Raw genomic sequence first — 72089 nt, 5'->3', positions numbered from 1 at the left:
GACTTGCTTCTGTTCTGTGAAGACTTTATTCATGCCTTATGAATGATTTAAACAACTCAAAATAAAAGTAGCCTGTAGGCTTAGTAGTCGAGTGAATGATTCGTACTCGAAGTAATGTAGCCCGTAGGCATAATGGTCGAGTGAGTGCCTGCTTGAACTCGAAATGAAAGTAGCCCGTAGGCTTAGTGGTTGTGTTTATCTTAATTCTGTTTGCATAAGCTCCATCTACATGAGCATGGTTCATTTTGACCATTTGGCTCTTACAACTTTTCCTATTGGAAACCCGTTGTTGCGAAATAACTTTCTTGCATCAGAACTTGATATATTTGAGGTCTAACGCCCCCCAGTATTCAAGGTCGATTTAAAGAGGCCTCAGATACTATTGTAAGCGCAACATAATCATTGGTTGCCTCATTAAAAACCTTGCCGAAAAACTCATTTGGGATAAAATCGGTCTAAGGGAAAAAGAGTGCAACACGTGCTTTCGGATCTTAGGACTTCGTATTGAAGGATCCACCTTAGCTCATGATCAGACTTCTGCAGGGGTCAGTTTTGAAATGTAAATGAATATGGGAGGGTCGTACCTTAGCAATAGTATCGTTTTAGATGTGACACATTCCAATTGCTTGATAATTGTTTGTCGTTTATAATGCCGAGCTTGTATAAACCCTTTCCGACGTTCTCGAGAACCTGATATGGTCCTTCCCAGTTCGGTCCTAGTTTTCCTTCGTTCGAATTTTGGGTATTGAGGGTAACTTTCCTCAGCACCAAGTCTCCGGGCTTGAAATGGCGGAGCTTGGTTCTTCAATTATAATATCTTTCCATTCGTTATTTTTGGGCGGCCAATTGGACGAGAGCAACTTCTCGTTTTTCGTTCGATAATTCGAGGCTAGTGTTCATAGCCTCGCTATTTGATTCTTCTGTCGTGTATCTAAATATGGTACTGGGTTCGCTGACTTCGACTGGTATCAATGCTTCAGACCCATATACTAAGGAGGATGGGGTTGCCCCCGTACTGGAATTTGACGTCGTTCGATATGCCCAAATGATTTCGGGTAGGATTTCTCTCCACTTTCCTTTAGCGTCGTTCAACCTCTTCTTTAGGTTTTGAATGATAGTTTTGTTCGTTGATTCGGCATGTCCGTTCCCACTGGGGTGATATGGTGTGGATCATATCCTTCTTATTTTGTGGTCTTCGAAGAATTTTGTCACTTTGCTGCCCACAAATTGTTTCCCATTGTCACATACTATTTCAGCGGGTATTCCGAATCGACATACGATATGATCCCAGATAAAGTCTATAACTTCTCTCTCTCTTACTTTCTCGAACGCCTGTGCTTCAACCCATTTAGAGAAATAGTCAGTCATAAATAAAATAAATTTAGCTTTACCTGGGGTCGATGGCAGAGGGCCGACGATATCCATTCTCTATTTCATGAATGGCCATGGGGATAGGACCGAGTGAAGTTGCTCTCGGGGTTGATGGATCATTGGTGCAAACCTTTGACATTTGTCATATTTTCGAACAAATTCCTTCGCATCTTTGCCCATATCGATCCAATAATACCCTGCCCTGATTATTTTTTGGACTAATGGATCGGCACCGGAGTGATTTCCACAACTGCCCTCGTGCACCTCACATAAGATGTAATCGGTATCTCCTGGACCCAAGCATACTGCCAGTGGTCTATCGAATTTCCTTCGGTATAGCGTTCCATCTAAAGTCAATGTGAATCGAGCAGCTTTAGTCCGTAGGGCCCTTAAGTCTTTAGCGTCCAATGAGAGCTTTCCGTTCTTTAAGTATTCAATATACTTATTTCTCCAATCCTAGGTTAAGCTTGTAGAATTTATCTTGGCGTGACCTTCTTCGATCACGGATCTCGAGAGTTGAACAATAGTCCCCGAGCTCAAGTCACCTTCCTCGACCGATGATCCCAAATTCGCAAGTGCATCAGCCTCACTGTTTTGCTCTCGTGGAACATGTTATAAAGTCCATTGTTTGAAATGGCGCAAAGTGATATGTAGTTTGTCCAAATACCTTTGCATTCTATCTTTTCGAACTTCGAAGGTTTTATTTACTTGACTTACCACCAACAAAGAGTCACATTTGGCTTCAATGGCTTTTGCTCCCAAGTGTTTAGCTAGCTTGAGACCTGTAATCATGGCCTCATACTCGGCCTCGTTGTTAGTCAACTTGGTAGTTTTAATAGATTGCCTAATAGTGTTACCCGTGGGTGGCTTTAAAACTATGCCTAGCCCGGACCCTTTTACGTTCGAAGCCCCGTCCGTAAAAAGGGTCCATACCCTCGATGACGTACCTGATTTTAGCAGGAGTTTTTTTTCGACTTCGGGTACGAGGGTTGGCGTGAAATCGACCACGAAGTCTACTAAAATTTGAGAATTGATGGCCGTACGGGGTTGATATTCGATATCGTACCTACTGAGTTCGATGGCCCATTTGGCCAATCGGCCTGATAGTTTGGGCTTGTGCAAAATATTACGAAGTGGGTAAGTCATTAATACGCATATGAGTGACATTGAAAGTACGGTCGTAACTTTCTAGAGGCGTTTATCAGTGCAAGTGCCAATTTTTCTAGGTGTAGATATCTAGCTTCTGCTTCTCCTAAGGTTTGACTTATATAATAAATGGGAAATTGCGTACCTTGCTCTTCCCGAATTAGGACACCGCTTACTGCGATTTCTGATACAGCCAAGTACAAGCAAAGTTTTTTGTCTGTTTTTAGAGCGTGAAGTAGTGGTGGGCTCGATATATATTGTTTTAGTTCCTTTAATGCATGTTGGCATTCCGGGGTCCAAGCGAAATCGTTCTTCTTTTTGAGTAGGGAGAAGAATTTGTGATTTCGATCTGATGATCTCGAAATGAATCGGCCTAAGGCCACAATTCGTCCCGTTAGCCTTTGTACAGCTTTCACGCTGTTCACGATGGTGATGTCTTCGATGGCCTTGATTTTATCGGGGTTAATCTCGATTCCCTGATTTGACACCATGAAGCCGAGGAACTTGCCCGAACCAACCTCGAAAGCATATTTTCGGGGTTGAGCTTTATGCTATATTTCCTCAAAATCTCGAACGTTTCCTGCAAATGGGTCAGATGGTCCTCTACGCGCAGGGACTTAACTAACATGTCATCAATATAAACTTCTATTGATTTACCTATTTGTTCTTCGAACATTTTATTTACTAAGCATTGGTAAGTAGACCCTGCATTTTTTAGCCCGAAGGGCATCACATTATAACAATATGTTTTATATTTGGTGACAAACGAAGTCTTTTCCTGGTCCTCCGGGTACATCTAGATTTGATTATACCCGGAATAGGCATCGAGAAAAGTGAGGATCTCGTGACCGGCCGTGGCATCGATCATGCGATCGATATTGGGTAGCGGAAAAGAATCTTTAGGGCATGCTTTGTTTAAATCCTTATAGTGCACACACATTCTAAGTTTGTTTCCTTTTTTAGGCACCACAACTATATTGGCTAACCATTCGGGATATTTCACCTCTCGAATGGACCCTATCTTGAGAAGTTTGGTTACCTCGCCTTTTATAAATGCGCGTTTTACCTCGGACTGAGGTCTTCTCTTTTGCTTCACCGGTCTGAACTTAGGGTCCAGGCTTAGCCGATGCGTTGTTATGTCCGGTGGAATCCATGTTATATCTAAATGGGACCAATAAAAATAATCAATGTTATCGATAAGAAATTGAACAAGTTTTTTCCTGAGTTCGGGGCTCAACCCCGTTCCTAGGTATACCTTTCGTTCGGGCCAGTGCTCGATTAGTGTGACTTGCTCCAGTTTCTCAATTGTTGATTTGGTGGCGTCGGAGTCATCGGGAATCATGAAGGATCGAGGGACCCCCTGATCATCATCTTTTTCGATCTTCTGGTTACTTGGTTGGGTCGAAGCCGATGTCTGTGATTGCTATTTGGTGTCTTGTTGTCCTTCTGAGCCCGATCCATTTATTGATGAAGGCAAGGATATTGGTTTCACTTCCTCGATGGCGAACATTTCTTTTGCGGTTGGCTGTTCTCCGTACACTGTTTTGACTCCTCTCGATGTTGGGAATTTGAGGACCTGGTGTAGGGTCGAAGGTACAACTCTCATGTTGTGGATCCATGGCCTTCCGAAAAGGGCGTTGTATCTCATGTCACCTTCGATCACGTGAAACTTCGTTTCCTGGATGGTTCCGGCCATGTTTATTGGTAGAATTATCTCGCCTTTGGTGGTTTTACATGCCATATTGAATCCGTTTAGAACCAGGGTTGCGGGTATGATCTGGTCTTGCAGGCCGAGCTGTTCTACGACCTTCAATCTGATGATGTTGGCCGAGCTACCTGGATCAATCAACACACGCTTAACTTTAGTTTTATTCATGAGTACAGATATTACCAGTGCATCGTTATGAGGTTGTATGACCCCTTCTGCATCTTCATCATTGGAGGACAAAGTCCCTATGGGTGTGTAATCCTGAGTTCGAGATCGCTTTTCTCTCATAATCGATGTTTTAGTACGTTTAAGCACGGGTCCCTGAGGGGTATCGGCACCGCCGATGATCATGTGAATGACGTGCTATGGTTATTCCTGTTCATTTTGCTTGCCGAAATCCCTGTTTTTATAATGGTTCTTCGCCATATCGCTCAAAAATTCCCGAAGGTGCCCTTTGTTGAATAACCGGGCTACTTCCTCTCTTAGTTGTCTACAATCTTCCGTTCTGTGGCCATGGGTGCCATGGTATTCACACATTTGATTGGGATTCCTCTGGGCAGGATCGGTCTGCATGGGTCGAGGCCATTTAGTGTCTTTGATGCGTACGATAGCCGATATGATGGCGGATGCATCAACGCTGAAGTTGTATTCCGATAACCGTGGTGCTTCCTTAGATCCGTCAGACCTATCAAAACTACTTTTGTTTATCCCTCGGGACCTTTGACCTAGATCACTTCTTTTGTTATTTTGCAAGAGGTTATGTCTCGATTCAATGACTCTGTGGCTTCCGTGGTACGGTTGGTATCGATCCCCAATCGGACCTCGTTCCCGATTAGTATTCCTTAGAACAACGGGTTCAGACCCCAATTGATCATCTTCGACCCTAATTTTTGATTGGTACCGATTGTGTACGTCGGCCCATGTGATGACTGGGTATTCAATCAAGTTATGCTTTAATCATCGTAAAGACGTCGAACTTCACTCGTTCAAACCTTGAGTGAAAGCCTGAACAACCCAATCGTCTGTAATTGGTGGCAAGTCCATTCGTTCCATTTGAAAACGAGATACGAACTCCCTCAGTATCTCGTTATCCTTTTGTCTTACCTTGAAGAGATCCGATTTACTCGTTGCGACTTTTATGGCGCCGGCATGTGCTTTCACAAAAGAATCTGCTAACATGGCAAACGAGTCGATGGAATTTGGCGGTAGGTTGTGATACCAAATCATTGCCCCCTTCGAGAGGGTCTCTCCGAATATTTTTAGCAACACAGATTCGATTTCAAAGTCTTCTAAATCATTGCCCTTGATGGCACATGTGTAAGAAGTGACATACTCGTTGGGATCGGTCGTTCCGTTATATTTGGGAATTTCGGGCATACGAAATTTTTTGGGGATTGGTTTCGGGGCTGCGCTCGAGGAAAAAGGTTTTTGCACGAATTATTTCAAATCCAACCCTTTTATCATTGGTGGAGCTCCCGGGATCTGATCGACCCTAGAGTTATAAGTTTCTACTTTTTTATCGTTGGCTTCGACTCGCTTTGTGAGTTCCTCGAGCAATTTAGCAATTTCGGGAGTAGTCCCCGATTCTTGCTCATTTGACTTCACTATGGCTGGTTCTGTTCTGTGGGTGATTTATCGGGGTGAATTAGGCTCCGGCCTGCTTTGTAGCTGGGTTTGGCTCTACAACTGAGCCATTGCTGCCTGTTGGGCTTGCAACATTTCGAAAATCATACGCAAGCTAACACCGTTTTCCTCGTCATTATGGGTATCTCGAGCCGCAGACCGAGTGCCACCATGGATGCTATTCTCGGGTTCACCATGTAGGTTCGCCCCCGTGGATACATGCGAATTAATATCAATTGGCGCTCCGATTCGAGCTCCAACGACATTTACAAGTGGTCTTTCAATACCGGGTATCAAGTTGTTGTTTTCGTTTTAAGACCTGCCTCGTTGTCGATTGGTGAATCCATTTGATTGATGGTTAGTTGTTTCTAATCCGAAATTCAAGATATTTTTGGAGACAAGCGCAAAAACACAATGGCGTGTTTTTTCAGATTCGTATCAAATAACCACTGTTATCCTTGGCCCCACGGTGGGTGCCAAACTGTTTACCCGAAAAATGGATAGAGTTGAATTTATACGTAGTTCCAAGGATATGTGGCATAACTTAATGCAAATTTTAAGGATAAATAGAAATATAAATATGGATTGCAAAGAATGCGAAATAGATAAGGTTGTAAAGAAAATGAATCTTAGGACTCAACAAGTAGAATCAATTTAAGAAGCCTGAAAGAACGATTCTTTACTATGGGAGAATATAGTGTTTTTATTACAATGTAAGCCTGGAAAAAACCTCTCTTTACAGAAATGATAACCATACCCTTTTTAGTAGAGGGACTTTGCTCTAATCATAATAAAAAATACTCAGTGGGAGACCCATAATAAATTAGCTTTTCCACAATTTCTGCCAAGATTCTCTCTAGTGGGATTGCAACGACTTTTGTCTGCGAGCTCGATCTTGCCTAGAGCCCTCGATTTTGGTTTGAGCTTGATTCTGACTCGAGCTCTCGATCTTGGCTCAAGCTCGATTCTGACTCGAGCTCTCGAATTGATTCGGGGTCAATGTTGGTTGGTCTATGGATCATAAGCATGATAGATTTACTGTGCCTCATAGTTCGATTTGGATTCGAGCTCTATAACGATATCGAACTCGACATGGATTGGCCCGTCGGGTTCGAGGCTTGTTTGTTCCATCTTCGGAATCTCACTTCGATCGATCATCATTCGAACTCGATCGGACGTGCGAAGGCCAAAATCTATTTCGACCGTATACAATCTCGATGTTCATTCAGCTAATAAAGAACTCATTTCATGACTTCAAGAACCATTAAAGAACATAGAAATGAAGATGATCAGTAATAAGAGTATTCACTTAGTTTTCTTCGCATCTCTGTTCTACAATACAACAAAATTTAATAGATCCATGAAAAATATAACAAAAACAAAACAAGTTATCAATTTAAAATAGAGAAGTTAATCCTAAAACTGTTGCTGAAGAAAATTTCAGATTTGAAAACTTAAATCTTAAGAAATAAGTTGAGAAACATTGAAGAATTAATTACATTGGGTATAAAGTAAAAGAAAGTTTGTGAGATGAAGATGATAGAAACAATAAGATGGTGTGGGTTAAAAACAAGGGTCAGGTATTTAAAATTGGGGGTGGGGGTGGGTCATTCGTTCCTGAGCTGCCATGTGGCGCTCCGTCTAAATTAAGGGTAAATATGTTTCATAGTATAACGGTAGGGTGTTAATTGGACCGATAGTGAAACGGAGGATATATCTAAACAATATTTGATAGTACATGCATATATTTGACCATTTTCCGTTATAACAATTGTAGCTAATTCCAAAGACGAAATTTGTACGAGAATGATATTATCGAAAGGAAATTGGGGGTTTTCGATGCTCTCGGCGCACATTTAGCTGGGTTTGCTAACGTACACCAGGAATAATGCCACGGCACCAGAAAAATACTATTCCGGCTCAGATGCAACCGGAAGTTTTGGCAACACCAAAAACGGAGATTCAAACTCAACGAACACCGATAACATTTGGAAGTTTTCTTCCCCCAATGTTAACGATTGTGGAAGAAATTGAGGAACCTTAGATCCAACCTGATGGAGAACGAGGTGAACAAACAAAAGGGATTGCTACAAGAATAAAGGAGGAATTAGAAGCACGCCGACTCCAATTCTCTGTAGCGGTATCTTCTGAACAGTCAACCCCTGCGGATGAAGATAGTAACAATCGAAATGCTCAAATGGCCTATGTTCCACCAGTTACTAGAAATGAGAAAATCACTGTCAAAATTGAGGAAAGACATTAAAGCTCAGGAGAGCTACTGAAAATCTGCCGTAATTGGGTACGTGATTGGGGATACTCCGTACATGAACTCAATGGAGAAATATGTGACCAATGTATGGGGGTTGGTTTCTAAACCACGGATTATGCTGCATGATAAAAGATATTACATTTTCAAGTTCAATACTATTGAGGAATGTGATCTTGTGTTGTAATCTGGACCACATACCTATCACATTAAACCAATCATTCATCAGAATTAGAAAATTGACTTCACTTTCAACCCTGAATGCATTGCAATAATTCCACTATGGGTCACTTTTTCCTTGTCACGACCCAAAATCCAACCAGTCGTGATGGCGCCTAACCCAACCCGCTAGGTAAGACAACTTTCAATTATCCAATTCCAATAATAGTTATTAAAGCAATTTAAGTGAATAAAGATCTTAATCTTATACAATCCCCAAGAACTGGTAGTACAAATCATGAGCTTCTAAGACTAGAGTATACAAAGCGTAAATGAAATAAATACATAGTCTGTTTGAATAATACATAAACAGAGCTTTTATAAATCTAAGGCTACCCTGAAGAAGAGGCAGCTACAACAGAAACGCAGGTACATTTTCAAATCCCGCAACCATCGAGCACAACAACAATAATAGCCAACATCTACACGCAATGTGCAGAAGTGTAGTATCAGTACAACCGACCCCATGTACTAACTAAGTAACAAACCTAGCCATAGGTTGAAAGTAGTGACGAGCTTTCACCAAGGTCGGGTCCAAAACCAATAGTCCATAACAATCCATAACAACATAAAGCAAATAATACCAGAAGTAACTCAGGGATAAAATACTCAGTCAAATAATGATTTCAAAAAAAATAGTAGTTCTTTCTTTCAAATACATCAGTGAAAACCGAAATCGTTTGCCGAAATTGCCAATAATATGAATAGTTTGAAAACAATAAATTTCTCCAAAAATCTTCTCAATAATAAATAATATGTTTCATTTTCCTTCCGGATAACCCGTGTAAAACAAATGCATCACTATGCCCATCTGTAAAAAATGTGTGAGAAATCATGAATGATGTGATGTTGTACAGCATGAGGAAAAATACATCTCTATGCATGTATGTCATGTGTGCATGCCAATGCGATGCAATTCAGTGATAAAATCATAAACAGCCTCTCGAGCAGAACATCACTCATATACAGCCCCTCGGGCAAACCTCACAGTCACTCGTGCCACTCGAGCATACCTCACAATCACTCTTGCCACTCGGGCATACCTCACAATCACTCTTGCCATTCGGGCATACATACCTCACAATCACTCATGCCTCCCAGTCACTCAACACTCGGCACTCGGCACTCGGCACTCGCACTCAGTAGGTACCTGCGCTCACTGGGGGTGTGTACAGACTCCGGAGGGGCTCCTTCAGCCCAAGCGCTATAATGTGCACGCATAACTCACGTGCTATAATAATAAAGTATACTGTAGGTGGGCAGCCCCGATCCACACTCATCCTCACAATCAGGCCCTCGACCGATATCAAACATGCTGCGGCATGCAGCCCGATCCCATAAATATGCAACATGCTGCGGCGTGCAGCCCGATCCCATAAATATCCTCACAAATTAGGCCCTCGGCCTCACTCAGTCATAAACCTCTCAAGCCACTCGGGCATTTCAGTAAAACAGGGCATTCGACCCAAAACATTTATATACATCAAAATAGACTCATAAAACTGAGTTATGATATACAATGAAATGAATATGACTGAGTATGAATTTTCAATTTAAAATAAATAATTCACAGCAATATGACCTCTGTGGGTCCCAATAATACTGGCACATAACCTCAATCATAATTTTTAATATGCTTTGCAGCTTAATTTCTCTAACTCATAAAACGCATGGAAAATGCCAAGATCATTTAACTACAAAATTCCACAGAAACAATTATGTCACAATTTCTATAGTGCACGCCCACACGCCCGTCACCTAGCATGTGCGTCACCTCCCAACAATTCACGAAATACATATATTCAGGGTTCATACTCTCAACTCCAAGATTAGAAGAGTTACTTACCTCGAACATGCCAAATCCGATGTCGAGCAAGCTAAGCAATGCTCCAAAAATTCCATTCTGCGCGTAACAACTTCCAAACGGCTCGAATCTAGTCCCAATAATTTGATTCAACCCATAAAAATTATAGAAATTAATTTCATATCAAAATACTAATATTTTCCAAAAATCAGAAATTACGCCCCATAAATCACTCGTAGGGCCCACGTCTCGAAATCTGACAAAACTCACAAAATAGGATAACCCATGCAATTACAAGTTCAACCATACTAATTTCACTCAAATCCGACTCCAAATCGGTATTCAAACTTGAAAAATTCATTTTGTGACATTATAGAAATTTCTTTCTATTTCTCTTGAAGATTCAATAATCTTACACCAGAAATGAAGATTAATTCATGGAATATAATCACAAGGGAGTTAAGAACACTTACCCCAAGTTGCGTGGAAACGTTCCTCTCCAAAATCGCTCAAACCAAGCTCCAAAATGTCCAAAATGAGAAAAAATTTCGGAACCCTCATTTTAAACACTGCCCAGGCATTTCCGCACCTGTGGTGCCTGGGCTCGCACCTGCGCATCCGCATTTGCGGACAAAAATGCGCGCCTGCAAAAATAGCCAGCCTTCCAAAACCTCGCATATGCGGCCCTTTTCTCGTATCTGCGGGCTTGCAGATGCGCATTCCCCTTCGCACCTGCGGTCGCCTCATGCCAGCCCCAGTCCGCATCTGCGTCAACACCTTCACACCTGCGGCCTCGCAGATGCGAAAAATTCTTCGCACCTGTGAGCACTGCCCAGTTCCACACTTAGCCGCTTCTGCGGCTTATTTCACGCACATGCGGCTTCGCACCTGCGATCAAAATCTTCGCAGGTGCGATCACACCAGTATGCAGCAGTTCCAACATTTCCTTAAGTCCAAATTTGATTCGTTAACCGTCCGAAACTCACCCGAGGCCCCGGGACTTCAACCAATTCTATCAACAAGTCCCATAACATAACACGAACCTACTCGAGCCCTCAAATCACACCTAACAACATCGAAACGACGAATTACTCCTCAATTCAAAATCAACGAACTTTGAACTTTCAAATTCTGCATCTTGTGCCGAAACACATCAAATCAATCCGGAATGACTTCAAATTTTGCACACAAGTCACATTTCACATTACGGACCTATTCCAATTTCCAGAATCAAATTTCAACCTCGATATCAAAAAGTTAATCCCCGGTCAAACTTCCTAAAAATTGATCTTTCGGCATTTCAAGCCTAATTTCCCTACGGACCTCCAATTTTTTTCCGGACACGCTTCTAAGTCCAAAATCACTATACGGAGCTATTGGAATCATCAAAATTCGAATCCGAGGTCGTTTACACATAAGTCTGCATCTGGTCACTATTTTAACTTAAGCTTTAAACCTTGGAACTAAGTGTTCCAATTCATTCCAAAACCTCACTGGACCCGAACCAATTACCCCTGCAATTAACACAACAACTGTAAAGTACAATTTGAGAAGTAAATGGGGAAAGAGGATTGTAATACTCAAAATGACCGGCCGGGCTGTTACATTCCCCCCTCCCCCCACTTAAACATACGTTCGTCCTCGAACGTGCCAAGAGTTGTTTCCAAGCCATCAAATCACTGTTCCATCTTACCATACACGTACCCGGGGGTGAACCCACGTCACTCTATCCCTCATAAGGCTTGACTACACAATGCAACTGAAAATCATTAATTTAACCTTAGCCCATAAACCTTGGAGTTTAATTTCCAACCTTTAAAATTTCTTTCAAGACACAAATCTTACATTTACACACCGTATAAGTCCGAACAAGTTGCATCGAGCTATAAATATAACCACAGATATAATCAACCAATATATTACACAACTCGCATGCTCGTAGCACCATTCCTGATCGCAGTGACTACTACAAAACCAACCAAATACTAGTATTAAACCCATATCGAACCAAACCTCATCCCAAACCCTTCGTACACTGTTGATAATAAAAGAAACACGTGAAATTTAATGACCACTTACCAGATCAACAAGTCACGGAGCCCTCTCGCCCCAACCAGAACCATAATCCCTTTCTGAGCCGACTTTCAATATTATACTCCCGAATATACCGAAATCAAACCTGATAGTACCCATTCTAGGTCCAATGACTTTATATTACTAAACACAACTATTCCATAGACATGCCTCACCAATATAACTCAGAGCCACAACTCGTGCCATCCGTGCACTAATACGCAACAATTCAAATGTACCCAGTCATGGAAAATGACACAAATGAGAGAACTGCCCCGCCAAATTAACAAGTACCTCCACAACGAAACCCTGAAAATTCATCATACACCGTAGAACCATCACCCGATTCTAACACGAGGTTCATGTTATATACTCCGAGCCACCCTGCTCCGAATTAATAATGACGGATAGGCAAATGACAAAAATACCACACAAAACCTGAAAGGACATAACCATTACGCTATCGATCATGCAATAACCAAATACTCATCACACTTAAATTCCGCTATAAAGATCAAATAGAATCGCACCATCTGTGCACATAACCAATGAATCACAACTCCTCGTAGCATAAATGAGTAACTCATAGATCATTTGAGAATACGAATAAATTCAACATCAACCGAATGACACATCCCTCAATAATAACAGTATGGAGCCAACCATTCCGGCTCGGTGTAGATTACACATCTTAATTGGGCCTACCTATGGACCCCCAAATCAACTTGGGTTACCCACAATTAGATAAAAATCCCTCCGAAAATCCATAATGACTGAATCATAACACATTTCATCATCCGTCTAGCTCCGGCCACAACTTCACAACCTACAACCATGAAATAATCTGCTCCTGGGAACTCCCAATCTCCAAATCCATAGAACACACGAATCACCATATTTGATTCCATCTCCACCGCCCGAATGCCTAACAATTCTCTCATACACGATTATCCCACGAGAAATACTTTGAATGTTCTTCCGTACCACTTGACAAAATTTGAATATCAACAGTCTATCAACCATGTGAGTACCACAATACTAATTTATACATCCGTAAGTCAAAATACAATGCGCCTTCTGAAGTCCGCCCTTTTCTCATACAACACTAAGTAGAAATAGTATTCATCTAATTATTTGAAACTGTCCATGTTGTCCAACATTCGTTACCATCTCTTCAAGACTGTACTGCCACCTTGTACATGAAAATCTAGCTTTCGTACAACACATAATATCTATCTTGCCATCATGTGAAAAGCACAAGAATCTTATTATCAACTTTGAGTCACCAATAATTTACATACCATTTTAGTTAGAAACCTTTCTCTTGCTTCTTTCCAGGAGGAAATCACACTACACAACATGTTCTCCACACCGGTAGAAACCATCAAGAATACTTTGGAATCCATTTGCACATAATCAAGCCCTTAAAACTAAATTCCTCTAACTCAACCAAGCCACGCAGGTCTCCAAGTCCAGGTGTATTGCCACAAAGCACCTGTAGAAACCTCCCCCCCCCCCCCACATCATATGCACCTAAAGAACCGATCTTATCCATTACCATATTGATCCAATCTACTACCCAGTTGTCCTATTTTTTTCCGAGTCCCTTCCGAATTTGTCTTCAGATTAATACTTCTCCTTGATAAAATGCCACGATCTTTAGCCACAGCTCACCCCACAAACCTAGCATAGAACCACAATGCCCTACGACCCACAAGCAATTGTATTCTTCTTAAGCACCTTCAAAAATACCACAACTATAACACTCACTCTGAGAATACATTATGTGAATTTGAAATTGTTCTTCTTACCTTCCTTACACAAAAATGTAAAATCCATAGTCATATAGAATTTCCGCAAGTCCAGGCACCATCAAATGCAAATCTCGCATTTTATCCATACATAAGTCCGGAAACATTCTCAATTGCTATATATAATTCTCAAACCCACTAAAATTTTCTCGGGAGTCACCCACTTTGCTCAAATCTAAATTGCTCAAATGGGCCAAAAGACACGTGCCCCATTAGCACAACAACACTCAAAGAAGTAAATCTATTCTAATACCCCCAATCAAATTCATACTCTGTGCGTACTACATATTTTGAAAATAACAACTCGCTCATCCCACGATTTTTCCTATACTCATCCGTGTAATATAATCCGTAACCAGGAATTTTCCTTATTCGAGTCATTTTCGAACTCCACCTTTGCAAGTCATCACTGATTCCCAAGTATACTTTAGACCCGAACAAAATTTGACACATACCCATGAATTGATTTGTCTATAGCAGGCTCCCCCACTTGGCTCAAAGCCATAGATTAAAACACTCCATAATTCACAATACCCATACCCTATTACTGTCATAATATCGTAGTCAGTGCCACAAAATTCTTCTCAAGCTCATGCAATGCCAACCATAAAAATACCCCAAATCATCCGCTAAGATCGCAATCATTCTCTTGATACTCAGGTCGACTTTCTCAGCCAAATTCGAATTCAAAACTCCACACATACGCCCCACTGGCATAAAAGAAACTCTCTACTCACATCATAAGGAATATACCTACGTAGATTACTCCGCAGGGAATAACTCACCTGTTTAGCCTCAAATTGGCATCTTGTTATATCTTTTCGCAGCCACAATTTCTACGCAATTACTAAATCTTTCTGAGTCCAAACTCGTTAACCAGACCTGAGAGTTTAATTTGTCCCACAATTTAAACACGTGAAATATCTTTCAAAACATTCACACTCGAGACTGTACGTCACATCAAATCAAAAATCAAGCATCCAATGGCCTTCCCTTTACATATGAAGGAAACACTTCTCGTTGTGTTCAAATCATCTTAACACATCCCGCGGTCACATCATACCCATCATACCACCATTTCACCGCTCATCGAGCCACAGATTTCACTGTAGGGTCATCACCGGACATATAAGTCCAATTGTACGAGTTACAACTGAAGCTACCGAGCTTAAGCTGCGGTCTAACCATGGCCTCAAGTCCTCCAGACTGGCCCACTACCAAAACACAGAATACTCACCTCGAACCTCATTTATAGAATCACAAGCCGACGATGCACAGCTGATATTGAGCGCTCATATGCGCATACGAATACGTGGAAGGAATTCAAAGAGTTATATTTCGAGTCGAATCAATTTCATACGATAAGGAAAGAAAAATGGGAAGTATATATCCTAAATGCCCTGTAGCCTCTCGAAGATAAGTATGGACGTCATCATACCGATCCGCAAGACTCTACTAGACACTTGCTCATGACTTGTAGAACCTATGAACCTAGAGCTCTTATACCACTTTGACACGACCCAAAATCCAACCAGTCGTGATGGCACCTAACCCAACCCGCTAGGTAAGCCAACTTTCAATTATCCAATTCCAATAATAGTTATTAAAGCAATTTAAGTGAATAAAGATCTTAATCTTATACAATCCCTAAGAACTGGTAGTACAAATCATGAACTTCTAAGAATAGAGTATACAAAGCATAAATAAAATAAATACATAGTCTGTTTGAATAATACATAAACAGAGCTTTTATAAATCTAAGGCTACCCTAAACAAGAGGCAGCTACAACAGGAACGCAGGTATATCTTCAAATCCCGCAACCATCGAGCACATCAACAACAATAGCCAACATCTGCACGCAATGTGCAGAAGTATAGTATCAGTACAACCGACCCCATATACTGAGTAAGTAACAAACCTAGCCATAAGTTGAAAGTAGTGATGAGCTTCCACCAAGGTCGGGTCCAAAACCAATAGTCCATAACAATCCATAACAACATAAAGCAAATAATACCAGAAGTAACTCAGGGATAAAATACTCAGTCAAATAATGATTTCAAAAAAATAGTAGTTCTTTCTTTCAAATACATCAGTGAAAATCCAAATCGTTTGCCGAAGTTGCCAATAATATGAATAGTTTGAAAACAATAAATTTCTCCAAAAATCTTCTCAATAATAAATAATATGTTTCATTTTCCTTTCGGATAACCCGTGTAAAACAAATGCATCACTATGCCAATCTGTAAAAAATGTGTGAGAAATCATGAATGATGTGATGTTGTACAGCATGAGGAAAAATACATCTCTATGCATGTATGTCATGTGTGCATGCCAATGCGATGCAATTCAGTGATAAAATCATAAACAACCTCTCGGGAAGAACATCACTCATATACAACCCCTCAGGCAAACCTCACAATCACTCGTGCCACTCGGGCATACCTCACAATCACTCTTGCCACTCGGGCATACCTTACAATCACTCTTGCCACTCGGGCATACCTCACAATCACTCATGCCTTCCAGTCACTCGGCACTCGCACTCAGTAGGTACCTGCACTCACTGGGGTGTGTACAGACTCCGGAGGGGCTCCTTCAACTCAAGCGCTATAATGTGCACGGACAACTCACGTGCTGCACGGACAACTCACGTGCTATAATAATAAAGTATGCTGCAGGCGGGGAGCCCCGATCCACACTCATCCTCACAATCAGGCCCTCGGCTGATATCAAACATGCTGCGGCGTGCAGCCTGATCCCATAAATATCCTCACAAATCAGGCCCTCGACTTCACTCAGTCATAAACCTCTCAAGCTACTCGGGCATTTCAGTAAAACAGGGCATTCGGCCCAAAACATTTATATGCATCAAAATAGTGTCATAAAACTGAGTTATGATATGCAATGAAATGAATATGACTGAGTATGAATTTTCAATTTAAAACAAATAATTCACAGCAATATGACCTCTGTGGGTCCCAATAATACTGGCACATAACCTCAATCATGATTTTTAATATGCTTTTCAGCTTAATTTCTCTAACTTATAAAACGCATGGAAAATGCCAAGATCATTTAACTACAAAATTCCACAGAAACAATTATGTCACAATTTCTATAGTGCACGCCCACACGCCCGTCACCTAGCATGTGCGTCACCTCCCAACAATTCACGAAATACATATATTCAGGGTTCATACCCTCAACTCCAAGATTAGAAGAGTTACTTACCTCGAACAGGCCAAATCCAATGTCGAGTAAGCTAAGCAATGTTCCAGAAATTCCATTCTGCGCGTAACAACTTCCAAACGGCTCAAATCTAGTAACAATAATTTGATTCAGCCCACAAAAAAAAAAGAAATTAATTCCATATCAAAATACTAATACTTTCCAAAAAATCGAAATTACGCCCCAAAAATCACTCGTGGGGTCCACGCTCAAAATCCGATGAAACTCACAAAATACGACAACCCATCCAATTACAAGTTCAACCATACTAATTTCACTCAAATCCGACTCCAAATCGATATTCAAACATGAAAAATTCGTTTTGTGACATTATAGAAATTTCCTTCTATTTCTCTTGAAGATTCAATAATCTTACACCAAAAATGAAGATTAATTCATGGAATATAATCACAAGGGAGTTAAGAACACTTACCCCAAGTTGCGTGAAATATTTCCTCTCCAAAATCGCCCAAATCGAGCTCCAAAATGTCAAAAATGAGAAAAAATCTCGGAACCCTCGTTTTAAACACTGCCCAGGCATTTCCACACCTACGGTGCCTGGGCTCGCACCTGCGCATCCGCATTTGCGGACAAAAATGCGCGCCTGCGGAAACAGCCAGCCTTCCAAAACCTCGCACATGCGGCCCTTTTCTCGCATTTGCGAGCTCACAGATGCGCATTCCCCTTCGCACCTGTGGTCGCCTCACGCCAGCCCAAGTCCGCATCTGCGCCAACACCTTCGCACCTGCGGCCTCGCAGATGCGACAAATTCCTCGCACCTGCGAGCACTTCCCGGTTCCACACTTGGCCGCTTCTGCGGCTTATTTCACGCACATGCGGCTTCGCACATGCGATCAAAATCTTCGCAGGTGCGATCACACCAGTAGACAGCAGTTCCAGCAGTTCCTTAAGTCTAAATTTGATCCGTTAACCGTCCGAAACTCTCCCGAGGCCCCCGGGACCTCAACCAATTGTATCAACAAGTCCCATAACATAACACGGACCTACTCGAGGCCTCAAATCACACCTAACAACATTGAAACGACGAATTACTCCTCAATTCAAAATCAACAAACTTTAAACTTTCAAATTCTTCATCTTGTGCCGAAACACATCAAATCAATCCGGAATGACTTTAAATTTTGCACACAAGTCACATTTCACATTACGAACCTATTCCAATTTCCAGGATCGAATTCGAACCTCGATATCAAAAAGTCAACTCCCTAGTCAAACTTCCCAAAAATTCATCTTTCGGCATTTCAAACCTAATTCCAATACGGACCTCCAAATAATTTTTCGGACACGCTCTTAAGTCTAAAATCACCATACAGAGCTATTGGAATCATCAAAATTCGAATCCGAGGTCGTTTACACATAAGTCCGTATCCGGTCACTATTTTAACTTAAGCTTTAAACCTTGGAACTAAGTGTTCCAATTCATTCCAAAACCTCACTGGACCCGAAACAATTGTCCCTGCAATTCACACAACAACTATAAAGTACAATTTGAGAAGTAAATGGAGAAACGGGGTTGTAATACTCAAAACGACCGACCGGATCATTACATTCATGATCTTCCCATAGGTTATTGGTCAACTGAAGCACTTAGCAAGAGAAACTAGTATTGTGGGTAAACCTCTGCATATTGATAATTACACGACAAACATGGAGAAAATATCATACACAAGGATTTTGGTCGAGGTGGATGTCTCCCATCCCTTGTTAGACTGCCTGGACATTGATACACCAATGTGAGTGTTTTATCAGCCTGTGGGATATGATTGGAGGCCAAAGTTTTGCACTGACTATATGCGATTTGGTCACGTAGCAGACAATTATTGGAAGCATGAGAACCAAGAGGAGGAGAAGTTCTAAGTTCCTAAACGGAGGAGGAAAAGAAGTAGTAAAAGGAATTTGCAGAAAATGGAATGGCAAGTAAAAGCAGCTATTGAAACAACAAATGTGGCTCAGATTGACATTGCCAAACAACCTTCTGTTGAAGAGGACAATGAGGTTACTGCCACAAATCAGATGCTACTAGCAAAATCCAAGGCTGGTCAAAGCAAGCGACCACCTAAGGCAAGCAATTCAGCAATTCATCTGATAGAAATGGAAGCAGTAATAATGAGATTAGAGTAGCCACCACCAACAGGTACTCTGCTCTGGAGGCTACAACTTCTACTTCTGAGGAGAATGGTCATAAGCCCCCATGATTATAGCAACTTAGAACATTAGAGGGCTTAACAATCTCTTCAAACAAAAAGTGTTGAAGCTCTTTTTGAATAAGAATAAAGTGGATCTCATTGGATGCATTGAGACCATAGTTAAAGAACCAAAATTTAAAAACATTTTGAATAAAGTAGTACCTGGTTGGGAAACGTGCTGCAATTACCCTAATGCAGTGATGAGAGGATATGGCTATTGTGGAAGAGACACCTTAGAGTCCAGATTATTACCATAGCTGAACAGCTAATCCATTGTATAATAGATGAGACTACTACTGGTTTCTCTACTCACCTCACTATTGTATATGGGAAGAATGACCTTCATCAAAGAGGTGCATTGTGGAATGAACTAGGATTTATTGGAAACTATTAGGGGTGGCAAACGGGCGGGTTCGGGTCGGATATGGGACGGGTCAAAAATGAATAAATTATTCGATCCGACCCATATTTGATACGGATAAAAAATGGCTTAACCGGCGGATAATATGAGTTGTGAGTCTACTTGTGGAAATGTCTGCTTACTTACTCGATACTGAAGGAGCTCATTATATTCTTCTTTAGATAAAGAAAATCCCTGGTTACCTATAGTCTCGGTCGGAGCAATGTAAGCATTTTTGGGTGGACGACCATGTAAGGAATAACATAATTCACGATTGTGTCCAAGTTTGTGACAATAAGAACACTTGGGTCTAGATCTTCCAAAATGACTTTCTCCTCGTCTATTCTCCATAGTTTGAGATGCGCGAACATCCACTGTCTGAGATGCGAGAACAGAGGAATCAAGTATCTGTGATGAGATCACTGGGTGACTTGGTGCTGAAGCAAGGCGGAGTAATTGAGAGAACAATTCATCAACTGTGGGGACAGTCAGACTAGCCAAAATCTGGTCGCGTACAGAATCAAGATTATTAGGAAGTCTAGCGAGGGTAAGAACTAGAAACATCTTTTGTCGCTGCTCTTGTTATTTTTCAACACTAGCAGAAACTGACATCAACTTTTCAAATTCCTCCATGATTGCCCGTACTTGACCCAAGTAAGTAGACATATCTAGTTCCCGCTGCTTTAAGTTTGTCATCCATGATATCACATCATAGAAGCGAGATATGTCATTAGTGTATAAGGTGCGAGCCTTTGCCCAAACCAAATAACATGTTTGGAATGGACGAAACAAGGGCATCAACTTGGAATCAATAGATCGTCACAAGATGCTATATAACTGAGCTTCGATCTTTGCCCAAAGTGCTATCGCCTTTTCATCTCCTTCGCTAGACTGTTTGATTAGATGATCTTGAACACCTTGACCTCTATACCACAACTTGACAGATGAAACCCAAGCTAAGTAGTTTGAACTTCCCAGGTAATCATAACAGTAGAGCTTCCAGAACTCATGTTTCTAGACCCAAAAATATCAAATCCCAAAGACATCGTTGCAAATTATTACCAAATAAGAGACAAATCAACTACAATCCACTAAAACAAAGTAAGAAAACACTGAAACAGAATAAGGGAATACTGTAGCTGCCGGAATCTTACTGTAGCTGGCGGAAAAAACTCGAAGTGGTTGGAATGAAACAAAAATAGTAAGGGTAGGATCGAAATTACCAGGCGACCCAACTGTTATGAAGGAAGTTTTTCAAAAAATGGTCGGAAGTGGTCGTACGCGCCGGCGCGTGAGTTTCTGGTGGCGCATGGGGGCGCGTGAGGAGGCTGTTGCCGGAGATTTTGATTGGGGTTTGGTCGTCGAACAATGACGACTCTTGTAGTAGTGTTGGATTTTGCACAACACTAACTGAGACAAAGAAGACGCAAACAACCTTGAAAAAGTCGCCGGAAAAAGACTTCCGGTGACTATGCACAACGATAAATCTCTCACGATAGCTCTGATACCATGTGAGAAAGTACGGAAGAAAATATGTTATTAATATTATATGAATAATACAATACAAGAGGTCCTTATTTATAGCTATACACTATAAGGACTTATTACTCCTACTCCAATGTGGGACAAGACTATATACATATCTGTAAACTAATATGAGTAACCATATTATCCATGACTTCATGAATATGATCACTTTTGGAAGAATTCCTAGTCTCCTAAACTTGAGGAACCTCCAATTTGAGGCTTTACAAATGTAAAAGTTAAACCAAGGTTTCCATTAGTTATCCATTGGCTATCCATTTTCTAAATGGATAATATGGTTCTTATCCATATTTGACACGTTTTTAAATAGTTCATTATCCAACCCATTTTTAGTGGATAATATGGGTGGTTAACTATTTTCTTTTAACCATTTTGCCACCCTAAAAATTATATACAAACTTCTTGGCTTATATGTGGAGATTTTAACAATGTGCTCTCCACTGAAGACATGATTTGTGCACCAGTAACACAACATGAGATATAGGGATTCCAACACTGTATTGACACTTTGCAGCTTAGCCCACTGAAGGCTATTGGCTGGCATTTCACCTGGTGTAACAAGCAACAAGGCACTAGCAGGATATATAGTAAAATTGATTGGGCATTTGGAAATTATCACTCGCTACAGAAATATGGACACATTGAAGCTGACTGCATGAATCCTTCAGTACCAGACCATTCACCAATTTCTTATCTAATGTGGTGCAAGGATTCAGCTTCACCCTAGGACTTTTAAGCTATTCTCAAATGTACTACACCATCATGAGTTTAGGAAAAAGGTTGAAGATACATGGCACTCGACACTGAGGGGTGATCCTATACACCAAGTGTGGAGGAAGCTACATCTTCTCAAGGACAACTTGAAGGAACTGAAAGCCTACATAACATCATACAAGCAAAAGCTTGAGCAACTCAGAGATGAGCTAGAAGTAACAAGTAAATCTCAAGCACCAGCCACAAGACCAACTCCTTATTGACAAAGAAAGACAAATTTTATAGGTCCTAAGGCAAAATTCCAGGGCAACCTGGATTACTAGTGGAGGTACTAACTCCAAATACTTTCATGCATAGTGGAAGATGAGAACTACCAGAAAAATTATCACTTTAGTATATACTGAGTGTGGTATCAGACTCACAGACCCCAATCTGGTAGAAAGGGAATTCATATCCGTCTTCACTGGCTTATAGGGGAAAGTTTTTCAGAACTACCTTGCCCAAACTTAGAGATAATCAAAAAGGGCACTTGTTTGAACTATCAACAACAATTTCAACTTGTGCAAGAGGTAACAAATGATGAAATTATGGAAGCCATAAAGGAAATGCCCCTAGACAAAGCACCTGGAGTAGATGGTTATCCTATTGAATTTTTTCTCATGCATTGGGAGGTGGTCAGTGAGGATGTCTATGCAGCTGTGCATTACTTCTTCCAAACTGGCAAGATGCAACATGCTATCAATTGTACTGCAATCACACTAGTGCCTTAGGTTCCTTCACCAACTCAAGTAAAGGACTATAGGCAAATTGCTTGTTGTACCACTCTATACAAGATCATAGCCAAAATTTTAACTAGAAAATTCAGCAAGGTTGTTGGTGATATTGTCAGCCATTCCCAATCAGCTTTCATTAGAGGCAGATCCATCCTAGACAACATACTCTTCAGCCATGAAATTTTCAAAGGCTATAGTAGGAAAGGATTATCTCCTAGATGTGTGTTGAAAGTGAACCTTAGGAAAGCTTATGATACATTGGAATGAAGCTTTATCAGAAAAGTCATGGTTGATCTTGGCTTCCCTCACAAATTTGTGCAATGGGTTATGGAATGCATATCTACTGTTTCCAATCCTCTGGTCATTAATGGAGGGCTCACCAAGCCTTTCCCTGGGCAAAGAGGGATCAGACAAGGGGACCCCATGTCCTCCTACCTCTTTATCATAGCTATGAAATGTTTGCAAAGGGAGATGAATCAATTGATCACAAATGGAGATTTTAATTTTCATCCAAAGTATAGGAAACTGGGAGTCGCTCATATTTGCTTTGCTGATGACTGACGTATGTTTTGTAGAGCAGATAAGGAGTTTGTTCGACTGTTGAATTGTGCTTTTCAAGCATTCTGTCAAGCTTCAGGTCTACAGGCTAATGCTACCAAAAACTCCATTTACATAACTGGTGTAACAGAGGACATTAAGCGAGCCATAGTGCAACTCTTGGGATATTCCTTGGGTGATCTACCTTTCAAATATTTGGGAGTTCCATTGTCATGCAAAAAGCTCTCATTGACCCAATATGTGCCTCTTATTGAAAAAATTACAGCTAGAATGAAGTGTTGGTTGGCCAAATTCCTCTCTTATGCAGGCAGGCTCCAGTTGATAAAATCTGTAATATTTGGAGTACAAACTTACTGGGCATAGATCTTTTTGATGCCAAAGAAGATAATGAAAGCTATTGAAAGTCTATGTAGAACCTTCTTATGGACTGGGATGATAAATCTATCAAAGAAAGCACTGATATCTTGGGATAAAGTATGTCTACCCTAAGCAGCTGGAGGCTTGAATGTCATGAATTTGTGTTTATGGAACAAGGCTGCAATAATAAAACAGCTATGGTCAATTGCACAAAAAAAGGACTGCCTCTGGATAAAGTGGATACAAAACTACTACATCAAGAAAGAAACTCTAGACTCATGCTCTATACCTAAGACAACAGCTTGGGTAACAAGAACGATCATGAAAACTAGAGATATGGTTATGTAATAGGTTGTGGTACAAGGGGGCTTACTTGCTAAGTTAGAGACAATGCAAAACCTGGATGGCACTTTCTCTATTAAAAAGATGTACCTCCACCTGATTCCTCATCATCCCCGAGTCCCTTGGAAGAGCCTAACTTTGTAGCAGAGCATACATCCACGATCGAAGTTTATCCTATGGTTATCAGTGCAAAACATGCTAGCAACGGTGGATCGACTGCAGATGATAGGCATACTAGCTCCTATGGCTTGTGTTTTCTGTCATGGTGGCATTGAAACTCATGCACATCTATTCTTTGAATGCCCTGTTACAGGTGCATTGTGGTTGAGATTACTGGCCTGGCTTGGACATAACAGAAGCAGAGGTGATGCTAAACATGAATTGCAATGGGTATGCATGATGACCAAGAGGATGAATGGACTGGGAGCTATTACCAGTTGTGTCTATGCGATGACAGTCTATGTCATATGGAGGGAGAGGAATCTGCTAAGGTTCTAGAAGAGCACCTATGATGAAGATAAAGTTAGTAAAGAAATAGTAGTACATATTCATACCAGAGGACAAAACTTCAGAAAGTGGCGCAAGCCCTTGAGTCTGTTGAATTCATACCCTTAGTGAGATAGTTAGATGAGCATTTTCTTGTTTTCTTATCGTTAGTATTAGCTAAACTAGAGGACTAAGGTGCTGTCAGTTGTAAATAGGAGTACAAGAGGTCGACTCTTTGCCTAGAGTCTGTAAATGATACTTTTTTGGTTAATAAAAAAGAGAATGATATTATCTAATTTCTAATATGTTAAAATTTTGTGTAATCGACTTAAACTTTCATCTTTAGCGGCGAAATCTAGGAATATGTTCCCTATTTTAGAAAACAAAAAAAAAAAACTCTAGTCTAATTTAGTATGTTAATGGCAATGGGGCGGGGCAAGGCTGAGGCAGGAGCGGAGCATGCAACAGATTAATGGGCAGGGCGGGACGGGGCAGGCGTACTACAACCATTTTTTTTTAATGGGGCAGAGCAGCGTGGATCAAGGTAACTTTTTTAACCACTGAACTATTGCTTTTGGAGGCTATATATGGGGCCAAAATTTAAAATTTATGGGTTCGAGATTCTAGATCTTTTAAGTTAGTGAGTTCTAAATTAATAGTTTCTATATGTTCAATAAATTTTTTAAGACAAATATATGGCTTTGGATCAAACCTACTAAATTCGGCCGAACACGTAGTTTCTACTCTCCCTCCACCCCTGGCTGCATTAGACCATAAAAAACTACTAACAATGAGGCCATAGTGGTGCATGAGTTTGGTGGATTTAAACAGTTCGCCCAGAATATTAGTAGCGACAAGAGTGGGTTGCTCTAGTGGTAAGCACCCTCCACTTCCAACCAAGAGATTGTGAGTTCGAGGCACCCCAAGAGCAAGGTGGGGAGTTCTCTTGGAGGGAGGGAGCCGAGGGTCTATCGGAAACAGCCTCTCTACCCTAAGGTAGGGGTAAGGTCTGCGTACACCCTACCCTCCCCAGACCTCACTAGTGGGATTATACTGGGTTGTTGTTGTTGTTGCCCAGAATATTAGTAGCGTGTATAAACAAAGATGAGTAATACAAACAGGGGCGAAGCTACAGTGTAGCAAGGGTGGTCAACTGACCACCCTTCGTCGGAAAATGTCGGAAAATTAACACTGTATATATAGGTAAAATTTTGGATTTACATGCATGTAATACATATTGAACACCCTTGCAACAATGAAGATTCATAGCTCAGTGGCAAAGGGTGGTCAAAAGGGCCTCATGGGCGCGGGTTCGAGCTTCACTCTCCATAATTTTTATTTTTCTTGTACAAGTTTGAACACCCTTGAAATATTTTCTAGCTTCGCTACTGAAAACAAACTGTATCTGCCATATTGCAGCCACTGGGAGCCAGATTTCCGTTTAAAAGTTGTATAAGCTAGCTAAACATTATTTGATGCAATGAGTTTTTTGACGTATAAGTTATATGACGATGGCGTCTTGGCTAGCTTGCACATCTCGACTAATTCCGGCTAAATATCTGCTATTTTTCACCAGCAAAAGTACCGGGTAACTCTGTCCGCGAAAACTTATTAAATCCTGATATTCTTTTAACCACATCAATTGAAATCTTAGAAACCTCAAACTATCATATTGTAAAGAGGACTTGTGGGTATAGTTCTTTTAGACTTTTAAGTCTATGAAACAAGACTTAATAGGTGACTCAAAGCTGCAAATAACAGGGGGCTAACTACACTTCGCCTTCAAATGAATGTGCCACACATCTTTAGAAAATTACAGTAAGGATCTTGTGTTTAGAAATTGAAAATGTGCTGAATATTTAATAGAAAGATTGTCATTTGAGAGCTTTCAGTTCAAGACGTAATTGTCTGATCAACATATACTGAACTACACATTGCTAGAGATTGAAAACATTCCTTAATCCAAAAACCAGACAATCCTCAGGAGAGTTTGATTCGACTGCCACTCTTTTTCCAGATCTTTCATTGTTGTCAAGTCAATCAAATAGGCCTTTGCATGAAGAGCTTAGTTATAATGGCCACGACCTAGCTGAAGAACAGAAGACTACATGCATCTTTAAATATTGAAGGTCAGACAACAGCTCACAAAGCTAATACTATCCTATTGAATATTCGAGCAACAAGAGGGGGAGGGGGAGGGGGGTATTTTTCATGAATGGACTTGGTAGAACTGGGAAAACATTTTTGTGGAATGAAATCATAACCAAGATCTGATCTTATTCTTGGAATAGCTACTCCGGGAATAGCAGCTTTGTTATTTCACAATTTATTACAATGTAGATACATAACCACGCGAAATGACGACTAGTCTTGTCATAATAGAAAAATCACCCACAACATTCAACAGCAAATGCAAAAATGAAAATAATTGCCCTTCCAAACAGGAAGCATGACGGTTCACAGATAAAAGGAAAATGAGACAGACCTCTGTAAGCTTCTCTCTACATACCTCTTACTCTCATTGTCTCCTTGATTTGGACCAGATTAGGACATTGGTTGGGGTATTTTGGCCAGTGAGGCTTTTATTTTCTCTTCTGAAAATGACAAATCAACCAAGCTACCCTGCAAATACTTATCATAAGATGACAAATCAAAATGGCCATGTCCACACATTGCCATGAGTATAACTTTCGATTCTCCTCTCTCTTTACATCGTAGAGCTTCCCTGATTGTGGCAGCTATTGCATGAGTTGGTTCTGGTGCAGGTATCAATCCCTCGGACCTAGCAAACTGTATTGCGCCTGAAACAGTAATTGTACAATATATTAGAATGACGGACTCTGCAAAATCAGTGCATTTACAATCACATTACTCATACTCCAAACAGATAAGTGCGAAAATATGGAATTAAGGATACCTTTAAAACATTCAGTCTGGGGAATTGATATTGCTTCCATAAAACCCAATTCATAGACGTGTGATATCAATGGCGCCATGCCATGGTAACGAAGCCCCCCTGGAAACAAAGTTTCTAATATTTTAAAAAGAAAGCAAAGGGCAGAAAATTTAACTATCCTCCTAAAGAGACAGAGGCTTACCGGCGTGAATGGGGTCCGGTATGAAGTCATGACCAAGTGTATGCATTTTCATTAACGGAGTCATGCCTGCTGTGTCTCCATAGTCATAAGCATATACGCCTTTCGTCAAGGAGGGGCAAGCTGCAGGTTCAACCGCTCTAATAAGAGGATTAATTTTTCCCTTAAGCTTCTCGCGGATAAATGGGAAAGCAAGTCCAGCAAAATTGGATCCACCCCCAGTGCAACCAATGATCACATCTGGAGTCTCTCCAAAATCCTCCATCTGTTTTATACACTCCTCACCGATAACAGTCTGATGTAACAAAACATGATTAAGAACACTTCCTAAGCAATACTTAGTGTCAGCATTTGTAGCTGCAATCTCCACAGCCTCTGAAATAGCTATACCTAAACTTCCTGGACTTGAAGGATCCATTCGTAGAATAGTCCGACCAGCCTCTGTAAGGTCAGAAGGAGAAGGGTGCACCTTGGCACCCCAAGTTTGCATCATCATTTTACGATAGGGTTTCTGATCAAAAGACGCTCTAACTTGCCATACCTGCATTAAAATTCCACAAATTAAGATGTGACAGTTGTCCAGAAACATCAATTCTATCATACATGAAATTGTCAAGGAGATCATTTTAGATTTTATACCTTTTCCTGCTATTCTATGTCATCCAAATAGAATCTGGTTGAGGATTTCTCAAACATATAGGTGCTCCAAAATAATACTTAGGATACAAATTTTAGGTACATCTTACCTCACAGTTGAGACCAAATAAGCTGCAAGCAAATGATAGTGCGCTCCCCCATTGTCCTGCCCCAGTCTCCGTTACTACATTTTTGACACTTCCCATTTTATTGTACCAGGCCTGAGGAACAGCAGTGTTGGGCTTGTGCGAACCTGCTGGGCTACCGCCTTCATACTTGTAATATATTCGCGCAGGTGTATCAAGCAATTTCTCCAACCTCTTAGCTCTAAAAGTTACCATAAGTTAACATATTTTGACTGAAGATGCAAGTGAAGTTGAGATTAAGACCACTTTTAAGTAACACGAAACAAACCTAATCAGAGGGGTCGGGCGCCAAAGGCTGTAGACATCTAAAACTTCTTCCGGTATATCAATAAACTGGTCGATGCTTGCCTCCTGCTTAATCAACTCATCGCAGAAAAGAGGAGACAAATCCTCAGGCTTGATAGGTTGAAAAGCCTTGGGATGCAAAGGTGGTGGAGGTTTGATTGGAAGGTCCGCAACTAGATTGTACCACTGACGAGGAACTTCAATGGAGCTCGAACGAGTACTAAGAGCTGCCTTTGCCCTTGCTCTACAGCTGAAGCAAAGCTTTAATTGACTTGGCTTTGTCTTAATCTCAAAATACTTAATCCCATAAGCATCACCTGGCAAAGCAAGAAAATTTTTAGATAAAGACCATCTGAAGTACACTAAAACTGGAGAGAGAAAGATTTTCACAATTACTTCTTAACAATTTCCTATGTTTGTATTCAGGCCATTTCAGGGGTGAGGTAACATTATTTAATAAAACTTTTTGATCCAACATGCCTCTCTATCAAATTCATTTTGTCCACAATGCAGAGCTATGTTGCTCAGACTCTTCAAAAATGCCGTTGGGTGAGTGTCGGATCCTCCAAAACTAGCGCATTTTTTATGGATCCGACACGGGTGCGGCAACATTTCTGGAGAGTGTGAGCAACATAGCTGTAGAGCCAACCTACCATGAGGGACCAACTCCCTCTCCTCCCACACCCCCACACCCCACCCCCGAAGAAAAGCACCTAAATAGTACTACATTATGTCTTTTAAGAGTTTTTTGAACACCCCTTAAGAACACATTTAATATCTTAATCATTAAAGTATTTGTATCAACTACTTTTTATCTCTCATTAAGCACTTCAATTAACATTACACTAGTTGGAACAGTAAGTGTAGATTTGGGGAAAAAAACAATTAAACACTTCATGGTTTTCAAACACAGCAATTAGGTTGAAACAAATTCATTGGACGACTAATATTTAGGACCGGACTGAGTACTTTACATCAATAAGATCCCAGAACTGAACAACTTCATATGTCAAGAACTGGGTTTTCACAAGTAAATAGTTGCTGATTCATTAATCTTGTGGCCTGTTTGCAATGAACAAAATTCTTTGGCTTCATTGGAACTAATCAAAATGATTCAAATCTCTTTCCCATTTGAAAATAACTACTCAAACTACCTATGCACTGATGTAAAAAATATTAACACAGTCAAGTCATGCAAAAGGTAATTGCAAATAACCCATAAATAACCTGCCGGTGTAAGAAATCATCACACTGAAAGTGCATATAACTTGAATCCATAATAGGATTAGCTAAATCAATAACAACAATCAGTTCTCACAAGGATTTAAGAGACACCCAACAAAGTGAAGAAGTAGAAAAAGAACAGAGTTGCTAAAAGAAATTCAAGAACAGTTAAATAAAGAGACAATCTAAAGTACCATTAGAATAAAATAGAAATGATAAAAATAATGACCTTTTGCATACAGATTTGGGGGGGATAGTGCCATCTTTGCAGAACTCTTTCGCTGATCTGCTTGTAGTAGTTGGTAAGAAACACTAATACTACTATTAGTTGCTAGTTTTAGAAGTGTCCACAAGTATTTAATTGGGGACCAATTGTATGGTTTCTGGAGTCAGCATTGAAGAATGAAAAACAAAAAGAGTTTGGGGGAAGTTAATGATGATCTTTGTTTACTTCAAATTAAATAATTTAATTTAAACGGTCAAAAATTAAAGTAAAAATATAGTATATTATTTAACTATGATTAAGTCCAAGTTTTGACGAGAGTGTGTTGGTATAGTGACGAGCACCCTTCACTTCCAACCAAGAGTTTGTGAGTTCGAGTCACCCAAGAGCAAGGTGGGGAGTTCTTGGAGAGAGGTAGTGGATGATCTATCGGAAACAGCCCCAGGTTAGGGGTAAGATCTGTGTACAAACTACCTCCCCAGACCCCACTACTGTAATTATACTGGATTGTGGTTGTTGTTGTAAGTAAAGAGGATAGAATTATTTAATTTTGTTTACTCATTTTAACAGCAAGTCATTTATCAATATTTTAAAATGCTTTTTTTGCTAACCTACAAGTACTTGGATGTAGTAGGTTAGCAATATTCTAATTTTATTTTTTTTAATACAACCAATAACATACGCATACCACTAAAGATTGTGGTGAAAATAAGCATCCCCGTTCTTGAAAATGAAGTTGTTCTTTAATAGGAAATGCTAATCGAGCCCAAAACAAGCAACAACATCGGTAAAAATAATTTGAATATTAAACAAAAGTTATATACAAAAAATGAATGTCAAACCATAAGCATTAAGACTAATTTTAAAAATTTCTAGTTGTCCACAATAAAGGTGCATTTTGATTGTTTAACATTAAGTACTAAATTTAGATTAACTACATAAACACTCAAAAATGTCAAAATGCGAGTAAAATTTCATCTAAAAAGAATGAGCCATGAGACGACAAAGAGAGGAAGAGCAATCCTTGTTTCCTTTTTTTTTTTTTTTTTTTTGCTTTCCTTTTGTCGCATTTTCTTTAATTATTTAGCTTAGCTAACTATTAAATGGTAAAACTAGGGAGTATTTTGGGGCAAGCTTAAGAAGTTTGAGAGGGAAAGTGTTTCAAAAATTAGAGGGGCGAACTGCTTAGCGAAAATGTTAAACTAATCCTTCCTAGAGAAAGTTTTCTCTGTGATCTTATGGAGAGGGAGTTAATAATTATTTTCTTTTCGATCGGGATAGAATTTGTTGAGTCATTCTTTTGACTTCCGGGACCATAACAGATCCCTAAATTTTCAATTGTTATTGCAAATTAAATCCATTTTGACTATACCCGAGTCAACATTCAAAACTTTCTGGAGATATAGTTATTTATTTGATTAAAAATATATGAAGTGATAAAAAAATTCTATCACTCCCTACCAATAAAATAATGAAAAAAGAAAAACAAAAAGGCTAAGCACGGAAATGACCACATTATCCTTTATGTATGTGCTTGTGGAGAGATTCTGTTAATTAGAACAAACAAAAGTGGCAAGGTGTGGTCTCTGTATAGAGATAATGGAAATTGTCTGCAAGCTAGGTATATATTGTGTTCACCTTTTTAAGGTTAAAGAACAAAGCATATATAACGTAGAAGTTCAGATAAAGAAAACTTTATCTTCAGGAAAAGGAAGATACCAAAACCTTCCCCACCAATTATAGCCAAGTACCTTAACACAAGCACCTACCTTTCTCCTTATACTTCTAAAATATCCTTCACTATATCTAAAGAAAAGAAATTCTTTTGAACTTCTTCGAATGTTGTCACTCTACCATGAAGTCCTAGAGCTCTTATAATATTTCTTTAATTGCAGATTTAATAGCAACGGTTATGAATCCGAAGAACAACAGAAAAGAAAGAACCGTCTACTCAGACTATCACATCAGCAAACAACAAATAGTGAAACGGGACTAGCAGCTGATAGGCATTCTGTTAGCTTGAAGATCATATCAACCAAACACGCTGATCACCTCTTCTTCCTCCCAATGCCAAAGCCCGTTTTAGGCCCGGAACGACGCACCAACCCTTTAATCTGGTGTGTTGCCACACTCTGTACCTTCATAACCCTAGCCGTGATCATCACTGGCCTCGTTGTCTTCATTGGATACATGATCGTCAGGCCAAAAGTTCCTCAAATGAGTGTCGTGAGTGCAAATGTGGACAATTTTTCCTATGACATGTCTAGTAACCTAATTGTCAAGGTTTCAATTGTTATCAACGCTGAAAATGACAATGCAAAAGCCCATGCAAGTTTCTATGAGACAATTTATACACTCACTTTCCATGGTGTCAAAGTTGCTTATTTAAGAGCTGACCCTTTTGATGTACCTCAAAATAGCTCAACTCCGTTGTATTATCCAGTGGAGTCAACGTCGATTTCGTTGACTCCCGAAGAAGGAGAAGTTGCTGAAATGTCATTGGATCAGAAACAAGTAGTTCTTTATCTCAAAGGGAATACAAGGACTAGGTGGAGAGTAGGGTTTATTGGTTCTGTTAAGTTCTGGCTGCATCTTAATTGTCAGCTTAAGTTACCATTAGATGGAAGTACTATTTACCCAAAAAAATGCAGCACCAAATCTAGATAAATGGTGCTAATTGATTAGGCATTAGGCATTAGTCATGTTATCAATTACTTTCCTCTATATCTTTCAAGATTATGGAGAAAATAAGGCTTCTTTTTGTTCTACCATCCTAACAATGATGTATTTTGTGCACTTTAGAATTTCTTTAGAATGTAATGAAATTCATGAAAGAAGCAATCATCAATCTGCATGCCTCGAGAAAGCCAAATAGTGTGTGTATGTATATATTCTCTATACATTGTTTACTAAGAAAATTGGGTTCACCCATAAGGGTGTTTTAAGGCCTTATAGAATTATTAGTTAACCCGTATACATACAGTGTACAACATATTATATAGAAAATCAGTATTTTCCCATGCTCTTTCCTCCCAAAATCAGACGAGGGATTTAGACTGTGGAATTGGGGTTGCTTCAACACACGGTAACAATCATCGCCGATCAGTAATTCCAGTTGCGGTTCAATCCGTTTTCGCTTCCGCTTCACGAACAACAAGTAATAAGTTATCGTTTTACGATTTACGTGCTAATCTAATAATATGTTTATATTAACGTGTTCCTTCACTTTCAATGATTTTTCTAGACTTGGAAAAAATTAAGCTTGTCTGCTTTGGATTTTGATTAGAAAGCTAGTATTTTTTTATCTGTGTAATATCTAATTTAATTTATTTTCAAAAATATTATTTAGTACTTAGCTATGGGCGGAGCCACGCCTTAGGCGAACACAAATTCAAATTAGTCGAGCAAGTGGATTTCGGATCTACCAGGGTATAGAAAACATGGGCGGAGCCATCTTAGGGGAAGGGTGGTCATGCGCACACCCTTTGTTGAAACATTATGCGGTGTACATAGGTTATATGTTAGCTATTATAAGTATATATTTGATTTTTGCACACCCTTAACACAATTGAGACGAAAAATTGCACACCTTTTGTTAAATTTCTAACTCCGTCATTGAAAAAGAAAAAATAGTTAAACACTCGTTATATAAAACTCGTCTATTTTGATAAGATCAATTAAAACAATTATAAAACTAAACAAGCCCTTAACAATATAATACTTCTTCAAGACGTTGGAAAACGTATGAAGTTCTGCGACATTACTTTTGAAGTATGTATCATAAAGGTGAGAACAAGAAGCAAACAAAGAATAGTTAAAAAGATAGTTGCTTTAGTTATTTTAATTCCGCAAAGACTTCTATGGCACTACTTCGCGATTAGTTCCGGTTTGTAATGATCCACCTTAAAAGGTGAGACTTAGGGTAGTCTATCCGTTTCAATTTAGATGAGATAGTTTGACTCAGCACGGAGTTTAAGAAAAAAAAAAGACTTTGAAATTTGTGGTCTTAATTAAAAGCTTAAAGGTAAAAGTTTTGTGGGGCCATAATATTTGTGTGGTTATAAAAGCTTCTCATTAAAGATAAAATTGGTAAAATGAAGAGTTTAAAGTTAAATTATATTCAATTGTAGAATGTGTCATTCTTTTTGGAACAGACTAATAAGGAAAATGTGTCATCTAAATTGAAACAGAGGGAGTAATAAATTTGATTCTCTTATTAGCAAAAAAAAAAAAAAAAAAAAACTCCCTCCGTTCAATTTAGACGAGGTTGTTTGACTCGGCACGAAATTTAAGAAAAAAAAACTTTTGAAACTTGTGGTCTAAAGGGAGTAAAAGCTTTGTGGAGCTATGATATTTGTGTGGTTTTAAAAGCTTCTCATTAAAGGTAAAATGTGTAAAATGAAGAGTTTAAAGTTGAATTATTTTCAAATTTAGAAATGTGTCATTTATTTTAGAACAGACTAAAAAGAAAAGTACATCATCTTGTTTGAAACGGAGGGAGTATATGCTTGAATACTTGCGATGGACTCATAACTCGTTTTAGCTATTGGATTTCTAACTAAATATTTATATATTTTTGCTAAATTTCCTAATATAAATATAAGGTCTAAGCAAAAAGCCAAAATCTATAGAATTTGTCTCCGTAGCTAATATTGTAGCTCTGCCCTTGGAACTTTCTGCCGTTCATTTGAGTAATGACCATATCGTGAAAAGTTGCCCTTGTCCAGAAGCAACAAGGAGTGAACAAATTGGTGTTCCATCTTTTGGTCTAGCCTTTACTATTAATAATTTGTTTGGCGAACCTTCTAAAATCTAACTTATTTTGAAAAGTATTTTTGGTGATGAGCAATTTGTGTTTGGCTAATTAATTTGAAAATTATTTTTGAACATTAATTAGTGTTTGACCAAACTTTTAAAAACTGTTTCTAAGTATATTTTTCTCAAAAGTATTTTTGGAGAGAATTTATTTTTTTCTGTTTTTCAAAAACTGTTTCTGTTTCTTCTCAAAAGTATTTTTTTCTTCTAAAAGTTTGGTCAAACACCTCAATTTTTGGAGAAAGCACTTTTGGCCCAAAAACAAAATTTGGCCAAACATGCTATAAATTAACTTTGGTTTTGCAAAGTATTGTAAGTAAGTGAAAAGAATAGAAAACTGATGAAATATTCCATTTTCTTATTGATTCACTCAAGAAAAGAGGAAACCAAACGTGTGAGAGAAAGAGTTAACAGTAAAAACAGGATGCAGGAATTTATGCTCTAATTCACAATTATATTTTTCCCCTTACATTCCATTTTTCATTTGGACTATATTTGCCTCGTCACACGCACATTTTGGAGGCCGAGCCCACCCCAGCAGCGCAGATGCAACTTAGGTCAACTTGGGTTTCATACTCCATATGGGAAGGATGGCTAAGTGCACGGATAGCTGATTTTGGGGCCGCTGTGTAAGTCATGCCGAAATTTATAAAATTTGCAAATTTACTCATTTCGAACCACTTCAGGCATACGACCGAAGTTACAAAAATTTCGTTTTTAAAGTTTGGCAGCAAGACTTTTTTGAAAAAAAATTGTAAGCAAGTCATTCATCGCATTAAGAGTAAAATAGAAAATTTAAATTTAAATTATTTTCGAATATATAGAATTATTTAAACAAACAAAAACATATCATGTAAAATGGAACATAGAGTAACAAATAGTGAATACTGACTCAAAAGAGTCGCTTTCTTCTTCCTTGATACGGGGTAAATAAAGTCATATCTTAACTCTTACTTTAATTACCTAACAAATCCAGAGTCCACAACATTCACTGATATTGTAGGCACGCAAGGAAATCAATTAGCACAAATTACTCGCCCGTGGTTGCAAGGACCGTAACTAACTGTGAATATTGTTGGGGTTATATTTAATTAAATAAGGAAGTGTGAATGGGAAATGAAGAAAAAAGATTTGGAAGGAAACTAAAAGTTTGAAGTGTTTTTTTTATTAATATACTTTGTCCCTCATCGGACAATGAAAAAAAAAAATCTTTGTGCTTATATAGAGAAACACATCTTCTAACTCTTAAAGAGTTGAGAAGAAGTGGTGCCTCGCGCCGCCGTCGCTCGGCTTCGGATATGATATGATTGATAATTTTTTGGACCCAGACTCTTTGGCTATAAATTCAGAGGCTTTGCCTCATTTTTCTACCACCAAAAATCTGCATACTCTCTCCTCTCTCTTTTGCATTTCTGCATTATTTTTCCAAAGCAAAACGTAAGTAATTTTCTGTAATTTTCATTGCCAATATTACAAAATAGTTGTTCCATTCTATCTTGGGAGGAATTAATCCAATAACTTTTGGCAACAATGAGGGGGTTAATTTCCTTAAGGAAACACAACTTTCTGTTGGGCTCGAAACTTTTACTTATATTGTTTATATTTCTATTTTTGTTTTGTTTCCTGTATCGTTTGTAGAAATGGAGGACTTATGTGTCATGCTATCTGAATGCAGCTTGGTAGAAAATTCCAAGTAGTGGTAGATTGATTCTGGAGCCATTCGCCATGTTTATGCTAATAAAAAGTTATTTGCCTCTTATGTTCCCGCAGGGCCCAACGAGATTATCTTTATGAGAAACTCCGCAACAACAAAAATTGAAGGAGTTGGGAAGATATGTTTGAAGATGACTTCGAGCAAAGTTGTGGCTCTAAACAATATTCTCCATGTTCCTGAAATTCGCAAGAATTTGATCTCTGCTGGACTTCTTATCAAGAAAAGATTTAAGTGTGTGTTTGTTTCTAAAAAAGTTATAATAAGTAAGAATGATGTGTACGTAAGAAAATGTTACCTAATTGAGGGCCATTTCAAGTTGAATATAATATCTATTGATATCAATAAAGTTCAAGCTTCTTCTTATTTACTTGAGTCAAATAATTCATGGCATGCACGTTTTAGGTCACATCAACTTCAAAACTATACGAAAAATAGTTAACTTGGAAGTATTGCCTAAATTTGAATGTGATAATTTGAATTGTCAAATATGTGTGAAATTTAAGTATGTTAAACATCCTTATAAGTCAGTTGAAAGGAATTCAAATACTTTAGACTTAATTCACACAGATATTTGCGACATGAAGTCAATATCATCTCGCGGTGGGAAAAAGTATTTCATAACTTTTATTGACGATAGTACTAGATATTGCTATATTTACTTATTTGATAGTAAAGATGAAGAAATTGAGGCATTCAAGCAATACAAAAATGAAATTGAAATACAACTAAAAAAAAGATCAAAATGATAAGAAGTAATAGGGGTGTCGAATATGAATCTCCTTTTGAAGAAATATGTTTGGAAGATGGCACTATTCACAAAACAACTGCCTCTTACTCACCACAATCTAATGAAATTACGGAAAGAAAGAATAGAACGTTAAAGGAGATGATAAATGTCTTGTTGATAAGTTCTGGTTTACACTAGAACTTGTGGGGGAAAGCTATTCTTATAGCCAACCAAATACTCAATGAGTTCCCCATAGCAAAACGATATCCATTCTATATGAAAATTGAAAATATAGGAAATCCAACTTAAAATATTTTAAAGTGTGGGGGTATTTGGCTAAAGTAAAAGTTCCTAAACCCAAGAGGGTAAAGATTGGACCAAAAACCGTTGATTTTATTTTCATAGGATATGCAAGAAATAGTAAGGCATATCGTTTTCTGGTTCATAAATCAGAAAATTCCGACATTTATATTCATATGGTAATCGAATTCGATAATGTTGAATTCATTGAGAATATTTATCCGTATAAAAATGAATGTGAGTCGTATAATGAAAAATCTAAGCGACCTCAGAAAAAGCAGGAAAGTACGTTTAATGAGAAAAATCCAAGACGTAATAAATGTCAAAGGACAACTACTTCTTTTGGACCACATTTTCTGATATTTTTGTTGGAAAATGAGCCTAAAATATTTTTAAAAGTATGTCTTCCTCGGAAGTACAATATTGGAAAGAGGCAGACAATAGTGAGATAGAATCTATATTAAATAATCATACTTAGAAATTGGTTGGTCTTCCTCCAGGAAATAAACCTTTGGATTCTAACTTCTAAGTGGATTTTCTAAAGGAATATGAAAGTTGATGGTTCTATTGACAAATATAAGGCAGGATTAGTTATTAAAGGATTTAGACAACGAGAAGGTCTTGATTACTTTGATACATACTCGTCGGTAACGAGGATTACTTCTTTTTAGATGTTAATAGCGCTGGCCACCATGTATGGCCTTGAAATCCATCAGATGGATGTGAAGACAACCTTCTTAAATGGAGATTTGGAGGAAAAAATTTATATGGAACAACCTGAAGGGTTCGTGGTTCCCAAAAAAGAAAAGAAGTTGTGCCAACTTGTTAAGTCACTTTACGTATTGAAACAAACACCTAAACAATGGCATACAAAATTTGAGCAAATAATGTTGGCAAATGGATTTAAGATTAAGGATTGTGATAAATGTGTTTACATTAAAAATATTCTAAATCACAGAGTCATTGTATGTTTATATGTTGATGATATGTTAATAATGAGCAAAGACATTACGGATATAAATGCTACTATGCGTATGCTTGCTAGCAAATTTGATATGAAAGAATTAGAAGTTGCTGATTTAATTCTAGGAATTAAAATCCACAGGACTCCTCAAGGTCTGGCATTGTCTCAATCTCATTATGTTAAAATGGTACTTAAAAAATTCAATCATTTAGATTTCAAAGTCGCAAAGACCCCGATTGATGTAAATATTGCTCTTACAAAGAATCTAGGTCAGAGCAGATCTCAACTGGATTATGCTTGAGCGTTGGATAGTTTAATGTACATCATGAATTGTACACGACCTGATATAGCTTGTGTAATAAGTAAACTAAGTCGTTACACAAGTAATGTCGATCAAACTCATTGGATGGCAATGAAACGGATTTTGGGGTATCTAAAATATGCCCAAGATTATTTTTTGCACTACAATAAGTATCTTGCGGTAATTTTTTTTATTAAAAATAAAATTCTATTAATCAAAAGTATTCGGTACAATACTAAGTAGTTGCTGACAATCTACTATCCCAATCAAAATGTTAATCATAGATTACAGTGTTTACATAAGTCCACTTCAATTCTAGGTACTAGTCATGAAACTAGATACAGAAGATGTGCACTATAATTACATACAAAAGTACTCTAAGGAAAACGATCTAAGCTGTATAATGTGTGCTGCCAAGAGGGATATCTTCTGCCTCTAGTGTGCACATATAGAGCAATTTCTCTGCATACTCTGTGAATCTCAAATATACTTTGCTGGAATCTAAGCAGGTTCATTTCCCTCCATATGATGTATACTATCATAACAAACACATAGCTAGCTATGGTACCCCGCCCTGTATTCTTCCTAGCCATGCGACATGCCCAGTCAAGCTCATCTTTCCAGCAAGCTATATTCCTGACCATGCCCATCCACACCAGCAATCTGCTTCACACATTTCTAGTTACAGAACATTCAAATAATAGATGCTCCAATGTTTCAGTAGCTGCTTTGCAAAATGCACAATCTTGAGGCACCTGCATACCAATTTTAAATAATCTATCCACTATGGCTAGTCTTTCATGTGCAGCCAACTATAGAATGAATTTAAATTTGGGGTGGATACTTGACTGCAAGACTATGCTCTTCCAAGGAACCTTTTGATATTAGGGCATCAACATGAGATAGGCTTGTTTGATCAAAAAGTGCTCTTGTACCTGCAATATCTTCAGTCTGTCAAGAAAGGAGCCCTACAAGAAATGACTCTACAACGCCTCTCTTGTCTCTAGAATTTTCCTGATCACCCAAGCTGCATACTTAAGTGTGGGCATATTGAAGGATAAAGCGATGCAAATTGGATCATTGGATCATCATAAATAAAGTTCACAAGTGGATACATTTTTATTGTTGGTGAAGGAGCAGTGTCTTGGAAATCATCCAAACAGATATACATCGCTCTCTCTACAATGGAGTTTGAGTTTATAATTTAGATAAGGTTAGAGAAGAAGCTGAATGGCTCCAGAATTTCTTGGAAGATATTCCATTTTAGCCCAAACCAGTGGCTCTTATATGCATATATTGCGATAGTCAAGCGGCAATAGGAAGGGCTGGAAGCGTTATGTATAACAAAAAATATCGTCACATACGACAAAGACATAATACCGTTTGACAACTAATCTCTAGTAGAATTATCACAATTGAGTACGTAAAGTCAAAAGATAATGTCGGATCCGCTCACAAAAGGCCTAATTAGAGAGGCGATTGATAAATCATCGAAAGGAATGGGACTATAGCTGAGAACAAGTCATTGTGGTAGTAACTCTACCTAGAAGACTGAAGATCCCAAGATCTAGATTTAAGGAGATCAAACAAAGTCACTAATGACGGTTCAACATTGTCAATAAAACTTTGATTCATTCTCGTGATGAATACAATGTTCAGTACCAAGAATAAAGCATTAAGGCTTTTTAATAGTTTCTAAGTTTGATGTGGAGTATATCAAATAGTGTGTCTACGGAATAACACGTTTAGGAATCATCTATATAAGTGTGGAGTGTAAGCCGCTTTAGGGAGAATTCTGTAAGGCCAGTTCTCCATGCACTTATAAACCAGGCAGTGTTCATGGCCGAAACGAACACAATAATGAGAACCAAAGACGGTTAAAGGGTTGATTGTGTGACTTATGGCTGTCTAGGTATACATACAAGTTTGACGGTTCAAAAATAGCAAATCTACCAATTGACCGAGTATATCCGACATAAATTCACTACGAAAAGTTCAAAGAGAAACCTACTTATCTAGATGCTATTTTCAAATAGCCATTCGCCATTTAAGTACTCCATTTCGAAGGTTTCGGACATTTTATCACATTTTGAGTTGGAAAACTTGGATTTGGGCGATTTTGGAGGCGATTTTTACCACATGGATTGGGGTAAGTATTTTCTACTTAATTTTGATTATATTCCGTGATTCCATCTTTGTTTTTGGCATTTTATTGATGATTTCAAAAGGAAAATTTGGGGGGGGGGGGGGTCTAAACTTTGCTAAAGTAAATATTTGAGTTTTGAACATCGAATCGGAGTCAGAATTGAGTGAAATTAGAATGGTTGGACTCGTAATTGAATGGGTTATTGGATTTTATGAGTTTTGTCGGGTTTCAAGGCGTGGGCCTGGGTTTGACCTTTTGGTTGACTTTGAGTAAATGTGTAAAGATTCGACCTTTATCGATTGGGTTTGCTTCCTATGACATTAATTGATGATTTTGTGTTGTTTTGGCTTGTTTCGAGCCATTCAGGGGATGATTTGAGCGGGATAGCACTTTTAGTGTATTAATTTAGCTTGTTTGAGGTAAGTGTTTTGCCTAACTTTGTTGGAAAATTTTTTTCTATTAATTGCCATTGTTTGCTACATGCGGGGGTGAGGCATATATGAGGCGACGAACGTATATGTATGTGCCAGAGTTAATCATACTCGGGGGTAAATTATACGATTAATTGTACCTTGTAGAATTATGTGATCTTCTTACTTCACGTCTTACTTGACTTCTAGATTACTAAGAATATGAAATTAATTGTTAAAAATCAAGATTCAGCTTATTATAACTGGATTAAAATTTGAGGGTGATGTCGTGCCATTTCATTTATATTATCATGTTATCATTTACATTATCATATGAGGATGAGAGTAAAAGTACGAAGGGTGATGCCGTGCCATTTCATTTACATTATCATATTTTTATGCTATCATGTGTTCATGGAACGAAGGGTGTTTCCGTGCAGGCAAGGACGAGGGACATGCATTATGTTGTGATATCTTTTCCTTGTGTATACTTTCATGCCTTTACCTTAAGTTGTTACTGTTGTACCTATGTTTTCTATGTGGTTTGCCGCGGTTGTTCTGTCTTTGTCCTCTATCTCAATTGTTATTTTGTTGCCCATGCCTTCTATCTGTTTAACTTGCAAATATCATGCTTTCCTTCTTGTTGTCATATTTACATCCATGTCGTTTCTCATTTGTTGCATTTTCGTATAAGTCTTCTACCATGTTAGTTATTCATGCCTTCTATTTGTTAGCTCATAAAGATCATGCTTTCCCTCTTATTTGTTATATCTACATCTAGGCCTTCTACCATGTTAGCTATTGAAATTTATGTCCCTCTATCCTAATTGATGTCATTACTTCTATGCCTTCTACCTAGTCTATTATCGTTGTTCATATGTACTGCCTTGTTCATTATTGCTATTGGCATTTTTTTTACATGGTTCGTACTGTTATACATATATTTGGTGAGGATGAGATAAATGCACGAAAGGTGTTACCGTGCCATTTGGTTTGATGTCTTGAGTATATTTCTCACACTATGAAAGTTATGAATTTACTACCGTGGTTTGCTGGTTATCGCTCTAAGGAAAGGATTGGTCGTGATATTGAGGAATATTAATCGGGATTTCTTCTAGTAATCATTTACTGCTTCACATATTTGTTTTCTTGTACTCTTTTCTGTTGTATTCTAGTATTGTTCTATTGTTAGTCTACTTCATAGATTAAATGAGTGAGTATATTTTAACTAAAAAGTCCCGTCACTACTTCACCGAGGTTAGCTAAGATATTTATTGAGTACATGGGGTCGGTTGTACTCATACTGTATTTTTACACCTTACGTGCAGATCTTGAAGCGGAGCTGCGGTGGATGACGAGAGCTGACTCTGAAGATATTTGTGCCTTCCGGGTGTGCCTACTACTTGTCCCTGGGTAGTTTTAGATTTGAATTCTGCTTATGTACATTTCAAATAGAACTTGTATTCATTTCATATCAGTTTTTTGCAATAATCCGGTCTTAGTAGCTCATGACTTGTACTACCAGTGCTTGAGATATTGTATGGAATCTAGATACATCATTTGTTGGTCACCTTTATTTTATTAGAATTGTGTTAGCTGTTAATTGGCTTACCTAACGGGTTGGGTTAGGTGCCATCACGACTAGTGGATTTTGGGTCGTAACAGAAATGGAGGGAAAAGATTTGGAGGGAAACGAAAAGTTTGAAGTGTTCCTTATACTAAGACACTTTGTCCCTCATTGGAAAATGGAAAGAAAATCTTTGTGCTTATATATAGAAGCACATCTTCTAGCTCTTAAAGAGTTGAGAAAAAGTGGTGCCTCGCGCCGTCGTCGCTCGCTCGGCTTCGGCTTCGGCTTCGGATGTGATCAATTGATTTGATTGATATTCTTTTGGACCAAATTTATTTCCCGTCTTCCGTTATTTATTTTATTTTTCCCGATATTTTTCCGTACGGATTTTATTCGCGGTTAATTTTCTAACGGTCCTAAAGGTCGTTTTCGAATTTAAAATTCATGACCAAACAGAAATATTTTCTGCCGAATTGGTAGCTCATATGAACAGGTACCTTCACACCTATTCAACCCAGACTGTTTGGCTATAAATTCAGGGGCTTTGCCTCATTTTTCTACCACCGAAAATCTGCATACTCTCCCTTCTCTTTTGCATTTGTTCATTGTTTTTCCAAAGTAAAACGTAAGTAAAGTGTAGTTTACTGCCGTTTGTTGAGTTCGACGAAGTTCTGTAATTTCCATTGCCGATATTACAGAATAGCTATTTCGTTCTATCCTTAGAGGAATTAATCCAATAACCTTGGGCAACAGTGAGGGGGTTAAATTCTTTAAGGAAACACAGTTTTTCGTTGAGGAACTTTTTACCTATATTGTTTATATTTCCGTTTCTGTTTTGTTTCCTGTTTTATTTACAGAAATTATTTTCGAACACAGGTTGATAACAAATATGACTATAACAACGTGTACTTCAGATGAATCTTGAATATTATAGTTATATAGTAGTCTTCAAATAGGTCACAAGAGTTCTAACCGAAGATCGAAGAGACGTCACTAGAACACAAGACTCTTTAATTTGATCCAATTTACCATGACACCTGTTTAAATGGGACCTCTGGAACCAAATCATAGATCCAATTTGAACTCCACCGCAGGAAATTAATCTCAGCAACTATATATAAGGAGATCTAGGCCATACATTGCCAACGTTTGGATTGAAGTCAAACTACTCGGGCAAGGCACCCACAAGTTGCGACCACCATGACAAGCACAAGGCAGTTTCTACCTCTAGTAGAGTTTGCCTAGAACAACAGCTATTGGTAAAGTATCCAGATGGCTCCGTACGAGGTCTTATATGGGAGACGATGCCGTTCTCCGATTGGTTGGTTTGAGCCCGGTGAGGCTAAATTGTTGGGAACAAATTTGGTTCGTGATGCTTTGGAGAAGGTAAAATTGATTCAGGAGCGGCTTCGTACAACACGGTCCAGGAAAAAAAGTTATACTGATAGGAAGGTTCGCGATGTGACTTACATGGAAGATGAGAAGATTCTTCTTCGAGTATCGCCCATGTAGGGTATGATGTGATTTGGAAAGAAGGGCAAGTTAAGCCCGATGTTTGTTGGCCCGTTTAAGATCTTAGAGAGAGTTAGGTAGGTTTCTTATACGCTTGCATTACCTCCTAGCCTAGCAGAGGTACATCCGGTATTTCACATTTTCATACTTCGAAAGTACCATGATGATAGGTCACATGTTTTTACACTTCAGCACGGTGCAGCTTGATGAGAATTTAACCTATGAGGAAGAGTCCGTGGCTAATCTAGATCGGTGGGTTCGAAAGTTAAGACCTAAAGTGCGTTGGAGAGATCAGGCGATTAAGGAGGCTACTTGGGAGACTAATTCCGACATGAGGAGTAGATATCCGCATCTTTTTACTAGTCCAGGTACATTTCTATGTCCGTTCGAGGACGAATGTTTCTTTTACAGGAAGAGAATGTAACAACCCGATATATCGTTTTGAGTACTAGCTCCGCATTTTATGTTTCGAGACCTCACATAGCTCTATTTGATGATTTATGACTTGCTTGGTGGTCCGTGTCGATTTCAGAAAAGTTGGTGAATTTTTAAATAAAATGTGACTTTTAACATTTAAAGTGACTAGAGTTGACCACGATCAATGTTTTTGGTAAATGACCTCGGATCATTCGACTGACAATCAATGCTAGGCTAAGGGCGAGCTTGGCATTCGCTGTCCCTAGGTGTGCACATAGACAATACACGCCAAGAGTACGCTAGCTAGCTAGTCAAGGTTGGATGACATAAAACGTGCGGCACAGTTGAAGCCAGGCCCCCGCATTGAGGCAAATTAAAGACTAAGACAAGATGAGCTTCGCCATAGGTTCAGGGTCGTGTCAAGAAACATGGGATTAAAAAAAAAGTTAGCTTGTGGTCAAGTGGGACTTTGAGTGTCGAACGAGCTATATGTACGCGATTATCGCTATGGAGGAGTCGGCCGAGAAATCATCACGACAGTTTCGGTCCATAGTCCACTACCCTTTTTTCTAATCTTGCAACAACCCGTGTTTTCATTGTTGTCATACGATCCAAATATAGTTGAGTCCTAATTCCCCTCTTTTTGATCAATTTCAGCTCTACTTTATAGCTAAGTCTTGTATTGTGTAGCATATTCAGACGATAGGGCAGTCCAATCAAGGCAACAATTTGTTTAATTCATTACATGTTAAAAAAATTCATGGGAGTTTGGGCAACATGATCCATTCAAGAGCAATAGAAGTAGTTTCAGCCTTAGGGAAGAACTTAGCTATATACCTTATGCCGGGGCGGACCCACGTTGGTTCAAGTGGATTCAGTTTAACCCGCTTCGTAAAAAAATTATACTATTTTATATGTAAATTATTTTTTCAAGCACCAAAACGAAATTAAATAAGAAACGTTGAACCCTCTTGACAAAAAGTGAGGCGTGGTGCAATGGTTTTGTTAAAATAAAATAATTTAGAATTTATAAAATTTAAACAAATAAGTAAAATTTAGTATTTCGGTATCAATTAAATTATTGTTTGTTAAATAAAATTATTAAAAATGTATAAAATCTAACAAATTGTTAAATCTAAGAAAGTAGATAAAAAGTTGTTAAAATTTATCTTTATATGTTTTTAAAAGGCGACCTCAAAATATGAAAAAAAGAAGAGTAGCGAGCAAATTTTTTTTTTTTTTTGAGGTTTTGTTATGAATCGAAACAAAGAGCAAAAGGTAAACTACATTTGTTAAGTCTGGTAGTGCTTCTACTATCGGATGCAGCCGAAGGTTTAGTCTCTATCTGAAACCGCCTGCATAAAATACTGGGTTCGTCACTGCGTTCTGCATATCCATATTTAATTTAATCGATAGCGATTTGAAATATTTTCATGAAATACACATGCTTGAAGTTATGTTACTCATGACAAAGCATTTCTTTGTAATATGAATATCGGTTTTTATATAGAGAAATTTCCACCAAAGTGAACACAGAATTATAGGCTAAGTTCATTGTTGCAATAATCTTCTAAGGAAAAACATGCTGCTGGCTGTAACCGAGAATTATACTGATAGCAACATGGTAACGGACTTTAGATATATAATGTGCCATGATAAATTAATTCAAACTCTCTACATCCCATAGAAAGAAGAAGAAAAAAAACAGACTTAAGGGTTTGAACACAATTCCCCACCCCCACCCCCAAAAAAAAAAAATTACAACAAGAAGAAAGAAACGAAACACTTTTTGTGTTTTTAGGTTTGGACTATTAAAACTAAAGAGTAAAAAGAAAACGAAATTTGTAGTAGTTTTGTAATTCTACCTTCATATCCATCAAGTTTACCATGCATTAATCTCATCTTCCCACGATCAAGACAAAACTTAGGGATAACAATCAGACATTACCAGGGCCAGGGACCAGACTATAGAGCCTAATACCAGAGACCTGATAAAGAAGCCATTCAGGAGGCACCTGGAGGAGTATCGTGCCCCATTCCAGGGCTATGTCCTGGAGTAACTGTTGGCGAATCTTTTATTTCATACTTGTTGAAACTGTTAAATGAAATCTCCCTATGTATAATCTCAACTGGAGGAGGTGGAGAAAATCTTGAAAACCTTGATGCATCTGCCAACTCAAATTGTTGAAGAGCAAGGGAAAGAAATATGTATAAAACAAGCATACAAATGATTTTGTAATGTGGTGATGCCATTGAACAAAATGATTTTAGCTTGATAGAGAAGTGAAAAAGATGGCTGGCTAGCTTAAATCACTTTTTGGCTTGAACAAGTGAAATATGGCTGCTATTTAATTAAGCTTGTCAAAAAGGTCCCACATGGCCTGGTGGTTACTTTTTAAACTTAGTATGAAAATTGATGCACATGAGGATGCTTGTCAGATATATTAATGTAATCAAAATACCAAAAAGAAGCTTAAGCATAGGAATATTTTCCAACTTGTATTTCCAATTTTGGCAAGGATAACATTTGTTGAGTCATTTCATATTTGAAAGAGTACTGGCACTGCCACTGCCACTCATTTTAAGAAAGAGCATTAGAGCATGGGGGCTTTGATTAGACATCAAAACAGAACAACTTGCTTTGCATTTGTTTAAGCTTTGGGTGAGGCTTCATGTCTGTTGCCAGATATATACAAAGTAAGCTTCTCTTTTTCCTATGGAAAATGCCCCGTCCACTATGATTTTTAAGAATTTGCCTGCTGCTATTTAGTATGTAGTATCATTTTCATCATTTTCTTCTCCAGAACCTCAGTTTCTTAGAAATGTAACGTTTTAAATTTATCTTTTGTTGAAACATTAACATGTATATTTGTACTAAAATATTTAAGCATAATACCTAAAAATCCCCTAAACTTGACTTGGATTATTAGTTCCTCCTCAAATTATGACTAGTCTTAATTACCTCGCTTAACTTAGCTTCTTGATAGACTTTATCCCTTTAAGCACTGACGTGGCAAAGCGCGTAGATACACTCTTTTTTTAGGTGCGTAGGAGCTAAGGAAAAAAAACAGCTTCCGGATAAGGTATTTTCTATCCATTAATAGCTAGCCACGTAGTCATCTAAAATAATTTATTGGTTCCGATTGTGTATTTATTCTTGCTTCATCTTAATTTACGATGCATATTTTAACCCAACTTTGCATTCTTTTTAATTTCTTATCGTTGATGCGATGACTATTTGTTTCTTTTTTGGGCCAAATTTATAAAACAAAACTTGGCTGGAACTACATTTTAGAAAGAAAAAAAAAATAGGCAAAATAATTGAGTGCCAACGGTGTATTTCTCGTATTTCTTCTTTAGATGCAATAATTATTTATTTAAACAGTATATTTTTCTTTTCGCTGGCCAAATCAATATGTAATGACCCGGCCGGTCGTTTTGAGAGTTAGAGCCTCGATCCCCTATTAACTGCTTCCCCGTATCTTTTTCTGCTATTGTGACTTGCCGGGAGGTTTCATTTTAGTTTTTGGAAGTGTTTGGGACACTTAGTCCCTAAATGGAGATTTAAGCCTTAGGATTGACACAGTAGTCGGAACTATATGAAGACGACTCCGGAATAGAATTCTGTCGATTCTGTTAGCTTCGTTGTGTGATTTTGGGCTTAGGGGCGTATCCGGATTGTATTTTGGAGGTTCGTAGCTTATTTAGGCTTGAAATGACGAAAGTCGAATTTTTGGAATTTTGGGCTGGTAATGGAATTTTTGATATCGGGGCCGAATTCCGATTTCAGAAGTTGGAGTAGGTCTGTAGTGTTGAATATGACTTGTTTGCAGAGTTTGAGGTCAATCGGACGTGGTTTGATTGGTTTCGGCATCGGTTGTCGAATTTAGAAGTTTCAAGTTTCTTTAAGTTTGAATTGGAGGGTGATTCATGATTTTAGCGTTGTTTGATGTGATTTGAGGGTACGACTAAGTTCGTATGATGTTTTAGGACTTGCTGGTATGTTTGGTCCCGGGGGCCTCGGATGTGTTTCAGATGCTCAACGGATCATTTTGGACTTTGGAAAGATAGCAGATTTTTCTGGTTTTTGTTGCAGAAGTTTGTTCTTCGCGTCTGCGAAGGTGTGGCCAGTGGAAGCATCGCGAACACGAGGAGTAGGACGCGTTTGCATAGAGGAAAAATGGAACAATTGGGACCCCAAGGATTTGTTCTACGCGTTCGCGTAGAGGAGAACGCGTTCGCGAAGGGTCTGGCAGGTGAAGCTACGCGTTCGCGAGAGGACTCTCGCATTCGCGAAAGAGGAATTTCGATCAGTGAATTTTTTTTCTACGCGAACGCGAGGAGATGGCCGCGTTCGCGAAGAAGGATTACCTAGGCAGTACTTAAACATTCCAAAAACGGGAGTTTTGCTATTTTATCAAAAACTTGATTTGGGAGCTCGGATTTGGACGAGATTTTGAGGGAGTTTCAGAGATATCGATTGGATAATGATTCTACACTCCATTTTGGTTATATTTCACTAATCTATCATTAATTTCTCTTTAATTTCGAATTTTGGGGTTGAAATTGGGGGGAAAGTGGAAGAACTTCTTCAACAAAGATTTCAAGTTTTGAAAGGGGATTTGTGGTCGGATTTGAGTAATTTTTATATGGTTAGACTTGTGAATGAATGAGTGTTCGTATTTTATGACTTTTACCTGATTCCGAGAGGTAGGCCCCACAGATGATATTTGAGTCAATTTCGAGTTTTTTGTTAAAGTATTGATTTCATTAATTAGATGAGTCTATTATGGTTGGATTTATGATATGTAATTGCTTTTGGCTAGATTTGGGACATTCGGAGCAGGATATTTATGGGAAAGGCATTGTGACCGATGGATTGAGCTTGGTTCGAGGTAAGTGGCTTGCCTAACTTTGTGTGGGGAAAATTCCCTTAAGATTTGGAACTATTGTGATATGTGAGGGCCGTGTACGTGAGGTGACGAGTACGTATACGGGCTAGTTGTGAAAAAAAAATGATTTTCTTACTGAGCAGCAACCTGTTTTTCTTTTATTTTGAGTTATACCATTTTAATGAGTATTAATCTATTTTCATTCTTAATTGAGTTATTCCAATATGTGTAGCTATCCTGTTTAGTCTAATACAACATGTCTACGTGTCTTAACTGCTTATGTAAACTATGTGCAGCATGCTTAGTGAATTTCCTGCTTCTTCCTTGACTCGTACTTAGTCTAAATCGTAAGATTTCGTGATGTAGTTGTATTTCTATTATTTGCGCTGCATATTTACTTTGGGACTATGGAACGGTATTCCGGGAGATCCCCCTGTACTACATATTTACTTTGGGATTACAGAACGGTATTCCGGGATATCCCCCTGTACTGCATATTTACTTTGGGACTACAGAACGGTATTCCGGGAGATCTCCATGTACTGCATATTTTTGGGACTACAGAACGGTATTCCGGGAGATCCCCCTGTATTGCATATTTACTTTGGGACTACGGAACGATATTCCGGGAGATCCCCCTGCACATTTCGGGACTACGAGACGGTATCTCGGGAGATCCCCCGTTGTATATCTGTGTATTGAGCTGTTACCTTCTATAAATTCTTTCTTGTTAAATTTCAGTCTTTATTTTACTGCGATATTTTATTTTTGCCTTGCTTCATTATTATATTCTAGTAGGGCCCGGATCTGACCTCGTCACTACTCTACCGAGGTTAGGCTTGGCACTTACTAGGTACCGATTGTGGTGTACTCATGCTACTCTTCTGCACATGTTTTGTGTGCAGATCCAGGTACTTCTTATCAGCTCTGTTACTAGCTAAGAGTGCTTGCTGCTGTACGGAGACTTCAAGGTATATCTACAGCGTCCGCAGACCTCAGAGTCCCCCTCTATTCCCTCATATGTCATTTACCTTCCTTACTTCTATTATTAGACTCTGGTGTATAGAGATACTAGTTTCCTTCTGTAGCTTGTGACTTACGATGTTCCGGGTTTTGGGATTACTGTATATTTTGAACAGTTAGTTATTTAATTCATGTTTTCATTTTATTATTCCGCAAATGTTAGGCTTACCTAGTCATAGAGACTAGGTGCCGCCACGAAGTCATACAGAGGGAAAATTGGGTCGTGATAAGTTGGTATCAGAGCTCTAGGTTCATAGGTATCGTGAGTCACAAGCCGGTTTATTAGAGTCTCGTGGATCGGTATAGAGATGTCTGTTCTTATCTTCGGGAGGCTATGAAACTGTTAGGAAAATTTCACTACTCTTATTACTTGTCGTGCGAAAATTGTTGACTTCAAAAATTCTAAACTTTTGTATTCTATTCTCTCACAGATGGTGAGTACATGTATAAGCGGATTTGATGACCAAGCACCCGCACCCCCTGCTAGAGCCGCGAGAGGCCGGGGCCGGGGTAGAGGCCGAGGACGTTCACGTGGTGCAGCCAGAGCACCTGCACGAGTTGCTACAGAGGAGCCCCCAGTAGCTCCAGCTGGAGGGCAGATTCTTGAGCCACATGTTCCTGCACGAGCCATCCAGGAGATTCTAGCCCAGTTTCTGAGCATGTTCAGCACCTTAGCTCAGGCTGGTTTGATTCCACTTGCTCCTGCCACATCTCAGGCCGGGGGAAGAGCACAGACTCCCATTACCGATACTCCAGAGCAGCGGGTTCAGGTCGACCAGGTTCCAGAGATTGTACCAATGCAGTCGGTAGCTCCAGCTCAGCCCAAGGTTAGGGCAGTAGCTTCTGAGGTGGAGCAGCTCAGACTTGAGAGATACAAGAAGTACCACCCACCTACCTTCAGTGGATTGGCTATAGATGATGCTCAAGGTTTTCTAGAGGAGTGTCATCATATTTTCCGTACTATGGGCGTAGCGGAGTCGAGTGGGGTTTCTTTTACTATATTCCATCTTAGAGGAGCAGCCTATCAGTGGTGACGTGCTTATGAGTTGAGTAGTCTGGCTGAGGCAACTTCACTTACATGGACTCAGTTCTCGGACATGTTTTTGAGAGAGTATGTCCCTTAGAGCCTCAGGGACTCATGGTGTGCGGAGTTTGAGTAGCTGTGCTAGGGGTGCTACGACTGTGTCAGAGTATGCAGTTCGCTTCAGTGATTTGGCCCGACATGCACCGGCCTTGGTTGCCATAGTTCGAGAGAGGGTTCGACGGTTTATTGAGGGACTCAACCCTAGCATCCAGATTAGTTTGGCTAGGGAGTTGGAGATGAATATTTCCTATCAACAGGTTGTGAGTATTGCTAGGAGATTGGAGGGCATGCATACCCGGGATAGAGAGGAGAGGGAGGCCAAGAGGTCTCGAGAGACTAGTCATTATTCTGGAGCTTATGTACTAGCAGCTCGCCATGGTAGGGGTTATGTGAGTCATTCCGTTCATTCAGCTCTTCCAACCGCCAGTGGTATTCTAGCCCCGTCTAGGCCCTAGGAGCCTTATTATGCACCATCAATATCTAGTGTGCCTCCTGCACGGGGTGTTCCTAGTGGCCAGTTCAGCAGACCTGGCCCGAGCCAGTAACAGCGGCCACGCCCTCCCAGAGCTTGTTTTGAGTGTGGCGACACTCTCCATATGGTGAGGGATTGCCCCAGATTTAGGAGGGGTGCACCTCTACAGACTTCTCAGCCACAGCGTGCTCCATCGAATCCTCAGGTTATGATTACAGCACCAGCTACCGCCCCACCTGCTCAGCCAGCCCGGGGTGGAGGTCGGGGAGGTAGAGGTCACCCTAGAGGGGGAGGCCAGGCCAGATATTATGCCCTTCCTGCTCGTACAGAGGCAGTCGCTTCTGATTCTGTCATTACATATATTGTTCCGGTCTGTCATAAATATGCGTCGGTATTATTTGACCCAGGCTCTACATATTCTTATGTGTCCTCTTATTTTGACCCGTATTTGGGCGTATCTCGAGATTCTTTGAGTTCTCTTGTTTATATGTCTACTCTTGTTGGAGATTCTCTTGTTGTGGACCACGTGTATCAGTCGTGTTTGATTGCTCTTAGTGGTTTTGAGACCAGAGCCGATTTATTATTGCTCAGCATGGTGGACTTTGATATTATTTTGGGCATGGGCTGGTTGTCGCCCCATTATGCTATTCTTGATTGTCACGCTAAAACCGTGATGATGGCTATGCTAGGATTTTTGTGATTATAGTGGAGAGGTACCTTAGAGTATACTCCCAGTAGAGTTATTTCATTTCTTAAAGCTCAACGAATGGTTGAGAAGGGGTGTGATGCGTATCTAGCTTATGTGAGAGATGTCAGTATTGATACCCCTACAGTTGAGTCAGTTCCAGTAGTGAGGGACTTTCCAGATATATTTCCAGCTGATCTTCTGGGTATGCCGCCCGACAGAGATATTGATTCATTGATTTGTTGCCGGGCACTCAACCCATCTCTATTCCTCCATATCATATGGCTCCTCCTGAGTTGAAGGAGTTGAAGGAGCAGTTATAGGAGTTGCTTGATAAGGGCTTCATTCGGCCCAGTGTGTCACCTTGGGGTGCTCCTGTCTTATTTGTGAAGAAGAAGGATAGTTCTATGTAGATGTGTATTGATTACCGCCAGTTGAACAAAGTCACAGTGAAGAACATGTATCCATTGCCTCGTATTGATGACTTATTTGATCAGTTACAGGGTGCCAGAGTGTTTTCCAAGATTGACTTACATTCAGGCTATCATCAGATGAAGATTCTGGAGCCAGATATCCCGAAACTGCTTTCAGGACTCGGTATGGTCACTACGAGTTTCTTGTTATGTCTTTTGGGCTGACCAATGCCCCAGCATCTTTTATGTACTTGATGCACAGTGTGTTCCAGACTTATCTTGACTTATTCGTCATTGTGTTTATTGACGTCATTCTGGTGTACTCCCGGAGTCGTGAGGATCATGAGCAGCACCTAAGGACTGCGCTTCATACCTTGAGAGAAAAGAAGTTATATGCAAAATTTTCAAAGTGTGAGTTTTGCCTAGACTCAATGGCATTCTTGGGTCATATAGTATCGAGTGAGGGGATCCAGGTGGATCCGAAGAAGATTGAAGTAGTACATAGTTGGCCCAGACCGTCCTCAGCTACAGAGATCCAGAGTTTTATTGGTTTGGCGGGGTTATACCGTTAATTTGTAGAGGGTTTCTCATATATGATCAGGCTGACCCAGAAGGGAGCTCCGTTCAGGTGGACAGAGGAATGTTAGGAGAGCTTTCAGAATCTCAAGACAGCTTTGACTACAGCCCCAGTATTGGTATTGCCTACAGGTTCGGGGTCTTATAGTGTATATTGTGATGCATCGCAGATTGGTCTCGGCGTGATGTTGATATAGGACGGTAGGGTGATTGCCTACGCGTCCAAATAACTGAAGGTGCATGAAAAGAACTATCATGTCCACGACCTTGAGTTAGCAGCTATTGTTCATGCCTTGAAGATTTGGCGGCATTATTTGTACGGTGTTCCTTATGAGATTTACACCGATCACCGGAGTCTGCAGTATTTGTTCAAGCAGAAGGATCTTAATTTGCGTCAGAGGAGGTGGTTGGATCTACTTAAGGATTATGATATTACCATTTTGTACCACCCTGGGAAGGCCAATGTGGTGGCCGATGCTTTGAGTCACCGAGCAGAGAGTTTGGGGAGCTTAGCATATCTACCAGTAGCAGAGAGGCCCATGGCGTTGGATGTTCAGGCCTTGGCCAGCCAGTTTGTGAGATTGGATATTTCTGAGCCGAGTCAAGTATTGGCTTGTGTGGTCTCTCGGTCTTCTCTTTATGATCGTATCAGGGAGCGTCAGTATGATGACCCCCATCTGCTTATCCTTAAGGACACGGTCCAACACAGTGATGCTAAGGAGGTCATTATTGGAGATGATGGTGCATTGAGGATGCATGGCAGGCTATGTGTACCCAATGTAGATGATTTGCGTGAGTTGATTCTCCATGAGGCTCACAGTTCGCGGTACTCTATTCATTCAGGTGCCGCAAAGATGTATCAAGACTTGAAACAACATTTCTGGTGGAGGAGGATGAAGAAGGACATAGTAGAGTATGTGGCCCGATGTCTAAATTGCCAGCAGGTGAAGTATGAGCATTAGTGGCCATGTGGATTGCTTCAGAAGTTGGAGATTCCGGAATGGAAAGGGAAGCGGATCACTATGAATTTTGTTGTTGGACTCCCACGAACTCAGCGGAGGTGTGATGCAGTTTGGGTGATTGTGGATAGGCTAACTAAGTTGGCTCATTTCATTAATGTGATGACTACCTATTCTTCCGAGCAACTAGCTCAAATCTACATCAGTGAGATCATCAGGCTTCATGGCGTACCAGTATCTATCATCTCTGACCGGGGTACGCAGTTTACATCATGGTTTTGGAGAGTTGTACAGCATGAGTTGGGTACTCAGGTTGAGTTGAGCACAACATTTCATCCTCAGACGGACGGACAGTCCGAGCGCACTATTCAGATACTGGAGGATATGCTCCGCGCTTGTGTGATAGATTTTGGGGGTGCTTGGGATCAGTTCTTACCACTTGCGGAGTTTGCCTACAACAACAGTTATCATTCCATCATTCACATGGCACCGTATGAGGCTTTGTATGGTAGGCAGTGTTAGTCCCCAGTAGGTTGGTTCGAGCCGGGTGATGCCAGATTATTGGATACAGACTTGGTTCAGGATGCCTTGGAGAAGGTGAAGGTGATTCAGGACAGACTTCACACAGCCCAGTCCAGACAGAAGAGCTATGCGGACCGGAAGGTTCGCGATGTTGCATTCATGGTTGGAGAACGGGTCTTGCTTCGGGTTTCGCCTATGAAGGGCGTTATGAGGTTCGGAAAGAGGGGAAAGCCGAGCCCAAGGTTTATTGGCCCTTTTGAGGTGTTACGGCGAGTTGGGGAGGTTGCTTATGAGCTTGCCTTACCTCCCAGCCTAGCAGGAGTTCATCCGGTATTTTATGTTTCGATGCTTCAGAGGTATCACAGCTATCCATCTCATGTATTGGATTTTAGCTCAGTCCAGTTGGACAAGGATCTATCCTATGTTGAGGAGCCAATGGCTATTTTGGACAAGCAGGTTCGGAAGCTGAGGTCAAAGAACATTGCATCAGTAAAGGTTCAGTGGAGGGGTGAGCCGGTCGAGGAGGCGACTTGGGAGACCGAGCAAGATATGTGCATCCGTTATCCTCATCTTTTCACCACTTCAGGTATGTCTCTATACTTGTTCGAGGACGAATGATTATTTGAAGAGGGGGAGGATGTAATGACCTGGCCGGTCGTTTTGAGAGTTAGAGCCCCGATCCCCTATTAACTGCTTCCCCGTATCTGTTTCTGCTATTGTGACTTGCTGGGAGGTTTCATTTTGGTTTTTGGAAGTGTTTGGGACACTTAGTCCCTAAATGGAGGTTTAAGCCTTAGGATTATCATCGTAGTCTGAACTATGTGAAGACGACTCCGGAATGGAATTTCGTCGATTTCGTTAGCTTCGTTGTATGATTTTGGGCTTAGGGGCGTCTCAGGATTGTGTTTTGGAGGTCCGTAGCTCATTTAAGCTTGAAATGGCAAAAGTCGAATTTTTTGAGTGTTGGGCCGATAGTGAAATTTTTTATATCGGGGTCGAATTTCGATTCCAAAAGTTGGAGTAGGTCCGTAGTGTTGAATATGACTTGTGTGCAGAATTTGAAGTCAATCGGACGTAGTTTGGTTAGTTTCGGCATCGGTTGTTGAATTTGAAAGTTTCAAGTTTCTTTAAGTTTGATTGGAGGGTGATTCGTGATTTTAACGTTGTTTGATGTGATTTGAGGGCACGACTAAGTTCATATGGTATTTTAGGACTTGTTGGTATATTTGGTTGAGGTCCCGGGGGCCTCAGGTGTGTTTCGGATGCTCAGCGGATCATTTTGGACTTTGGAAAGATAGCAGATTTTTTTGGTTTTTGTTGCAGAAGTTTGTTCTTCGCGTTCGCGAAGGTGTGGCCAGTGGAAGCATCGCGAACGCGAGGAGTAGGACGTGTTTGCATAGAGGAAAAATGGAACAGCTGGGACCCCAAGGATTTGTTCTACACGTTTGCGTAGAGGTGAACGTGTTCGCGAAGGGTCTAGCAGGTGAAGCTACGCGTTCGCGAAAGAGGAATTTCGATCGGTGGATTTTTGTTCTACGCGAACGCGAGGAGATGGCCGCGTTCGCGAAGAAGGATTACCTGGGAAGTACTTAAACATTCCAAAAACGGTGATTTTTTCATTTTATCAAAAACTTGAGTTGGGAGCTCGAATTTGGACGAGCGTTTGAGGGAGTTTTACAGATATCGATTGGGTAATGATTCTACACTCCATTTTGATTATATTCCACTAATCTATCATTAATTTACTCTTTAATTTCGGATTTTGGGGTTGAAATTGGGAAAAAAGTGGAAGAACTTCTTCAACAAAGATTTCGAGTTTTGAAAGGGGATTTGTGGTCGGATTTGAGTAATTTTTATATGGTTAGACTCGTGAATGAATGAGTGTTCGTATTTTGTAATTTTTATCCGATTCCGAGATGTGGGCCCCACGGAGGATATTTGAGTTAATTTTAAAATTTTTGTTAAAGTATTGATTTCATTAATTAGATGAGTCTATTATGGTTGTATTTATGATATGTAATTACTTTTGGCTAGATTTGGGCCATTCGGAACCGGATATTCGTGGGAAAGGCATTATGACCGATTGATTGAGCTTGGTTCGAGGTAAGTGGCTAGCCTAACTTTGTGTGGGGGAAATTCCCTTAAGATTTGAAACTATTGTGATATGTGAGTGCCGTGCACGTGAGGTGACGAGTACGTACACGGGCTAGTTGTGAAAAAAAAACTAATTTTCTTACTGAGCAGCAACCTGTTTTCCTTTTATTTTGAGTTATACTATTTTAATGAGTATTAATCTATTTTCATTCTTAATTGAGTTATTCCAATATGTGTAGCTATCATGTTTAGTCTAATACATCATGTCTACGTTTCTTAACTTCTTATGTTAACTCTGTGCAACATGCTTAGTGAATTTTCTGCTTTTTCCTTGACTGGTACTTAGTCTAAATCGTAAGATTTCGTGATGTAGTTGTATTTCTTTTGTTTGCGCTGCATATTTACTTTGGGACTACGAAACGGTGTTTCGGGAGATCCCCCTGTACTGCATATTTACTTTGGGACTACGGAACGGTATTCCGGGAGATCCCCATGTCTTGCATATTTACTTTGGGACTACGGAACGGTATTTTGGGAGATCCCCCTGCACATTTACGTTCGGGACTATGAGACGGTATCTCGTGAGATCCCCGTTGTATATCTGTGTATTGAGTTGTTACCTTCTATAAATTCTTTCTTGTTAAATTTCAATCTTTATTTTACTGTGATATTTTATTTTTGCCTTGCTTTATTATCATATTCTAGTAGGGCCTGGACCTGACCTCGTCACTACTCTACCGAAGTTAGGCTTGGCACTTACTGGGTACCGATTGTAGTGTACTCATGCTACTCTTCTGCACATATTTTGTGTGCAGATCCAGATACTTCTTATCAGCCCCGCTACTAGCTGAGAGTGTTTGCTGCTGTACAGAGATTTCAAGGTATATCTGTCGCGTCTGCAGACCTCGGAGTCCCCCTCTATTCTCTCCTATGTCATTTTCCTTCCTTACTTCTGTTATTAGACTCTGGTGTATAGAGATACTAGTTTCTTTCTGTAGCTTGTGACTTATGATGTTCCGGATTTTGGGATTAATGTGTATTTTGAATAGTTAGTTGTTTAATTCTTGTTTTCATTTCATTATTCCGCAAATGTTAGGCTTACCTAGTCATAGAGACTAGGTGCCGTCACGACGTCATACGGAGGGGAAATTGGGTCGTGACACAATAATAAAAACTTTGCTAGAGCTCTATTATATTTATCCAAAGAAAAAGTTTTAGCCAATTTTAAAAAGTTTCAATTGGGTATTTATTTTATATCTTTTTTAAATGAAATCACTATTTATTTCAACTGTGTTTTTCTTTGGGGCCAAAGTTATTAAAAATATTGCATGCTATCATTTTTAGCCAAATAAAAAAAACTCAGCCTAAATAATGGAGTTTCGGCCAATTGTTTCACAAATTTGACCCGAAAAAGATGATTTAAAAAATTAGGCAAATTAAAAAGGTACAATAGTATATTTTATTTTTAAAAATTGCCTGGTGGATAAAAAATACACATAGCAGCAGAGTTGGATCTAAAATTTAAGTTTTATGGGTTCAACTTTTAAAATGTTAGCATTAAACTTATTGTATTTTTAAAGTTACGGGTTCACATTGCTATATATTACAATATTAGTGAATTTTTACACATAAATTTATACTCCACACTAAAAGTACTGGGTCAGTTGAATCTGGTGCCGATATATTGCATCCGCCTCTGCATACCAGGCGAGTGTATACCACTTTTGTAACATGAGTCCGTCTGGGGGGGGGGGGGGGGGAGATGGTGTAAAAGTCTGGGCACAGTTTGAGAAGGGAACTAATAATGTGACCCAAGTTTAGGGGATTTTAGGTATTCCCCGAATATTTAAGACATTTTGGTTTTCTTCAAAACTTTTTCCTTTGGCAAAGTATCTCATCCCATCCTGTAATTCATGTCAACCTCATTATGTGAGGAAATATTATATGGGGTTGAAACTAACTACATATAGTTTTACTTTTTATGTATGTTGTAACTTAATCTAGTAATATTCGTCAAATCCCTTTCTCCTGATCAAACAAATTCCATTGATGATCGGAAAGGAAAATAATAAGGCTTCCACTGCTAAGTTGATAGAGTTTCATTTAATTATATCGGGGTTTAACAATCGAGCATATGAAACTCACTAGTTCATCTAATTCCAATCCGCATCACATATGATCCATTTAAGGGGGAAACGCTTTACAAAAAAAAAATTCATTCTCAAGAGAAGCCAAGATAATATGAAGAGATTGCATCACATCTCTTCCACCACATCTATTGGTGTGGCATCTCATTTCATCTATATTTCCGTTTTCTTCACACTAAAGAAGCATTTCTATATTTCCGTTTTCTTCACACTAAAGAAGAATTTCAACCTCCAATCAAGGGCGGATGCAACATCGGAGTACTATGTTCAACTGAATCCAATACTTTCGAACCAGAGCATAAATTTATATGTAAAAATTCATTAAAATTATTATAGATAATAAATATGAATCAATAATTTTAAAAATACAATGTGTTCAATGCTAAGAACTTTAAAAGTTGAACTCAACAACCCAGTAAAATCCCACAAGTGGGGTCTGGGAGGGTAGTGAGTACGCAGACCTTACCCCTACCCTGATGAAGTAGAGATGTTGTTTTCGAAAGACCCTCGACTCAAGAAGACAAAAAGTTGAACTCATAAAAATTAAATTCTAGAACTGCATCTGTCTTCGGTGAGAATATGGCATCATCAAGGAGTCCGGAATCAAAGTGTGGTTCTTTTGGACTCAAAAGACACAAATAGGTATAAAACAAACTGTGTACCATTATATATATAGCACGGTTTATTCACTGCGCTATACCTTAATGACACGTTTGGCCGTTAAGGTATAGCGCAGTGAATAGTCGCGCTATATTTGAACTCAAAAAGGGCGGGAGATATAGCGCACATATATGACGCGCTACAGTATAGCGCATCCTATATATGCGCTATACCTACTTAAAAAGCGGGCTTCCATCTTCCCTGGCTAGAAAACCAGACCCCTCCTCTTTCCCCATTCAAGCGCCCCCCCCCCCCCCCCCCCCCTTTTTTAAAAAAACAAAATCCCATTGGAGCCCACCCATCCCACAAAAAGTGTATCTTCTCTGTATTGTAACAAGCTAACACCGGATCTAAGTAGTTATCGCGTAGTGGATTGCTCGTTTCGGCCCCCAAATCATCAAATCTTCACCTTTCAAAATAAATTAAATCGAGGTATTCCGCCTTAGTTTTTGGTAAAACCATGTATAAAAAATGCATATTAGTTATTTTTACTGCGGTCTATATTTTTTCGTGATTGTTTTGTGATTTAATTATTATTTTTTATCCGGATTAGATTATTTATGTTCTATAAAATTAGTAAAATAGATAAATTGTTATTTTATAAATACTTAATGTTATTAGTTGTTATAAAAAATACTTATTAGTTGTTTTTTACTATGGTCTATATTTTTTGTGATTGTTTTGTGATTTAATTAATTTGTTATTTTTTATCCGGATTAGATTATTTATGTGCTTAAAAATTAGTAAAATAGATAAATTATTATTTTATGAATAATTAATGTTATTTGGATTTTATTGTTGTACGTATATTAATATGTGACTTTATTGTTATTTAGTGCCCTTTTGTGTTATGTTGTGCCCGTAATTGTAATGTATTGCCCTTTAACGTATTAAAACTGATAATAAATTTTAGCTAATGATAGTTGACTTTGTTCATGGCCATTTTGAGTAGTGTTACTTTAGTAGGAAAATGTTGAAAACTAACATATGAAATATTAATATAGAAAATTTATCAACCTAAGTATCTGTTATATGAATAATTACTAAATTATCTTTGTAGTTATTGAAATTAATTATTTAATTATCTGATAACACCAAAAATATCTGAAAAAAGATGATAGTTCAAACACAAACTCTCTCTAATTTTAGTCAACAAATGTAAGAAAATAACATAAAAATAATAATATTTGTCAAATTAAATATTTTTATATGAATACTTATTAATTATATCATGTATAGTTATAAAAATTAATTATTTAATTTTATTATACCCAAAAATAGCTGAGTAAGAAACTAACATATGAAATAATAAACTAACATATAAAATAAGAAATAAACATATAAAATAATAAACTAACATATAAAATAATGTAATAAACTAACATATAAAATAATAATACAGAAAATGTATCAACCTAAGTAATAATATATTAAAATTAAAATATCGATTAAATATTAATATAAAAGATATTGCAATATGTTTAAAGATGTTAAGCAATCAAAAAGAAAAATACTTTAATTAATATTGTTCAATTTACAAACATCGTTATGGAGGTTCCCCCTGTGCATCTCGAACCTGCATCTCGAGAGCTACTATTGTTACAGGGCAACCATAGGTCTTCATACATCTGGGATGGGTAGTGTCTGGCCCAGACATTCCGCCCCAGATGATATGTAAGAGTTCATTAGGGACCACCCACTCCATCCTCGTATAGTTAGACGCCTTCAGGATTCGTGTTTCTACTGGATCATAAAGATCGTCTGGTTGCAGTTCGACTGGGCGTTGATCATGGCTATGATAGAGCGGTGGCGACCAGAGACGCACAAGTTTTATCAACCCATCGGCGAGGCTACCATCACACTTGAGGATATGGAGGTTCTTTTCGGGCTGCTTGTCGATGGATTACCTTTAGCTTACCCGCTTGCTCTTAGAAACTATAGGGGAGTGCATTACTTGCATATATTGCAGCGACTCACCGGTTTCCATCCAGCGGAGCCGATTGCATTGAGTGGGGCCAGTCGATTGCAGCTGACGCCCGTCCAGCAGCATCTGGCGGTGATGGATGCGGAGATTACGGATGATTCACTATCGGAGGATATCGACCGGTACACATGATTGTTGTTGCTGTTGATATTTGGTAGTGTATTGTTCCCGAACACTTTGGGAAACCTAGTTAGCTTGAGATTTTTACATCATCTAGAGTGGCTAGATGATTTACCTGGTTACAGCTGGGGTGCAACTGTTCTAGATTACCTGTATAGGCAGATGTGTCGGGCGTGCATGGGCACCCAGAGAGATGTAGCCGGATTTTTACTGTTGCTGCAAGTGAAAACATAGTCAATTCTTTTCATGATTATAACATACATAGTAAAACAAATACCTTAAATTTTACGTCCACAATCTATATTAGGTTTGGGCCTGGGAGTGGTTCCTGTAGTTCCAACCACCGATCGCTCCGGATGCACCACCTCCACCGTTTCTCCCTTTAGCTTGGAGTTGGATTGATACGCGATGCTATGGACACGAGGTCGAGGCTCGACATCATCTCATCTATTACAGGATTTTGTTGGATTTGCTTGAAGGCGTGCAGGTACATATATACTTAAGTTTACTTGGCTTGGCTTTATATGTGTTATGTTTACTCACGATTCTTGTGTTTAATAAATAGTTCGTATGGAGGGCATATAGCGACGCGCCCATAGCTGGTTTGCCCGATTATTGCTCTCGCGGCCAAGCTATGTGGAGCTCTTCCGTCCCACTGATATGTCTCGATATAGTCGAGCATCATGCCACCGAGCGTGTCCTTCGCCAGTTTGGTCGACCGCAACTTGTACCTATTCCGCCCACTTAGGTTAGGACACATTACCAGTGGGATGATCGTTGCAAGGTTGACGAGACATACTTGGCCTGGCTAGAGGCCCAGATTGAGGTTTGGGAGCAGAGGTATGACCTGATTCTGCCACACCCTCCACCTGAGCGTATGGATGGCGAGCATGAGTATATGGGTTGGTATCTCAACGTTACCCGACTTCTCGTTGGGAATCCCATTCATCGCACTGGTGGTCGGTACATACCATACGTCGGGAGGCATGAGACACTGGTATGTTATTTGTTTTACTTACTTATAACATTACATTATCCTTCCGTAGTTAATATTTTACATGTTATGCAGGCTATTGGCTTACATCAGCTCTACCAGTTGGCATGTAGATGTTGCAGCATACCGGCGAGGGAGCGGCAGTTTTGCACGTGTTTGTCCGTCGGGTTACTGATCTTATTGCCGAGACATTGAGACGTGCCCAAGATGATGAGCGCTTAGGATACGAGGCTGCTTATGTTCCGCCAGAGGAGTACCATCATGGGTCACCAGTGGAGCTAAACGTGGTAGACGTGGCAGGCGTGGCCAGAGAGGAAGGGGTGTCCCACGAGGTCGTGGTAGTCTGCGAGGACGGGGTCCCCAGCAAGGGGCGTTGAGGCACCCGTGGAGGATATTAGAGATGATCAGCCGGGTGACGACCTTGAGCCACACGATGCTCATAATGATATGCCATCATTCAGCCTTCAGCTGTCACCAGGGACTTCGCAGGTGACCCCGTTAGCTCCATTGTTAATCGCGGGCACAGCCATTATGCGACAGGAGTGGGATCAGTATTTTCCTGATCCCCTAGAGCCATCGACAGTTGCTGATGATCGTCTGACACGAGAGGTGCATAGTGGGCGATGACTGAGTTATGGCTCATCACCGAGGGATGTTGAGGATCTTTCACATACTTCATCTACTCCAGTGCACCTCTATCCGACAGAGCCTTGCGACGCTACTCAAGTGCAGGTTTGTTTGTATTACTATTATTTCTATTTATTTTTATCTAATTGATTATTTAGTAATTATTTCGGGCCGACAGTTTTTCAGGTCGACATGACAATACACATAGCGCATATTGGGGAAGCACTATATTTCGGGTGATAATGATTCTTTCGGGTACAAGTGGGTCCAGCATTTCAAGTCAATAGCTTTTTCAGGCCGACAGCTTTTTCAGGTCGATATAACAATACACTTAACGCATATTGGTGATGCGCTACGTTTAATATACAAGTTCGTGCAACTTAGTTCTTCTTAAGTTGAACCAAGAGATCAGTATTCAAATACCATTTGAAAAACCATTACATCATCCAATTCAGAAATGCCACTAACATTTAATAAGTGGTTTACGAAGAGTCAAAAAGGTGAAGGTAGTTCAAAAGATCCACATGGAACACGTCATAACACAATCGATCCCTACCTTGAAAAAAATATGCTAGGTTGTTATACTAATTTGGTTGATGACAAGTGGTATGGTGTTCTGCATCCCTTGAAAAATAAGTCTATCAATATACACACCTATCTCAAAGTTGCAGGGCACATTATTGAGGGCGAAGCACATTCTACAAAGCCTGAAGGTATGCGCATTTGGGGCGAAAAACTATAATGGGTTCCCCTTTACTCAAAACAATGTGATTATGAAGCACTATGTCACTGGCATGGGCTTGTTGTACCATAAGCACTGTCTGCAATCTTCTAAACAAACACACACAAAGATCAACCAGAAGTGATTCGGCATTTGATGAAGGAGATTCTAGATATGGAAAAGGCACTAGTTGTTGATCATTCAATAGATGATCTTAACTACTTGGAAGGAATGGAGGATCAGTACTGGAATTATTAGAAAATGAAAAATTGCATAGAGATAATGATTATCCTATTTTCCCAATAGATGTCGAGTGGGAGGGACTACCTAAGTTTCTACTACAGACGTTGGACGTATGAGTCCCATATTGTTGTCGAAATTAAGCAAGTGGTCTATGTGTCAACTGGGCCTAGATTACGATGCCCTTGGTCCCGAAGGGTGCATACAAGATGTTGACGAAGAAGATGAAGACGGTGACAATGAACTAGTGCCAGACAGCGACGATAATGGCGAATGACAATTATTTTTTATTTCTTGGGGTGTATGTTAAATTGATGCATTGAATATTTAATGCTAAATATCAATTAGATTTAACCCCATTGGAAACATAAATTTATTTCATACATTTTGCAACCTGAACATTTACATAAATTTAGTACAACAAAATTACTCCAATAAAATACTATGTTTATCCTTGATAATTGAGCACATTGGATGAACTGTCACCTGGAGCTGAATTACCACCGCTTCCCAAACTAGCTGAAGGACATTTATGGCGGTCATGTTCTGTTTTGGAACATATGCCACATTTACGCGCATAAACGGTATCACCAACATTCATTTGGTTCTTTATACGCGTTTTTTTTTTCACTTGCCGTTACGCACATAATCCTTATTACACATCATTTCAAATGGTTCTGGCAGCTAATAATGCTCAGCACCCATTGGCTGCAACTGTCCACTATAGATGTTTAAGTATGCAGCAATATTATATCTTTATCAACATACCTCGTTGCCGCGAAACCTGTATGTTGAAAGCACTTCATGGCATGTGAGCATGGAAAGTGATAGATTGACCATTTTCCACATGAGCATAATCTTCTGGCTTCATTGACGGTGTGTGTATTATTTCCACGGTTGTGATGCAGACTAGTGCGAACTTCAAAAATATTTCGCTCGCTACAATACTGCAAAAATAAATGCCACTATGCTCGCTTCCTATATTTCTCAAATCGTTTCATTAGTTGTGGCATAAATTCAACACCCATTTACATCAATGACGATGCACTTCTAGATCTTTCAACAAACCTCTCTGCCATCTGCTTGAATGGCATCCGCACCATGGCAGTGACAGAAAATTCACGTGTAGACTTCAATAACCCATTGAAAGACTATGACACATTTATAGTCAGAATTCCTCATCTTCTACCACCATCCGCATGGAAAGTCCATTTGTCAAGCTCATGTCGCATCAACCAATAATAGGTTTCTAGGTCTTCTTGCATAATCAATTCCATTCGCCTCCTGACTTTACACTCTTGGTGATCTGTTGCAACCATCCACATTAAATTATGCAAGTCCTTGTTCGGATAAGCCCTCTAGAAGTTGGCCTTCAAGTGCCTAACACAGTAACGGTGGTAGGCATACGGTTCCTGCCATGCACGCAAATTTTGTACATAACTTAAAATACTGCCATGCCGATCAGATATTAGACAAATACCTTAACGATGTTTGACAATGTGGTCCTTCAAGTGGTTCAAAAATAATGTCCATGTCTCTTGGCTTTCATTGTCACAAATAGCAAATGCTAGGGGAAATATACTTCCATTAGTAGCTACTGCAACAACGATCAACAACTTAATATCATACTTTCCATAGATATGAGTATCGTCTATGGATATTACCGCCCAGTAATGCACAAAAATCATAAATGGCTGGTTTAAATACCAGAACACATATCTGAATATGTATTTTGGTATTCCCAGACTCCGCTAAAGCTTCCATTCAAAAATGACTTATCCCAGTTACCATAAACAGTTTAGAATACACGTTTACGCCCGAGAAATGCCTTTCTTTTAGTAATGGTACATCCATATACCTGGTGGACAGATGTTATACACTCTTTGATCTTGTACCTTATGGACGCTTCAATGTATGAAATCAAGATAAGAGAAATCAAGCGAGCATTCAAGTTAAAATGATTCCTACTAAATGTGTCCATTTCACAATTGTGGGTGCCAATGTATTTCCCCAAAATCCACATATTTGTTTTCAACTTTCTCGCACACATCATTCAATTACAACCTTGAAACTATCTACGACAAATAACCTTGTATACTTCCGGAGATGACTCATGAATCACGATCTCACGACACTCTTTTATGCTGTACATTCACACCGCCCTGCTTAGGCGCGCTTTATCAGCAAAAAGCATGCCATTTGACAACACCGTTGCTCTAGATTCCTCCCACATTGCTGTCCTAATTTCGTCAAGATCCCTTATGAGGGCATCGACATTCGGCATACTTGACAACTGATCAAGGTAGGGAATCTCCCTTGAATGAAACAACACATGGGACTCGTACACTCTTGGTCTAACGGGAGGTGGAGCATGTTCCCTCGTCAAATCATGTTCATCATTCTCGTTCTCATCATCGTCACCCTCATCAGGGACGGATGTGTCATCTCCAAACTCGTCAGCATTGTTGTCATAATAACTATCATCTTTCTGACTCTGTGCATCTGCCAGATCCCGATTAAATATGTCGTCTTCGGGCAATTGAGTAAGGATAAGACCTTCAAGTTGCTCGTTTTCACTGCACAACCAATAAAATAATGAGTTTCTCAAATTCATCCAAACATTACATATAAACTTTATCACTTCACTTACAAATCATAATGTGTTGATATCCCATGATGCATATTATCCTGTTGATGATGACGCTCGGATGGACCAGCATGATCCAACACACCAAAACTAGGCATATTCCAACTGTTTGTTGGTTCATAACTTGTTAAATTCATATATGGCCGGTACTCCCTGTGGAATATATGAGTGTTAATACACATTCAATACATAAAAATAAACATCGTAACACAAAGGAAAATTAAAGTTTACCACTCGGCTTGTGGATTATATAAACTTGGGGAGAAATTATTTCCTCGCTCCGCATTCGCCCGTGGAGATAAGTTTAGATCTGGCCAAACTCTTTTACCCGGAACCTGTTCGGATAAAACTGCTCCAAAAAAACTACCCGATGATTAAGGGATATCCCTATTTTACCGAATCTTATTATTGCAAATGTCTTCAGCCTTGACGTACATTTCCAATATTTTTATCACAAGAAGTTTTTGGTGTTCATCTGGAGTCCTCAAAAAATCTGTTAGAGTTTCATCGTCTTCGATGTTAAACACAGCATAACAAGCAAACCCTTGCGGAGTAACAGAATACGAATATCTTTCGGTTACTTTAATATTCACTGAACATTTGCTCACACTCATTTTTTTATATAACAACGATACCAATCTATCATACTCCATTGTAAGTGGCAACTTAGCATGACACTGTGGAGAACAACTATAGCGTATTGAGTTATTCTCCACCACAACCTCACCCCTCCCCCTCCAATATAATGAAACTTTATTTTTTCGCTCTTCGGGTATTATGACAAAATACAAAATAACTTAACAAACAAATATTTTAGAAGACCTCAAGGATTCAGAATGAATTTTTACCTAATTCTGGAACTCCTTAAATGCGAAAAGAACCAAATCAGGGGGTACAATAATTGATGTATAGCGCATGCATAGTAGATGCTATATATTTAGCGCATACCTAATATGCACTATACCCATATGAATTATTGGTGATTAGTTAAGTGGAGAAGAATTATTGGTGGGGTAAGACATTTTATATATAGCACGGTTATTCACCGCGCTATATCTTAACGGACAAACGTACCATTAAGTTATACCGCGATGAATAATCACGCTATATATATATATATATAATGCTACACAGTTTTGTTTTTATCCATTTGTATCTTTTGAGTCCAAAAGAGCCCTACTTGGTTCCGGATTTTACCAAATAAGCGATAGTCTTGCAACCAATCACAGGAGATCACAGAGAAAGAGAAAGAGGTCCTCGATCGTGTGCATATGCCTTTACCAATTTGCTTACTTTTATGCACGTTTTCCTCCTTAAGTTTATTTATAAAAATAGTTCTAAAAGACGACAATAAAGAGATGATTCCACTTTGAAAACACTTCAGTCAACATCAAAGATAGCACTTTTTCGTTTAAGGAAATCCTGTCCCTGCGGAACTGCCTGAGTGGTAGGTCTAGCCTATTAATTAGGTCAAATTTTGATTAGACTTGCCTTTACAAAAATGGCCAATCCCAGCCCACAAACAGCTCCTGCAACTCCATAAGATTTTCTGACTCATTCCCTGCGCTATAAAATTGCCATGTTTATACCACATTACTAAGCATAAAATATTTGACTTTCATATAGTATATATTTTTAACTTTATTATTGTTAATTGATATGCATTCTACCTCACTTTAACTTTTAAATGTTAAAATTAATTTGTTTTGATTTGATATAGAACACATGATACCGATAAGTATTTATCTTCCCTACATTACCAACAGGAGAAAAACTTTCTTGATTTTATTTTATTGGATATTTTTATTCCTTTTTACTTTGTCCTAAAATATGAGAGGTAAATGATATGTTATACTAACTCACAAATTTAATAAATGTAACATAACCCTACAAAGATTTCTTATGTTTTATTTGCATATTTTCTTAATCTACTTTTTAGTGATTTCCTGTAAAAAAAAAAAAACGTCATACAACTAAACTAACATTTGTTTTCGACTTAAAAAATATCTTCTAAAATATTAAATCTTATTATTTGAAAATTCTTAATTTGAGATTTTTTTCATTTTATTTTTAATGACATTCTTTTATAGCATAGAAATGACATGTCATATACTCTCGCGCGCAAACGGGCAAGCATTTACGTAAGATGACTTTAATATTGCTTAGTGTTCTTAAAGTATCTGTTCATTTTGTTGCTTTTGAAACCAACTTTTTAACTTCATTTTCTCCTAGCTAAGATGAACAGGAGCCCCACTACGATTTGTAGGCCAGTGTTAAGTCTCTTGCCAAATATTTTGAACCTTTCTCTCCTTAATTGTCACTTTACAACGAGGCATTTGATTCTTTGTGTTAGGGAAAAGGGAAAAGGTCCAAAAATGATCTGTGGTATTCGAAATGGATCAATTATAACCCTCGTTTAAATTTGAATCCAAAAATGACCCTACCATTATAAAATGGGTCTAATAATGCCCTTGTGTTATTCAAAATGGATCAATAATACCCTGAATTTTTTTTTTAAAAAATGCTTTTAAAAACTGAAAAATATATATTCTGTAAAAACTAAAAAAAGAAAGAAATTTGCAAAATATATATTTTTAAGTTTTTTCAGTTTTTTTAAAGTATTTGTTTTGTAAAAACTGGAAAAAAAAATATTTAAAAAACTGGAAATTTATTTTTAAAAAACCGACATATAACTGTAAATGAATATTTAAAAACCGACTAAACCGACATAATCGTACCGTGCCGAACCGATTTTTAGGTTTTTTTTAATAAAACCGTATATTTTTATATAAATATATAACTGTACCGATAATTATGGTAGATTTGTTATTTTATAAAAATAAACCGAAAAAATATTGAACCGTCAAATTGAAAAAAAAAAAGATTTTGCAAAATATTTTTATTTTTTTAAAACTAATGCATATGTAGTCTATTGCTTTAGGAGAGTTTTTTTTTCTAGTTTTTTTTAATTTTTTTTTTCAGTTTTTACAAAACAAATACTTTAAAAAAACTTAAAAGACTTAAAAATATATATTTTGCAAATTTCTTTCTTTTTCTAGTTTTTACAGAATATATATTTTTCAGTTTTTAAAAGTATTTTTTTTAAAAAAATAAAAATTCAGGACATTATTGATCCATTTTGAATAACACAAGGGCATTATTAGACCCATTTTATAACGGCAGGGTCATTTTTGAATTCAAATTTAAACGAGGGTTATAATTGATCCATTTCGAATACCACAAGGTCATTTTTGGGCCTTTTCCCTGGGGAAAAATAAATTAAACTTAACTATCTTCTCCTTGATGATTATCTTGTCTCTTTCAAAAAATATCTTTTGATTAACAACTCTGTGGCAAAAGTTTTGTTCAAATTTTAATTTTTTTTATCAAACACCATTTTCCAAAAAAACAAAATTAACTTCAATTTTTGTAAAATTGTTTGATTGATTTACATTGATAGCTTAAAAATAATCTACATACTATAATATTTCTTTAGAGCCTCGTTCACCCAGCTAGGAGGCCTTGTTTGCTAAGACATTAAACACATGAGGTATTTTATAGGACTGGGTTAAAAGCTTTATTAGACTTGGTCCTGTTGTAGACCAACCTTATGACTTACATTAGAATTAGAATCAATATGATTTTGGAGTTATCCATACCTTGTAGGAAAAATAAAGGAAATCCCACTTGCCTATTAAATAAAAGAGGTTTTTACTTTATTCCAACGAACTAATTTTTTATTCACTAATATGACTAATCTAAACTAAGTTCAAATAAGTATAACACGATATAAATAAATAAATAAAAGCAAAGGAGGTGTGTTCGTTACTTATTTATCATGTGTAACCATTTAAATACATTTATGCAGATATCAAATCTTGGTGACATATTAAAAAAAAAAAAAAAAAAAAAGGTCAAGACTTTGAATGGAGAACACTCTTCCAAGACAGAATACAATTCCCCCCTTGAAGTGACGAAAAGAGAAAAAGTGAACCTGAAAATGCCCAAAATAAGTAATTAAAATTGCAGAGACGAATTGCTGAATGAGAATAATGGAAAGGTGATCCTTGGAATTTCTTAGAATGATTTACCCTTCGAATCAGCAGTTATAC

General features: G+C 38.8%; 2 protein-coding genes across 2 annotated transcripts; one reads left to right on the top strand and one right to left on the bottom strand.

Moving 5' to 3' along the window:
• Nucleotides 1–26884: 26884 nt before the first annotated feature.
• Nucleotides 26885–30409, bottom strand: LOC104109861 (uncharacterized). The gene is made up of 6 exons (XM_009619236.4): nucleotides 30248–30409; nucleotides 28778–29111; nucleotides 28474–28690; nucleotides 27731–28268; nucleotides 27550–27648; nucleotides 26885–27433 (listed from the first exon to the last, which is right to left on the bottom strand). Exons 1-6 carry the CDS (start codon nucleotides 30279–30281, stop codon nucleotides 27177–27179), a joined length of 1479 nt encoding a protein of 492 aa, XP_009617531.1. The 5' UTR covers nucleotides 30282–30409; the 3' UTR covers nucleotides 26885–27176.
• Nucleotides 30410–31747: 1338 nt separating this feature from the next.
• Nucleotides 31748–32908, top strand: LOC104109862 (NDR1/HIN1-like protein 12). The gene is made up of 2 exons (XM_009619237.3): nucleotides 31748–31767; nucleotides 32137–32908. Exons 1-2 carry the CDS (start codon nucleotides 31748–31750, stop codon nucleotides 32906–32908), a joined length of 792 nt encoding a protein of 263 aa, XP_009617532.2.
• Nucleotides 32909–72089: the final 39181 nt, after the last annotated feature.

This window comes from Nicotiana tomentosiformis, chromosome 12 (assembly GCF_000390325.3).
Source record: "Nicotiana tomentosiformis chromosome 12, ASM39032v3, whole genome shotgun sequence".
NCBI classification, from domain to species: Eukaryota; Viridiplantae; Streptophyta; class Magnoliopsida; order Solanales; family Solanaceae; genus Nicotiana; species Nicotiana tomentosiformis.
The sequence above is the reverse complement of the archived record's forward strand: the minus strand, read 5'-3'. Positions and strand labels throughout refer to the sequence as shown.

Coding starts and splice junctions, on each gene's coding strand:
- LOC104109861 (XM_009619236.4), bottom strand. CDS start 30,281: ATGGCACTATCCCCCCCAAATCTGTATGCAAAAG. Junction 28,269..28,473: donor TATTTGGTCTCAACTGTGAG/GTAAGATGTACC, acceptor ATTTTAATGCAG/GTATGGCAAGTTAGAGCGTC. Junction 27,649..27,730: donor ACCGGACCCCATTCACGCCG/GTAAGCCTCTGT, acceptor CTTTGTTTCCAG/GGGGGCTTCGTTACCATGGC.
- LOC104109862 (XM_009619237.3), top strand. CDS start 31,748: ATGACCACATTATCCTTTAT. Junction 31,768..32,136: donor ATGACCACATTATCCTTTAT/GTATGTGCTTGT, acceptor CTTTAATTGCAG/ATTTAATAGCAACGGTTATG.